The following is a 72089-nucleotide window of genomic DNA, read 5'->3' as shown; positions in this document are numbered from 1 at the left end:
CTGGGGCAATAGTTCTCTTTCACTGAACCATGACAAGAAACACTGTAAGCATTGGACATGTTAGTGCTCCCAAAGTGTTCTAGTAAAAAGGGACAGGTAATAATTATGAACATATAAAGACCCTCAGAGTCTAATGAGTGAGTGTTGGGAGTAGGTTTCTCTGTCTGAAAAGCCACATGGGTAGGGTATGCATGTATCCACATACTTAAACACATTAAAAACAAACAAACAAAACTAAACCCAAAACCAAACTAACTAAGAAGCCTTTCCCTAAAGCTAGAGAGCCTGAGGCTAAAACTGTAGCAAGAAATTCTGGTACCTACTCCAGGATGGGTCCAGTTCTACCAGGAAAAACTCCCTGAGGAGAAATTTCTTCACTGTGAGGGTAACAGAGCACTGGGACAGGTTGCCCAGAGAGGCTGTGGAGTCTCCTTCTCTGGAGACATTCAAACCCCACCTAGACGTGACTCTGTGCAACCTCATCCTGCTTGTAGCAGGGTGGGTTGGACTAGATGATGTCCAGAGGTCCCTTACAACCCTTACTCTTTGGTGATTCTGTGACCTGCTCATAAAAAAGACCAGAGATTGTTCTTTGGGTTCTGAAGTCAGAACCCAAAGCTTGCCTCACAGAAATACATTTTCTTTTTCCCCCAAGAGCTATGATGTAAAACTGCCTTTGGGAAAGTGTTCCCCACTCCATGCATTGTCCGGGTACCATCTGAGAGGCTGCTAAGAGTCATGTGTCAAAACTGCCCAGTAATGTGCTTGCAATTGAATTTTAACAGCTCTGCATAGCAGAGAGCCTGAGCCTTTCAACCACACCAGTTTAGATCCAGCTGATGAATCTTTCTTCAGGGAATTGGTACCTTCCAGTCCAGCAGTTTGGCCACATGACCCTTCTAGTGTAGGAGTAAGTACCACTAAGACATGTAGCAAATTTCTTGGCACTCAGCAGCTAGGTGGTGGGAGCCCCGGGCAGCTGCCAGGAGCCTGCCCGCTACAGGAGCGCTTGTGTGCAGGCAGCCCGTGTTGTGTCCTTCACCGGGGCACACAGTGAAGTCCGAGCCATCCTCTCAAGCACTTCACTGTGCAGGTTTACGTTCTGGGGACTTTGGCAAATGGATTGCAGAAACCCTCCTTAGGGCTCTCTGAACAGACATGTATCAATCAGCATTCAAACCCTCAACTTCTTCCACCGCAAGAGGAGAGCCAGAAGGGCCTCTCTTACCTTCTCTTGTATACAGTTCTGCCTGATACTTTTCTTCTCCCAGATGATAATTGAAAAGAGAAGAAAATACCCAAGAGAAACTAGGACAACTTTCCTGTCCAAGGATGGGCTCAATTCCGATCTGAATGGGGAGGAAGGAATGAGGGAATGGTTGTGCAGCTGTAGCATGATTTCATACTCTGGACATGTCACTATCCAGGGGTAATCATCCGGCTCCAGTGCCTCTAAATCCTCTTGCAAGACTACACTTGCCACATGCGTAAAAGTGACAAAGAGTCTCCTATCACAGGCTTTTCCAGGCATCTACGCTTTCCCCAGCTTGAGGGCTTGCAGTGTCAGTTCCAACTTGTATTTATGAAAGTACTTCTTTAAAATTCTATTTTAATTCATTTCAAGGGTTTTATTCGTGTCCTTTCTTTTTGGCCAGAAAAATATGGAACTATACACATTTATATATGCACACATTCATGAACATAAAGATTTAAAAGAGAATGAGGAAGAAATACCACTCCTGACTAGGCATAACAATTCTGAAGAGAAACTTCATATACATTTTATGCTTTTGTTTTTTTAATAAAAGGTGACATGCTGCCTTAGTGCTGACTTGCAGCAGAAGAGATTAAATATTCTTGGACCATCAGTAGCAAGAAATCACAGGGCTGTACTTACAGAGGTCATTAACTGTCCAGACATCTGTTGGGTAACAAATTCTGCTAAACATAGATCATGAAACAGTTCTTGAATTATGCAGAGGATAATTTCACAATCCAGAAAACAGAGAATTCAAGCAGAGAAAAAGCCATGTAAGACCTTCTTATTGCCAGTTGGGGAGGAATTCACTACAGTGTCAGAATTACAGGGAAGTTTGGTGCTGGTGGCAGTGGTTTGCTGGATTGCTACTAGCATGATGAAGAACAGATTTAGACGAAGGTCACGATTACAGTTACATACCCCACAAAGTAACTGATATTATGGCAAAACTGGTCATATTAATTAGAGGGACACTGTGACAAAAGGGTCCAGCTCACTGGACAGAAGTAAAAACTCCAAATGTCTCAGTGAAAACTACCGTAAAACACGTCAACACAGGACCGATAAATTTCAGTATTAAAAAAGAGGAAACAATGAGCAGATGCAGCAATGGAAAAATTGGTGGAAACAAGCTGGAGCATTCCAAACAATATATAAATTAAAGCACAACAGACCTTAATTCCCCTTGAAAAAGGAACATAGTCCCATTCCCTGTAAGTTAACTGTAGTAGCCGCTTGGTAGAGGATAACAAGTGAGTTGAACTCTGTTGCACTAGACTATAATTGGGTCAAAGGGTTGTCACCTCTGAAAGAAGAGCTCGAGTGATGTCAGTCAACCTTTGGAAGCTTTTGCTGGATCAGGGGGTTACTTATTAGCTGATGCAGAAGTCAAGCACACAGCACGACCAATCATTGAAAACACAGAGAGTGAAAACACTTGTCGGGACAAATAAGTGGTTTTGGCTGTTTTCCCTTGGCCAGCTAAGGAGACCCATACTGAATATTTAAGTAGAAATATCAAGAAAAGCATATTGTTACTTTTTCTGAAGGAAAAGATGAAATAAAGAGGACCAAAAACGGAAGACATGAGGAAAAGTAAGAATTGATCAAGGGGGGAAGAAAAAAATACAAAGAACCCCCTGTAATATCTGGAAAGTAAATTGAGTAGATGTAATAGCTAAATGCCTGATTTTTTTCTTGTCATCTCCTTTGCATTGTTAAGGTTCATCTTCCATCAAGCCCCCAGTTATAGAAATCACTGTTAGCTGTGTATTCAGAACTCACACAAACCAGCCAACATGAATGAATGCATAGGATGTGTCAAGGTCCTAGGAAAACAGAAACAACGGAAAATAGAAATACCTCAAAGGAGGGAAGGAGTGGAAGAAACTCAGAGAAAATGTTACATTCCTCATACAATGATCGTGCACAACACACTCTGCCAAACCTGGAGAAGAGTACACTTGGTGTCAGCCTGAATTATGGGATGGGCTTTATTTGACTTTTTATTTTGGACCCATATTTGGAAAATACCCATAAACTGTATATTGCCTTAAAAATGGAGTGCCAGCAGGAAAATATTAGAACTCGTCCTGAAATGTTTGAGGCTTTCCGATTGCAACATCATGAAATTGAAAGCCATCTCCAACAACAAAAGAACTCATCGCTGACCAAAACAGCGCTGCTCGGTGAAAACTGTTGTTATGAATAAAGGTTACACTTGTAATTCAAGGTTTGTTATAAGCTGCTCTCAAGTCAGTTCTAAAATTTTCCTAATGAGAAATGCTTTTGTTGTCTCAACTCTGTAAGAATTATCCTTTTGTGCTTTTCAAAGCCATGTTTTAAGTGTCCTTCCTTCCCATTTGAAGTGTTTCTAAACCAAGACACTTGGTGCAAGACAGATTCGCCCACCATGGCATCCATTCAAGTTTTCTGTAACAAACAGGCCTTGTATCAGGACTTCTGTGTGTGCATAGAAATAGAAAAAAAAAAAAAACCAAACCTGAACCAAAACAACAACCACAAAAAAAACCCCAACCTTCTTACTTGATTTTGACTATAATTTTTGAATAACAAGCTCAGCAAACAGTGCCAAACACCTCGCCAAATGTGCGTGAAGTCAGGGAATATAGATGAACAGATATCTACCCTGGATGAAAGAAGTTTTCTTGTTTGATTTATTTGACAAGACCTACGTTTATTTTTATAGATGGCTTTTGTGGAGATTTCCTATTAGCTACCCGATGAGATTTTAAAAGTTTTCATTAACTGCTAAGTGGCGAACTGGTCTATCTTCCATTTGACACCAGTCTTGCCAGCTGCTTTGCAGAGAGCAACCAAGTGCATCTTTCTTTTAGTGTGTCTTTTGGCTTTGGGCAAAAGATGGCAATGCATAATAATCACATTTAGAGTAAAAGCTGGATAATAAACTTCTACTGCATTGCAATATTTTAAAGAAAGAGCTCCCAGCTCTCAAATACCACATGCAGGTGTGATACCTCAGTGGGAAGCAATTCAGGGATGAATGAATAATTCTGTCCTCCTGTTTACCAAGACTATGCCCATTACGTTGGCCATTAAATAAAAAAAAAAGGAGGAAAAATACACCTCATTGTTTAGCCTCCCTGGGAAGTGCTCATAGACTATCTTTTAGCTGTAACTGCTTTATACTCCAAGCTGACTGTAGCTGGAATTGGTGTCCCTCAGCCGCTCGATTAGCTAGATAAATTCTGCACGCCTGTGTCTGGGATCCATGGTAATGGAGTTACGTTGCTATGCTATGAAATGTGCAGCAGGGCCCAGGGCTTTGGGAAAGATGTGATTTCCGGGACTACTGAAACTTGGTAGGGTAGGCAAGAAGGAATGCTTGGAGGAAGGAACAAAAGCAGTTGCTGGAATGGTGACGGGATCGCTCAGGTCAGTGAGTGTGGGCAGGGTGCTGATGCTCTGGGAAAACTTCCCTGGGAGGGATGTAACGAACACATGAAAGATGGTTTAAAACTGCTGTCGTGGGGAAAGAACATCCTAGTTCTGTTCCTGGCATCTCAAGGTGACCCTGCGTGGTGACATTGTGCGCTGCAGGTATTTGTGTGAAGGACTGCATTAACCCCATACCATGCATGCAGGAGCTTTTAAACCGGGCTACAAGAAGAGGAGGCTAAACAAAACCAGGGTGGGCTGCTACAAACGATCTCCCCCACACTATCTGATAGATAAAACTATAGTCTCTGGCCATACTGACAAGAGAGGATTATATTTTTTCCCTGGCATAATAAGCAAAGGTCTCCTCAGACCTGTTGTTTTCATGAATGCAGAGGGATCCTCCTGCCTTGATGGCCTAGGGGGTGCTGCAGAGGGGCTGGGAAATCTGTACCAGTATTTCTCTTGGCACTCTAGCGTTATCAGGAATCAAGTGAACTGCTGCTGCCTGCTGCTACCAGCATCTCAAGGATGGAAAATAAGTTCAAGAAAAAAGAAAAAAAGGAAAAAGAAAAAAAAAAGTCAGGTAAAATACCTTAGCTTTTGTATGCTACGGGGTGTTTTCTGTGCTCTCTGGGTCTTGACACGAAGCTGAGATACCCAAGAGATGGAATAAATTTAAAGGCCTGGAGCTGAGACAGGTTTTTGTTTCTGACCAGAATCCTACCTTAAGTGAAAGGAGCAACGTAGCACATCAGAAAGGATATATAAGAACAATAAATCTGTTTGAATTCTCACACGTACTCCCTTATTACAACTGTAATTTTCAAATGTTTGTTTTAAGCATCTTTCTCCATGTTAGATTTAATATTCCTCCACAGTACCAAAAAGGAGAGGTCTTGCTCTGTTAAACACTGTTAAATACATATGAAGACAGCTCATCGCCTACATGACCTTTCAATCTAAGGCCAATAATACTAAAGGAAAAGCATGTATCAAATACACAGTTTAATTTGATTTTAATGACAAAAGCCTCCTTATCTTCTCTTCAGGTGTCTTGCAATCTCTCCATCATTAATTGACTTGCTTCCGCTGTCACAGCACAGATGGTCCTCGAAGAGATCAGTTTTTCCTTTGAAAATAATCTTACTCCGCACTTCTTTCATAATGTTCTTTGGAAGAACCCAAGTACTTCACAAATATTCATGACCCAAGTCTCCCAGTACCCACATTCAGTCTGTACAGTTAGAAAACAAACTGTATCAAACTCCTAGAATACCCGTTTCTTTGCAATGAACTGTTCCCCCCCTGGATGGTACACTGCTGTTCTCTGCGGTTCCAGCTCTTGAGCCAAGAAACAGCAAGGGATTTGGATGACAAGGGGTGGTGGGGAATACAAAATTCCCTAGGAAGCTTCAAAGGCTATCCTCTGGGTTTCCCAATGGACAGACAATAGGAGCGAGGCTGTCTTTGAAGACAGGCCAAGAGGAGCTGGGATGCAGCTTCATTTAGAGGTGACGGTTCTGCAAAGGGACGTAGTTTCACTGTGTTCTGGTGCTGGGGAAGCCAAAGTACAGAGATTTAAAAGGTGCTAGACAATTTCAAAAGCAGGCAGCTGCCTCTGCACATTTTAGAAAAACAGGCATTCTCAGTCCAAGTCCTAGAATATACATAAAAAAACCTGAGATCCAGTTATCTTAATGTCACTTTCCTGAAAAACTTTTGGGGTTCCATCTTACCTGATCCCAGACTTCTCAGTGATTACTCAGACTAGGATGAGTTTTATATGTTTACCTAAGATACTTGAATTATAAGATTAAACCCTTTAGGTAACAACTTCAGGAAGAGAAAAAAAATAGGGTCAAAACTCACAGTATCAAAACTAATAAAACAAACCCAAAACCCCAATATTAAAAGCTTCTGTATTTGCAAGACAAGTAAAAAAAAATTCTATATTTACAAAAATAAAAAGGGCAAGAATGCACAGAACGTGGCTGAAGGAAGACCAAAAAGAATAGGAGACGTGTTACAAGATAATACATTGAAACTCAGAGTGCTGTATAAAGACATATATTTTAATGATTAAAAAGTAACATATGTTAAGGCAATGGAAACTACATGACTTTTAAACAGGAAAAGAAGCCTAAAGGTGTCAATCTACAAGGCTGAGCAATGGAGGGAAGCTAAAGGGAGCTCTGAAAAAATTTACCTGTCATTAAAACCTGACTTGACCAAGATTTGAAATATTCTTTGTGAAACAAATTTGTATTGAGAAGGAAAAAGCCAATTAAAGAAAAAAAAGAAAAAAAACCCTATATGGTCAATTTTAGTTCTCAGACCTGCTTTGATGTCTTTAGCATAACATCCTCCATTCAAGCCTGCAATTTAGGACAAGGTAAGGCTGACACTGTGTGATAATACAACAGAAATCTCACAAATATCAACTGGGAGAAGAAGATGTTCATGGAAAAAAAAACCATAATGGTAGCAAATAATACCAAAAAATGGTATCGATTTAAAACTTTTTTCAGGTATATTTTCATACTAAAATATGAGGTTTGATTTATGGACTAAGCATTCAAATTTAAAGTGAAATATGCATTTTTTATACACTCACATTTGTCCTCAAATGGACAACACACATTCTGAAGATCAGAAAGTGAGTATTGAGACACACATAAATGTTCATGATTCCTCATGTGTGCACAATAAATAAGCAAAAAACTTTGTGAAAGTAGCTGGAATCTTTTGCATTATCAGGGCAGCAAGATTAATCCCCTAGACAGACCTGTGCTGGAATTATTCATCTAGGTTTGGAAGAGGTAGAACTGTCCCGTTTAAACTATGCATGGGGTATAACTTTGCCCACCACGTAATAAGACAGAAAACACAACGAAAAAACTGAAACCAAAGGAAGATACATCAGTTTGCAGTGACAGTCTCAAACTCTGCCTGCTCAACTGTGTCAGCTCTACCAGTAATGAGCATAAGCACTAAGATCACTGGGTTTTGTTCCTTCACAGCAAATCTCTCACCCAGATTTATAAATGTGACTCTGATGGCAGCGCTGGCCATTACGCCTCTCACATCAAGAGCCTGATACACACTTAAGGCTCGGGCTGATTATCTATCTTTGAAAGAATCTTTCTCAATGTTAATCAAATTGGCAGGCTCCCAGCAGAAAAGTACTGATGCCTACCACGGACCACACACGCCCAGCCTCGGTTCTGCCCTATGGGGGATCTAATAGGGATCTAATGCAAGGTGCGCAGGAGCGGGAAGAACTGAATGTTCCAAATGGCTTCAAAGGTAACAGCAAAAAGCAAGCGTGTACAGAAAAGCACAGCAAAGTGGTTCTGCTTGTATAAATCCCATTGGAACTGCACCTGAGTTTTGTCCAAGGGATTCTTCTATCGGCGATAATCACTGGGGCTGAGGGGATAAAGGGTAAGAGAGGGTCCAAGTGCTTTGGTTCAACCTTCCTCTTGTGTTGGTAAGAAAATTACAGAGTGCCTGCAGCCTGTAATTTTTAAAGTTGGTCTAGAATTCCTGCTGGTTTATGATGGATTCTACCTCTAAGAGTTAACACGGCTTTTTTCCCCCCACTCCTTTCTTGTCATGTACTGGCAGCAAAAATTAAAAATTCCAAATCACCCTCCAGGATTTATGCAAAGTCTCCTTGGCCCAGGCTGCTTTTCACCAGGACATTTTCCTAGTATGGCAAGTGAAATGCCTTTTTCCCAGCATTTTAGAGAAGGAATCATTCCAGAAGTTTCCCATTTTTAGGATGCTCTCCAAGAAGGTACATGATGCTTGACACATAAAAGTGACACTGTTTTTATTAGGACGGTCAATGAAACAGCAGCAACACACAAACAGGATAAGCACATTCTTCAGACGTGGCATCTTCTATCTCAGAGATTTGAACGGAAGCCCATTAGAGGCCGACAACACACACTCACTCACCATTACTCTCCAAAAACGTTCCTAGTCCCAGCACATGATTTGTTAAAGCAGCACTGCAGCCTTTACTTCACCTGAATCTCACCACCACAGGAAGGCAATTACTACCCTAGCAGGCACCAGTCCTAGAATTATGGACTAATTTGGGTTGAAAGGGACCTCAAAGATCATCTAGTCCCAAACCCCTGCCATCGGCAGGGATGCATTCCACTAGACCAGGCTGCCCAAATCCCCATCCAACCTGGCCTTGAACACTGCCAGGGAGGGGGTGTCCACAACTTCTCCGGGCAACCTGTGCCAGTGTCTCAACATCCTCACAGTATAGAATTCTTTCTCAATATCTATGTCCTTATGTTGTTGACCCCAGAGCTGAAAGCAGTACTCCAGGTGGGGTCTCACAGGAGAGGAGCAGAGGGGCAGAATCACCTCCCTTGACCTGCTGGTCACTCTGCTTTTCATGCAGCTCAGGATACAGTTGTCTTTCTAGGCTGTGAGTGCACATTGCCAGCTCATGTTGAGCGTTTCATCAATCAGCACCCCAAAGTCCCTCTCTCATTGACCTTAGGAGCTTCAGAAGACACCTGCTACTTTCTGTGAGGAGCTGAGGGGAAGAATGGTGTCCCAAAACATCTCTGTAGAGAGAAAATGACTGTGAAGCAAGTCTCTGGGATAGTCCAAATGTTTTACAATGTAACAGGGGTTGGCATGCAGCTGTATTCCAGGGCAACCCGGCAATGTGGCCTCTGGCACCTGCTGGTTTGCTTCCTCTGACAGCAGGGAGTCAGATTAACCACTGGAACCTGGCTCAGAAGAGCCTTGCTGCCAGTCACAAGACACAACACCACTGCTGGAGCTCTAACACTGCATTGCTGGAAAGATAAAAGCAGCCCAAGAGTCACTGGGTGCACATGAGCTTGGTCACTCTTACCATGAGCAGCAGGATCCACACTGAGAAATATCTATGGTAAAAGATGTGCTTCCAAAGAAACCTACCCACAGTATTTCGGTCTGTGCCAACTCCAAAGATTCTGACCCAGCTCTCACAGGCTCCTTGAGATCAGAGACTCATTAATGGCCTTGAATGGTCATCTGGGCTGAAAGGGAGGTGTCCCTGACTTCACCCCAATGCCGGAGAATGGATGGCACTGGTCACAGATGCAGCCCTGACAGGAAAAGGCGAAATAAGCTGCTTACAGGCATAAGAACACATACCAATCTAGAATGGAAATACTGTGCTATCCCTCTGTCTTCCTAGAAACTAAATACTAATCTTTCATTAGTCTTTAAAAGAAAAAACAAACAACAAAAAAGGCAAAAAACTGGCTTTTGCCAGAAATCTTGCCTGGAAGAGCAAGGTGAACCAAAACAGGACACGGCCAATTTTATCTTGAGAGAAGAAAGGAGCACAGTGGCTTCGTACCTTCTAGAGCAGTGGCTGTGGGAACACATCAGCTGGATCAGGCAAAAAAAAAAAAAACCCTCCATCAGCTAGGAAGCAGAGCAATCTGAACAGATTATGCTAAGAAATGGCTCCAGAGCTACTGCTCCAAGGCTACAAGAGCAGAAACAGCAGAGACTGAATTGCCAGGGGGAAAAAAACAAAACAAAACAAAACCCAAACCACCAAACAAACAGCGGAGAAGAGGGATCTTCGTCATTAACTGGTTGGAAAGACTCCACACTTCTATGATTTATAGGAAGGAAATTTGGAGCGCCTTAGCGTGCATCAAAGAAACATTAGCGCTGATCTCCGCCTGGATGCCGGGGAAAAGGTCACAGCCAGGGCCAGCCAATGTTTTTTTCCCTTTTTTTTTTCCTCCTAAGCACCGAGGAGAAGGCCGAGCCATGTCTGTGGGAGTTCACCATCAAAATGGTACCGAACACCGTCTCCCACGTCCAAAACCCAGTGGATAGGACAGACGGCGCAAAGACCGCCTGCCGAAGGCAGCCGAAGCTCCCATCACCAGCGAGACCCCCGCTCCCCCGGCGCAAGGGCCGGCGGGCTCCAAGCTGACCTCGGGCTCCCTGGCCACCCCCCTTAGCCTAAGGGGCAGCGCCGGCATCTGAGCGCTGTACAGCCCCCTCCTCCCCGCCCAAGGCTTCCCTTCCTCTGGGTGAGAGGGAAGGACCCGCCGCCGAGGCAGGTGGGCTCTGCCCCCAGCCCAGGGACCTTCCCGCAGCCTCAAGGAGAGCCGCGGGGCCCGCGAGACAGGGCGGGGGGCAGCGCCCGCCCTCTCCCTCTCTCCCTCCTCCCCCGTGACTCACCAGCCCGCTCCCGGCGGGGACAAACCGCCAGCGCCGGAGTCACCGCCCCGGCCGCCGCGGGGGAGCCTGGGGGAGCCTGCGGCGGGCCGCGTTCCCCCGGGACCTCCCCCGCCACCCTCCCTTAGTGGCGGATTTCCTGCCCGCCGCCGCGCCTCAATGCAGGAGAGCCGGGCAGGGCACTACCCCCGCGGGAGGCGTCACCCCGGAGCCCTCAAAATAGCCCAGCGAGGGCAGCGGCAGGTCTCTCCCCACCCGCAATACCGAACTCTCCCCCGACCCCTCCCTATCTCCTCTGGCCCGGGAACGTTCTACCTAAGAACGGCGCCCCCCACCCTGCCCCGTGTTCCCCGGCCACTGCGCCTGCGCGGCGGCGGCGACGCTCCCCCGCCACCCTCTCCCTCAGCCGCTCCAGCCGCCCTCCTCCGCCCTCCCCCGGCGATTTGAATATGCTAATGAGGCGGTTACCGGGAGCCCTATGGTGAAGCCGGGACGCGGTCACGTGGGGCGGAGACGTGGCCTTCAGAGGCGGGCCCCGACCTGCCCAGGCTCCCTTAAAAACGGGCTGCGAGCGAGGAAGCGCCTCAGTCAGAGAGAGAAAGTGCCGGGGTGGTGGGGCTGCGGCTGCTCCGCCTGAAACTTCTGAGTAACATCAACAGGGGGAGGGGAGGGTGGGCGGCGGTGGAGGAAGGTGGTGGTGGGGGGGAAGGTTAGCAGCAGCGCAGCCCTATCCGCCTCTCCCTCATAAACCAGCCTGTGTTGGGCTGAGCAGGCCCCTCACACAAAGGAGGGCAGGGCAGGCAGGGCTGCCCCCCCTTCCCCCCCGCCTCGGCAGAGGGGCAGCGGGGAGGCGCCCTTCCCCGTGCAGAGCACTCACAGCCACTTACTCCTCTCCTGTCCCCCGTCTTCTTCTCTTTCCCCCCCCACCCCTCACCCCTTCCTCCCACCCCGCCCCGCGGTTCTCCCCTCAGCCCCCCGCCCGCTGTCCATGTAGCCGCCCGGCCGCCGGCCCCTCCGCACTATGCCCATCTTACTCTTCCTGATAGACACGTCCGCCTCCATGAACCAGCGCACCCATCTGGGCACCACCTATCTGGACATAGCCAAAGGCGCTGTAGAGACTTTCATGAAGGTACCGGCTCTGCCTTGCGAGAGGAGGCGAGAGAGAGCGAGAGTGACTGCGCGGGGAGGGGAGGGGGAGGCAGGGCGCGGGGGGCTGCCTGGGCCGGGGGCGCGGGGCGAGGGCAGGCGGGAGGGAGTGCGTGTGTGTGCGGGCAGGGAGGGGAGGGCAGGGCCGCGCCGGGCCGTGCCGTGCCGAGCCGAGCCGGGGGGCTCCGGCGGCGCACACCGCCTCTCGGCTCACCCTCTGCTTTGTCCCCCGCGCCGCAGCTCCGAGCCCGGGACCCGGCCAGCCGGGGAGACAGGTACATGCTGGTCACTTTCGAGGAGCCTCCCTACGCTATCAAGGTAACCCCCGCTCATTCCCGCGACCCCCCCCCCCCCCCACCTCCGCTTCCCCCGCCTTCCCCTCCCGCCGCTCCCCCCGGCCTCCTTCCGGCCCCTCCGCGCCGCCGCGGGCCGCTGCTGGCGGCCGCCCCCCCGCCCGCCTCTCCCGGGCTGCCGGCGGTCCGGGGGAGCTGGGCGCACACTGGCTCCGGCGGCGGCGGCAGCAGCGCTGACATCAACATGGCCGACATTTTTTTCCCTGTGTGGTGTGTGCGAGCAGCAATGAACTGTGGGGGATATTTATTCAAGTTGGGAGAAGTGACAGCAACTCCAAGGAGAGTTCAGCTTGGAAGGGGCGAGCGGGGGAAGGACCGACTTCAGCCCGGAGTGTCCGGACTCGGAAGGGGACGGGACTTCCCTCAGCGCTGCCGGGGCGGGGAGAGGCGTACCCCAGGGACGAAGGGGGCGGTGGGTCCACATGATACAGGACGCTTGAACCTGTTGGAGGTCGCCTCAGAGGCAGTCGGCTTCCACCGAGAAAGGGCGGTGGGAGAGCGGTGTAAATAGCTGAAAGGTTTTGTGCCTCTGTAACTCCACAGAAATCTGTCAAGTGGAACGAAATAACTAACACTGCCCCACTCCCCCAACCCAATAATCTTAACTTTGACAGCTGGAGAGCTCTAAGGTTTAGGAGAAGTACATGTTTCTAGGCTTTGTGGGATGACATTAAGCATTAGTAACTTTCGAGGAGCTTGGCGTTTCTAGTGAGCTGTATGCAGCAAGGAAGACACATTGTAGCCTAGCAGGAAAGCAAAACCGGTATCTGAGGAATAAGTCTTCTCACATTTTTCTTTTCAGGCTGGCTGGAAGGAAAACCATGCAACGTTTATGAATGAACTGAAAAACCTTCAAGCTGAAGGACTAACGACTCTTGGCCAGTCCCTAAGGACAGCTTTTGATTTATTAAATTTAAATAGATTAGTAACTGGCATAGACAACTATGGGCAGGTAGGTTGACTATTAATAGGCAAAAAAAAAAAAAAAATCATAAAACACACAGTCTTCCCACAAACAGCAATTACCAGGGTGTCCAAAGTGGCATCTTCATGAAATACTCAATATGGAGGCTTCTTCAAAAGTAAGCAGGGGTCAGATGGTTTGAAGAAGTGCAGTCGCTGACTATAGTTTGGTACCCAACTTTTTTGTTTTGTTTTGTTTAAACTTCAGTTATTCCTTAGTTTTAAAGCATGATGTAGCCTCCAAGTGGACTTTCTCAGTTAAACTTTGTCTTTTTTTTTTTTTTTTGTATCATCTGTGTTTCAGAACCTTAGCTGATGAGCCTGGTGGGGTCACGAAAATTTTGTTTTCTGTCTACCATGCTACATAATCAATTCAGTACAGTTTGGGAGATGAGACACTGCATGTCCAAGAATACCGAAGGGACCACAATTTTTTCAACCCCCTTTCTTTCCAATGAGATTACTACAGCTTTTCTCTGTCTGGCTGTATTTTTATAAACCTGCCTGTTGCAGCAGGGCCTTGAGAAGCCGTGCTTTTCTAATGCAGCAGTCCCTTTAAAGCAAGACCTCCTTTTGGGGTGAGCCAGCATTCCCTTGCTCAGTAATATGAGTTGGTAAAAGACCGAAACTCTAGGTTAAACATGTGCTTTAGGGAGCACACCCAGTTCTTTCTGGCACCGGATCAAATCCCGGATTGGTTTCCCATAAGAGAACATCATTAGTGTTGGGCAAAGGATATCGTGTATTTTTCACGTGGCGTGCTCTAACGTGATTTCCCCCCATTTCGTTTGTTCTCATCTAATGCCCCCTCTACCATCTGAGGATTAATTACTGCTCTTGATATTGAGCAGGGGAATGTGGTTCTGAAAATAAGTCCCCTTTCTTCCCCTCCCCTTTCCAGTCTAAGCAGAGTCGATGTGATAAAATACCATGTTTGTTTGGGAAGGAAATTTCTCTCCTCTCTCTCATGTTGCATTTTGTGGCTTTGCCACTAGGTGATCAGGCGAGCCTAAACATTTTTTAAATGCCAGTTTAGTGATGAAACTTAAAAAAAAAAAAAAGAAGTGCTAGTTCCACACATGGTTATTTTTTTGTCTATTACCATCTGCTGTCCTCTTATACATCTATGTGCTAATCTTTCCCATTTTCTGATGTTTTTGTTTAGTTACATGAGCTATACGAATCTTTTTTGAACACTTGCCACTGTAGGCACACACAAAATACTTGCTCTTTCCCATTGCTACTGATAATTCTAACAGTCTAATTAAACCCGTGTCAAATGGTTTGCTCTAAGTGAACCAGCTGTGCTCAACTCAGGCAGGCAGTTGAGTTGTCATGACTCTTGACTCACTAGTATTCCTTACTGTGGAGCAATGACGTTTTCTTTGTCTGATCCGTTTTGGTTGCAAGTCTCTACCTGGACTTGAACCCACCCTTATGTGTGTGTTTTGCTGTGTTTCACACGTGGAGCTGGCTGTTGGAAAGGTGTTTGCATGTACGTCAGGTGACTAAATGGAAATTCAAACTCTTTTTAGTGGCTGCAAAAATATTTTGCAAGTGCCAAGTCATCTGCTGCTGAAGTCACCATTTCAGTAAGGTTCCCATTCTAACTCTGCTAATCAAAGTAGTGTTTTTTCAGAAATCAAATCAAATTCTGGAGCACTTAATTGGTCTTTCAGCACTCACAGGATGAGATCCAGGGCAGTTAACTTTCCTGAACTTCATAGTGGCCTTTGAGTACTGAGACATGCTATCCTGTCAGCTTCCTGTTGTCCACATCTACCATCTAATATTTGCTCTAGATAAGTGGGTATTTAAATGTACATGGTACATCAGGATCATAAAAGCAATTAGAATGCTCAGTTGGATTTGAAATAGTATTCACTTAGAGCATGAAGTGCTGAATCACTTTCTCAAAGCAGTTAGAAATATTAAAAGCATAAAATATTTGAGAAGTTTTCTTGAAAATATAGCAGACACGTTTGAAGAATATCTTATAAGTGGGATGAAGAGATAGTTTTAAAAAATCCAGCACTTAGATGGTCTTAGGTGTGGTATTACATGAAGTAATAAATCTAAACTTCTGTGAAGCCGATCTCTGGAAAAATTCTCTGACTTAACATCTTTTGACTGTCACACTTGGGTTTCTTTGGGTGTATTGACAAGATCCTAAGGTATTTGCTAAGATCCTCTTGTTTCATATGTATGAATTGTAAACCAGGTTTTTATTATACATACACAGGACAAGACATGATAACAAGCTTGATGGGATTGTTTGGTTGTGCCACCCAACGGCATGACGTTTTGTCCCCCTGCTGCGTATGAACTGTTTGTTTAAATGGCAGCGTGACTCGCTGTACTCAATTTCTTTCAAAGTAGACCAGAGTTCTCCATCAGCTGACTTCCTGAACAAGAGTGATGGCTGAATGGTCATTCTGAAACTGAGGAAAATCTCCTGCTCCACATTTTCTCGCAACATTAATGTTTGGATTTTTAATACGAGTATTTTTCATGCTGATTTTTCAGTAAATAAGTACTGGCTCAGTTGCTCATGAAGATTGAGTGTACCAAGTGTACAGTTGTATTAGCTGATCAGAGTATTTTGCATTCAGATCTTAAAGGCACACTGTCCACGTATTTAGATTATCAAGAACCCAGAAGATTTTTTTTTCGTAAGCTGGTTCTGATATTAATGCTATGATATGGTGTTAGAAACACTTTGTCTTATCTAGTGTAGCTACATACACATTTTTATGAAGATTTTTGTCAACAACAAATGTTTTTGGAAAGTATACGTATCTTAAGGTGATTATTCCTTTAATTTTTTTACCATACTTTCAGATTGATAAATTCTGTATTGCTTGAATCCAATAATAGAGTGGGTTTTTTACCCCCATAGTGTGCTTTGTGCTGATTATGACAGTAGAAGAATGAGCCTTCAAATAGGGTGTCAGCTTTTAGCCTTTGCTAAAAATAGTGGTCCTCCTTACCTTCTGCATTTTTATTGAAAGCTTAAGAAAAAATAGAGGATTTGGGTGTCATCAGGAAGAAAGCAATTTAAACACATTAAGTTCAGTAAGGGCTGACTTTTATCACACAAAACATTGTGCTTCATTAGCCCAGTTCGCACTTAGCTAATTGATGACTTTGTCATGTTTTCCCCAGTTCAGCTTCTCCATGGTTTCAGGTAGTCTGAAATACCAAGCTTTTTTCTAGCAGATTTTCTGTCTTCTTGGAATATACTCCTAAATCTTACATCTGTGGCTTGTTCAGCAGTACATGTGTAGTCACTATTTAACCAAACAGTTTTGAGTGAGGCAAATGTGCAGCTTTTTCTACTTGGTGAAAGGGTTAAATACTTACAGGTGTGTTTTTCTTTGGAAACAACAGTCACAAGTAACTATTGTAGAGCAAAAATGTAAACAAATGGTTGGATCGAACCATTATTCACAGTTTGTAGTGAAGTTTCCAGGACTGAGCTCCAAATCTAAGGTAGGTAAAACGTGTACCAATGGTATTTTGCTACTTGTGTGCAAAGGACCAACTCAGCCTTGCTGAAACTTGAATCTGATGGGTATTTGAAACTGCTAAAGCTCTGATTCTGATACCTTGTGTGTTTCACTTTTCCTGTTGTTTTGCCTAGTGAAAGTCTCCTAGTCTTTTTTTTTTAGTGGTATTGCATAGAATGAGGTTTGAGAGGATGAAATGTACTTATCTGAGTAGATCTTAAAATGGTTGAGTTGATGTATCAAGGTATTTTTCCAAATTTTTTCAGGGTGAGATTTCTTTTTAGTGTTGTGGCTGGAAGCAGTGCTTTTCAATAACATAAGCTTTTCATGAGCTTTTTATATCTCTAGAGTATCTTGCACGTACTTTTCAGCATCATAATTATTGGTATATTAAAACTGGCTTAGAGATGAGGTTTTGACTTTTAAACAAATTTGATATAACAAAAGCACATTCAAACTTAGTTGTTTTGAAAGAGAAAAGCCAACTCTAATGCTTCTATAATCCAGGTGAACTTTGGATAGGTATTTTTTATCCATGGTGGTGAATAAGGTGCTCTCTAGATCTAGACTGACACAAGAAACACTTACCAGGCTGTGTGCAGTCTTGTGAAACCCTTTTCTTTCTGCGGGGCATTTCACGTATCTACAAAAGTGTAACTAAGACATTTTGAAACAAACTAAAATTCAAATGGAATTCAACTGGTTAAGAATATTTTGGGAACTTAAAAATATGCTAAGGGGTGGAAAGACCTCTTTCTGACCTGGAAGTTGGAAGGTGTCCTGCATATAATAGCATTGCTTTTAAACTCCACAGTTTTTCTCCAGGGGTTTCACTCGTACGATGTATGACCATCAAACGATGTAATTTTAGCTTAACTGCTGCTTTATTGTTCTCTATGAATATATGGTTAGACCCACTTGTAGCTGCAGTAGCAGTGTCACTGATACACTCACACAGTAAAACTTGGGTCTGTAGAGAGCAGCGTGTTTTGCCATATTGGCTTAAATACTATAGTATTCCAAATACATGTAAATAACATACTTTGGAGATCATGTCTTAATTGTGCTCGTAGGCACATGACAGCTTTATTTTTTAAGTCGCATATTGTAGACTGACTCGTTGCTTATGTGCTTATCTGTGTTTAAGATCTGCTGAGTTTTAAAAAAACAGCAATCACAGACATGAAATGTTGTCCCTTAACTGCACCCATTATGCTTTTGCAGTGGAACATTCTTTTTTCTTGAAATTGTTGAGCAGTTTTATTTTCCAGTTGGTTTGTGAGGATTGTTACTAGATTTCCTTGCTTTGGGAAGTCAAAATTCTTCGAGCAGGGCTTTTGCCTTTGTATTCTGGCATCATAAATGCTGCACTGGAGTGGCCTGTGTAGAGCATGCATCCAAATTTGGAACCAAAGTTTAGGTTAGCATTTCCTGCTTTGTCATGCTGGCACAGTTACACAGGCAGTTTGCTTCTCATGTTGGTAGAGGCAGAGGTTGCATTTCCAGAGCAGCTCTCCCATTTGCTTTTTTTTCCCCCCCTCAGCTTCCCCAACAAAACCAGATGAGGGGATGTCAGACAGTAGAAAGCTTAGCAACATAAGAAAGCTTAGGAAACGTAGCAAGCTTAAGCATGTTCACGGCAGAACTACATATAAGAAAGGATTTCTCATAGTCTTCTGTTTTCTGTGTAATAGAAATGATTTTAACATAAACCCACATGCCTGTTGATTTCAAAGAGCTGTATGTGAAGTGCTGGTGAAAGTCAATCTTTCTCACCTTGTATGTGGTGAAATTAAGCACATTACTTGCAGTTTACACTTTTCAGGCTGTAACCTTTAAGCGTGTCATCTTGTCCACTCTTGAAGTATTTACAATTTTTAGTTTTGTTTTATAGTGCCCTTTAATGAGAGCTAAGGCAGGCACTGACAAGTGGTTTTTCATGTTGCAAGGTGGAACAGCATGCCTTTTGGCATTCCCAGAGCAACAAACTTCACTGAAAGTCTCAGTAATCATAATCACATCACACTTAAGCATTCTTAAATCACTTGTCTAGTTCTAATCCAGTGTATTTTTAAAGAATAATTTAAAAGTTAAAACAAGCTTGCACAAAGTACTTTATTTTTTCTGATGAAAATCATCTCATTAATTTGTTTCAGTAGCAGAAAGAAGTGAGATACTTTTTGTTCTGAATATCAAATATGTTTTGACCACTCTGAATCTTTTAAGTGCTCAGTGCTTCAATAAATTCGATTTGGAAGGGACAGTGCTGTAATGTGTTCATTGTAGCTTTGTTTTTCAAGGGTCAGGTGAGCAGCGCATTCTTGCTGCCAAAGCTTAAGCTAATGATACAGATGTCTGTCACAGGGTGATATTCTTGGATTCACTAGAATCATCAGAGAAAGCCTGAGGACAGTGAGGAGTACCAACATTTCATCTTTTGACTTTCTCTCTAGAACAGTTTATTTACCTCAGGTCATTATAGACTCCTCAGATATACCTGCTTTCTTATTTGGGTTTTTAAAGCTATGTGTACTGTAGTTGAAGGATGCTTGTCTTTTTGAAATGTATTTGCACTTCATCACAGTCAATTGTCAAGGAGGCAAAGCAAATACATATAGATGAAGAGCCAGGAGTTTGGTTATCTTGTGAAGCACAAGTGTTTATTCCCCCCTAGTGTCTCCATGGTTATGTTTATTCTCTAAGCTTGTTTTGATTTTTCTTACTGAATAGTTACGTTCAGTCTTGGATTTCTGGTGTAGAAAGTCCATATCTCTGAAGCTTGAACTGTTATTACTTTATGTGTCTGAATTTTATTTCTACTGCAGCTCATTTGAAACATGATTATGTTGCTTGAGAGTCTGGCTTGCTGTTGATTTTTTTCTTGTAGTACTTCTGTACCTTTAACAACATAAGTCCTTTAGTATGTAGGAAAACCCATATCTGCATCTCCCATTAATATTTCCACTTCATATTGTAATTTTTAGCATCATATCATTTGACCCTTTCTCAAGTTGTTTTCACTTGTTGTATAAGCAACAGATTGGAATTTCATATAAATTGTGAACATTAGTATCTACCTAGTACAGAGCTCTTACCCAATGCCCAGTTTGCATGTGTGGTTATGATGCTAGTTGTAATGGTCCAAAGTGTAGGTCAGCTTCATTTAAAGAAAAAATTAATATTGTAGATAGGAGATAATGGTAATATTTGTGTTTAGGATAAATCTTTTGTATGCATTAAAAGATCCTTGATTTTATTTTAAGTGAACTGGCCTGTAGCCCATGAGGTATTTCTCATGGTCCTGTAGTATGTTTCTGTAATGTCTAAAAAGGTTATCACATCTTCAAAAAGTATTTTCTATATATCAGCATATTTTTTACTATTATAATTCTGAATATTGGCAGCAAGCAGGATTTCAGGTTCTTTGTTATCACCTGTGTATTTTATTAAAAAGAAAAATAACAAAGGGTTGTATTTAGTCACTTTGGTACCATAAAGTTGGCCCCTAAAGGACTCGATTTTTCAAAAATCTGTTGTATAGGCAATTTCAGTCTTACATTAATGAGAAATCAAGTATCTGTTATCTAAGCACCTTTTTTTTTCTAGAGACAGTGTCTCTGCCTCAGTTAATTGTTTTGCCCCACCTTACATAAATCTACAATACACTATATATTTAAGCCTAAATTTTTGTAGTGGGGAAACTAGGTTAGTGCCTACAGCTGAATTTAAATAGAGAAGTAAGAAGTTGCTGACTGCAAGACAGGATACTGACCTTAGTCAGAAACCTTGAATGACTGTGATTGGGGCACTGAATAGGTGAGACTTCGGGTTATGTGAGAGAACAAGAGGGTTTGTCAAAACCTGATCTTACTCTAGTTACTCTAATATGGGTGTGAGTGTGGATCTTGCAGCACTGCAGAGGTTGATAACTGGAATAGCGGATAAATAAGCGTTGATTATGTCTAACGCAGTTGTGGCTCTTTAACATCAGGAATGTTTTAGAAGATTGATGGAGCAGAAACTGGTGCAGATGAGATGCCTGGTATGGGGTTTTGACAGTGATTCAGGGACACTTGTATTGAAAATAATGCTTAATATCTTGTTGAGTTGGCCAGGAAACTTTTACCTGAATTACCGTATTTGTTGTCTGCTCAGTGTAGCCATTTCCATTTTCTTTAATTTATGGGGTGTTTTTCTATATACATGTAACTGTTACTGCTTGTGGAGTGCAGGGTGTTAGTCTGATTTCATCAAATAATAATGCTTGAGGATAAATTACCTGAACACACTGCATTTTGTCAGTGTCTCATTGAACCAGAAAGCTACATTGATTCCAGTGACATATACACTGTATTTGTTTGATTTATAGTGCTGACATTGTTTTTAGATGCTCAGCTTACTGAATGTGAGTGAAAAGTGGCCATCTCTTTCTTCTACCAGTATGCCCCTGTTCTTCAAGGCTTTGAATCCCAGAATGCTGACTTGATTGTATACATCTATATGTATGACACATCTAGTCTAGCTGCTGGCTCTGCTCCTGAGCTTCCACCCTCTCATGTGCTCATAGTTATGTCAAACTTGCCTCAAGTTGTGAGTGTGACTTCATGTAGTAAAATAAATCAGAGATTGATCCAGAACCTTAATAAGATGGAAGATGAATGTAGTGGTTCAGAATCTGTTTTAAAACAGCAGAGCTGCTCCTGCTGTAGTGGTGATAAACTGGGAGGGAGTTGTAGAGGGGTCATGGGGCAGTTATTCAGAATTGCCCTGTGTTCATGACTCAGTTTTGTATGCAACTCTGTCTTTTCCACTTTGGTTTATTTGGTGTACTTTCTCTACTCAGTGTGCTGGCAATTATGAGATTCATTACCCTTCTCCAGTACATGAAGATCAGAGGCATGGCTTAGCACTCTGAATTGCACTGACTGAGCCAGGACCAGCTATGTAAAGTCATTACTGTGAAGCAGAAAGGCTGCAGTAATTAGGGATGTGATACAGGGTTTGACAGGGTCAGTTATTTTTGGAATAAAACATTCAGAAATATTTTTAGAAAATATGACCAAAATTATCTTTAAACCCAGATTCTTTGGGGCTGACTTTAAAGTTATGCTTGGGTGGTTATTTTAGTTTGGTGGGTTTTTTTTTTGGTTTTTTTTTTAAAGTTTATATTAGCTCAAACATAACTTATTTTTGCAGTCAGCATTTGCTATATTCAGTCAAATAGCTTTGTAAACCACTGGGATTTGTTGGCTGATTTATCCAATTTCAGGTGATTCCAGTAGTGACTCATTTACTAACCTCTAAGTAATTGATAAGGTGCATCTTTTTTTAAGTGACAATTCCTATTACCTCAAAAATAGAGTACAGGTTGTGATCATGGTTGCCTTGCTGCTTATATATTCCAATTAACTTAATGTAAGGAAAAGTCAAAAGTTAAATCCTCTTTGGGATTGTGACGTATCTGTCACACCAGTGCTTACATGTTTCAAATGTTAGTGGCTTTTTGTTCATCATTTCCATGCTGTTCTAGCTTAGTTACTTGTTTAATTAGTTGTTTAGTTTAGTTGTTGGGTTTCACTAAATATGAAGGGCAGGCATCCTGTGTTTTGTGGGGGTTTGTTTTGGTTTGGTTTTGCGGTTTGGTTTTTTTGTTTGTTTTTTGGAGGGGGGAGTGGCTTGTTTTTTATTGAGAATGTCATAATTGGGAAAGATTCAAGGACTGAATTGTTTTTGAAACTTACCAAGGACCTCATCTAAATTGGAGCACTTAGAAGTTAATCAAGAAGTTATCACTTATATAATATTTAGAACTCAATTAAATTTGTTCTTAGATGAAAGAAACAGGACAAACCTTTATATTAAACTGGCATTTAAAAAAGTTTGTGACTTATTAATGTTGGGAACTCCAATTTAGGCACATGAAGGCATCTGGAGATTTTAAGTTTGATGCCTTAGTAAGTTCTACCATATATTCATCATTCCTTTATTCTTTTGTATGACGATAGTTTAAAAATGCTTCCTTGACACACATGCCTTCAGTTTTCACATGTGCTCTAGTCAGTATGGAGATCTTGCATTCCAAAATTGTAATTTCTGGCATTGAATCTCCTTTTCAGGCTGCTTTGGGTTGATTTTTTTGTTTTCTGGCTGTTACTTTCGGTTTTGTACTTAGCACAAACTTTTTGAGTAGAATTCCAAAGGGGCTGAAGTTGTGCAATTGTCTTTAAGCAGTGCATTCAGTGCCAGGCTTGGAAACCCAGACTGTGTAAAGTTGTAAGCATCTGTAGAAATGATACTAAGCACAGAGAATTTTCTTGTTGGGTGTTTCAAGACTGATATGCAATGAAATCCTTGCCTATAGAACACAAACTTGCAAGCTCGGGCAAGGGAAGCAGCTGATATGCTTTAATATATTTCTGTGATTTTTTTTTTTTTTTTGATAAAGGCTTGGTGTCTGTTCTTGCCCAGTTCAGATAGCTGTTTTGTCTCTGCAGTGGTTTTAATTTAAAAAGTGATATCTCACTAGATCTTTGTTTTTTGCTGTAGGGCTTTCAAACTGGACAGGACAAGTGTAAGATGACTTACGTTTGGAGCTTCAGTAATTAACTGAAGCCATAAATTGTTATTTTTGTAAGATTTTTTTTTTATGCTAAAGAGCAAAGTACTGAGGAGCAAATATCTTTTTACATCCTGTTTATTTTCCTAAGTACCTTAAATTTCCTTTTCTTAAATGAAACTTACATAGCCTATGTAGTGGGTGTAGTAGTTGCTCCCTTTATTCTTGTAGCTGGTGTGATGAGTTTGAACTCTAGCTCAGCTTTAGGAAAAGTCTGCAGTTGCATTTGTGGTCTGCTTTGAAAGCCTTTTGCTAACTGTTTTTATTTAAACCTGGAACTCATTTGTTCCAGTCACCTGAAATACAGAAGGCTTCTGTCATGCCACCAGATCAATGTCCTAACTAAGTGTGCAAAAATAATGCTATTTCCTAATCTGTAGTGCCAGTAAGGGGTGAAGCAAAAACCATGTAACTACCTTGTAATCTTCCCCAGGCATTCCAAGTGCGAAACTCTGATTAGTGCACGTCTTGGGCATTGTAGTAACTCTTAGGTATTTGCAGTGTAGTTAACTAAAGAATTGTCTTAAGAGATGAAAAAATTATTTTGCCTATAATAATCTTGCTGTACATAGCTGAATTTGAGGTTTGGAATCTCTTCACCTCATGGAGGAAAGGGTTTGGTTTTTTTTGGTAGCCATCCTTACTGCAAAATTATTGCCATTGATACTCTGGCTTTCAGAGTGTGAATGATTGCAAGAGAAATCGCTGGGGAGAAGATATTAAATTAGTGGAAGCATGAGTTCAGACCTTGATAAATTCTAGTAGACTTTCTTAAAACTGTTTTTAAGGTCTTCTCAAAAAGATGAAATAGTTTGAGCTAGAATACTACTTTTTAGTTTCAGAAGGAAAGGGAGTGGGGTGCGTGTAATGCAGTTGAATGTTTGTGGCTGAACCTTCGGAAAAATGGTCAATTGGCACCAAAAAAAAGGAAGTGGAATTATAGTATGTGCTGATCCTAGTGTCAGGAACAACAAGCTAACTGTTGGATTCAACATATCAACTTATGTTATATCAAGAGATTAGGGTTCACTGACTGATTACTTCTTATTTTTACCTATACACACATTTAGGGGGTTTTAGGTATGCATTGTTTTACAAAATAAGTATTTACCTGTTTGTATGTGTTTTGAGAGAGTAAACAGGGTACACCTCTCCCTGTTACTCAGTCACCTCGTACAAGGATAGATTTTATTAACTTGTGCCCCCTCTGCTGGATAGTTTTCCAATTACAAAATAAAAATAACAAGTTTGAGTTACACTCTGATATCTATTTTGGCCAAACATCAATTTATAAAGGTCTCTTTTATGAGGGTAAAACTACAACAAAAAACATGTATGTTCTAATTTGTGAGAGCTGGTGGTGGTGTTGAGAGCTGGTGTTTACACAGTGTACAGTTGTTTTCATGGGCTCAGTCAAGGCTCCTTCAGTGCTTGTCAAACCTTTTTCTTTCCTCATCCTGCACTTGAAGAGTTGGTGTTTTTACCCACCCTTCTGTGTGTGTATTATCTCATATACAGAGGACCTAGATCTTTATGGTTTTGGGGGCTATGGAGAACTACATATTGAGCTCCTAAAACTTGTTGCTATCATTTACAATTTTGATAACAGTCATTTTCTCCTTAAGATGTAGAGTGCTCTTCTTTTGGGCTCAGTAAGGGACTCTCTCAAATTACCTTTAACAGATGATTCGTTTACCTGTGCTCTTCCCAAAACCTATCTTTGTAGGTGCCTGGTGTGAAGGAGAGGTAGAGCACGAGTCCTCCCATTTTGGTTACTGGAGGGAGAGCTAAAAGGTTTTAGTGTTATGACAGAGACTGTATGTCCATGCTGCAGATGTTTGCGGACCAGAATCTTCCCCTTGTCCTGCAGCCCTTTCAGAAAAACACTGGGCGTTTTTCTTGGTGGTGGTGTAATTCCTGGAGTAGTATTTCATTAGGTTGTTTCATAAGACTCCAACCTGTGACCAATCTGGCGTTTATCTTTGCCATTAATCAGGCATCAAGGGAGATTGCTGGTTTACATTAAAATTTCTTTTATAACTTGAAACCTTTGTAAACAGATTTCAGACTACTTATATCTTGTGTGAAACTCCAACTTGTTAGTGTAGCGTTCATTGAACTTTCTTCTGTGACTTCTGAAAGTGATCTTGAAATAAATCTGCTGTACAAATATCTGATCATCTTACTGGTAAGACAGAAATGCTGCCACTGCAGAACTGCATTATCTATTGAATAATCACAGCATCAAGGGAATATATCAAAACCTTACAGACAACAAAAACAGAGATGAGTTAGCAACTTCCTTTGTGTGTGAAGCCTGGCTTGTCAGACATCTCAGTCCTGTACTGATTTCCAGTATGTTCTTCAGCTTTTACTCATTCAGGCAGAAATCACGGAAGTCTCTCTGACACTTAAGTGGTTCCCCTCAGTTCATGGGGTCAGTTTCTGTTCTAAAACAGCCATAACAAATACATATGGCTTCAAAGCTGTTTTTATTATGTGGGCTCAGTCACTTGGATAACACCATGATACAGTTCAGAGGTACTGTACTTTTCAGTCTGGCTACAGGGTCACGGGGCTCTTGCGGTGTATCCTGTGAGAAGTCAGATTTATCAAAGCAACTGTTCTGATAATACCCGACTGCCTGTCTTACCCCCTCCATCCCCACATCCCCCTCTTTTATCTTCCTTGTATTCTGGTAGATTACAGAATTTCATAGGGTGTTTGTACTAAATGTGGATTAGGTAATATGCAATATAGCTTAATCTGGGAAAGCTAAAGACATTTTACTTCTTATCAAGTAGTAGGAAAGAATTTACTGAAGTAGAAAGCATAGTCATTCCTGAGTACTAGAGTGTGTACATGTATGTGCATGATTATAGTGCATGTCTATGTACATTTGAAAAATCCTCAGGGCAGAAGTAGATTTTGTGAAGAGTTATATTGCCAATTATGAACTTGCTAAAATATTGATATGATGCTGGTGTATTCAGCTGTTTTTGTGAAAACAAACGCAAGAAACAGTTTGAATGCATAAACCACAATTGGTTCTGTAATTGTTCACAACTATATTGGTTCTGCAGGGGAAAAAAACCCCAACAGTCCAAGTTGCTGAAAATCCCAGTAGGATAAGTAAGAAGTTGCACAAGGTGCTACAGCTCCTGTGTAGCTGACTATCAGCATAAAGCAGCTGTTTAAATACCTCTGCGTCCTTGACTGATCATGTTCTGCCCTGAGCATTGGAAGGGAAAGTCTCCAGTAAATGTTAAATTAATGTTTTAGACACTTCACAGTTTTGCTAAAGCTTAACTGAAGTTCCTAAGATATAAAAAGTTAAGTGAAAACTGATGGATTTGGGCCATCTGTTTTAGTTTGTTGAAATTCAAGCTCAGTGTTTTTGTACTTTTTAAAACTGGTATCAATTAGAAAAACAACGCAGCTTTAAAGCTGATGATTTTGCTCTTTTTCTGACTTCTAGATTTCATTTGAAACTATTGTTTTTGAACAATGGTTGCTCACAGTTTCTCATGAACATCAATGAGAATCTTGACCTTTTAAATTCTAAAAAACCTGATTGAATCAAAAAAAACCCTGATACTTACTTTTGTGTTTCCTGGTCAGATGACTGAATTTACTGGCATCTTGGGCTGCTACTTCTGAAAAATAAAAAGGCTGTTGAAGCAATACAATGTATGATGGGTGCAATACAACTTCTGTTAAATTTTGTGACTTAATGAAATGAAAGCATACGTTTTAGACATTTGTTTGTGACCTGAAAATGAGTTTTTTTCCAGTGATTAATAATGTGCTTTGTTAAAAACATGCACTTTATTTCAGTTTACGTTTATTTTAAACTGCTAACCTTTCTTGGGCATGAAGCTTTTGTACTTACTGCTTTTTATAGTTGTTGCTTGTTGAATGTGACATTTTTAGTCTGACTGGTGGGATTTTTTTGGTCTTGTCTCTACCTCAGATATTTCTTAGGTTTTTCAACACTTTTGACTCTGAAATTAATATTTAAATGTCCTCATTAGGATTACAGTAGTCTTGGATCAATTTTCTCTTACTGCATGTATAACATTGTATACTTGCACATCTAAAGGTCAGGATAGCTCTTGAGTTGCTTTACCTGTATGATTTGAAGAAGGAAAAAAAATCCATAAATGTGTTAAGTGGTTGTGCTGAAACTTGTTGCTAAGCTTACTTGCCTATGAAAATGAATTCTTAGCTTGAGAGTTTTACCCAGGCAGTAAATAACGTGTCTTGATAATTTGATACGCTTCTGGTTCAGTCTGAGGTGCCCTCTCAGAGCGTCACGCGAGCTGGGGTGGGCTGGCTGTGCCTCTGACTGTGTCCCTGTGTGAGCGGTGCGGAGGTCGGTGGTGCCCGCAGCTCTGTGTGCGCTTTGCGTGGTCTGAACGTGGAAGGACTTCAGCTGAAGGCTGAAGAAGTGGCAACCAGTGTAACTGCATTAGGTTGTGATTTGGAATGGAAGGAACAGTCGTGCAGCTGTCAAATTGTTGAAAAGAATGCGTGTGTGTAACAGATAAGTTAGTTTTAAGGCTTTGAATCCCTGGCTTGCAAGATTGTCTTCGTATTGATGCTAATTTTAAAATAACTTTCTTCCAAAAAGAGGAAGAAAGAGTTTCTCTGTGGGTTTTTGTTTGACACCCCCCGTGCCCCTTGCCTTGGTGTCCTTGAAAATACAGATTGTAGGTGAATGAAAAAGCCCTCTTATACCACAATACTTGGTATACTCGCTGGTTGAACAGGATGATCATCCATTAATACTTTAAGTCCTTCTTCCTCAGTGCTTTTTAAACCTCTGCAAGGACCCTCCAGAGGGAAAAGCCTGTCCTTGAAAGGAATTTGCAGTCCCATTACTCTAGCAACTATTGAAACTGTAAAGGATATCAAATGAGCCAATTTGCTTACATGATGCAATTAGCTGAAGTGCCAGTAGGAGCTAGTTGCCATTGAATTCTCAACTAAATAAGTAATATTTAGTTTTTCCATAATAGTTGTTTGTAAGCAAATCTCTGGTGTATTTGGGTTTGGTTTTTTTTAAAGTTTAAAACAAAAATGGCAAATGCTTTTTAATTTATTGTAGCCTGAGTAGTCAACTGGGACTCAAACAGCCACAGTTTAAATGTAATAGGTGACTTTCTAGATTGTAAAATGCCTGTCCCACTATCAGTGGTTATAATCTGTCTGAAAACAGATAACACAAGACCAGAAGTATCTTTGCTTATGTGCTTGTTAGAATAGACCCACATGATGCTATTTTAAATTGTGAGTGATGTCGTCGTGTTTCCCAAGGTATTGGTACTGAGGCCGAGTTGATCTTTACCCTACTTACTTTAAGAACTCAGGGTTTCACACTTTCTATCTTTGACTTTCCGGTGTGGGAATGTAAGATGATACTAAAATTAGCTGTGGGATTATATTTGCTTTTGAAATGAACAAAACCTGGTGGTGATGAGTTAGTTGTCAGAGTAAGTTGTAAACAGGCTTATTATTTACACTTGGATATGTGTGTGTTGCAAGGTACCTGTAAGCTGCCAGGGTTGGTGATGTATGCTCTGTCACTCACCCTTTCACTGTGCAACTGAAATAATTGAGCTGTGCTGAATTGATTTCAGATCCCTTCACAGTCAATGGTGTGCCTCTGTATATTTGAAGAATATGTTTCTAAGACACATAAATTCCTAGGGGTTTATTTTCATGGTGCGTTTCTAAAGGAGGAGCAATAGAAGCTAATTTAATTAAGTTGAAATAAAGCTCTAAAATGGCAATTGACAAAACTGATACATTTTATTTCAAAAAGTTGGTGTCAGTCTTCCTGATTTTAATTTTGCTCAATTTACTGAAATAACTGTGACTTTTGAGAGTTTATACAAATAAGAGGGGGTTTTTTGGTGGGTTTTTTTTTTTTTGTTTAGTTATTTTGTGGTTTGGGTTTTTTTTTTTAATTTTTAAAGAATACCTGAATTAATACTGTTTTTATATTCCTTCACATAGCTAGAGTGAGAAGTAGGGTCAGAAGAGTCAGTGATGTTCTTTAATAATTAATGGTATGGAAATTCTTAGTCAAGAATAGTAAACCTCAAAAGTAGACGTTTTATCTGAAATTCTTCCTTGATAAATTCTAATTATGGTTTTGCTCCTTCAGGGGAACACAAATGCAGCTGAGCAAACTCTGCTCTGTTCACTTTAATTCAGTGGTAAATTGTGTACTCTGACTGGATTTCATAACTTCTTTCTAGAAGGGATAATGTACTGATGAGTGGAGGAACTCAAGATTACTGTATTTTCACATGTAGCTAGTGAAGGAGAGATTTCAAAACCTTCCCTTATTAAACAGGTGTGAAGGATTTAGCAGTGTTGCCCTTGTGGCACGTCCACAGTTACCCTGTAGATGATACATGAGGAAATGTGAGTTACTTGTCTTTAGGGTCAGAGATACTCAAATAAGTTGCTACTCTGGCTACATATGAATGTTGCTCTTGTAAAAAGAGATTCTTGCTTTTGTAAATGCCTTGCTGTATGAGTTGCTTCTTGACCTAGTGTGTCAGGGATCATCTGTTGTACAGGTAAAATACTTGTGAAATTATAAAAGATGGAGTTAAGATGAAGTAATTTTTTCCTCAGAATTTTTTTCTGGGGATGGTCAATCTTAGAATCTCTTGATTCCTTCCTTATAATTTCATAGCCGTTCTGATTCCAAAGTGTTTAAATTTAAGGCTTCAATTCTAGGCAGTAAAAAGTGAGAAAGATTATGGTTGAGGTACACAAGTGTTTGAGATAATGAGGATATCTGGATAATTAGGGTTGTCAGAGACTAAATTTTTAGTACTTACGTTTCAAATTGAACCAGAATATTGATGTAAAGAGTGTTATTTATGACATTCTAAATCTAAAATCTTGTTATTTTTATCAGTTGTCAATTTATTTTTGCAAGAATTTATTAGCAATAGGATTAAAGGATTTTTGTGTTCAGTATTCAAGAGAATAATGTCCTTTTCCTCTAGTTAGACTCTGCTTCCAATATTATTTGTGCAGTGTAATTAGATTCCAGCTGACATTTTGCAGTTGTGGTGAACTACTAGTTGGCAGAATAACATACTATAACTGTTCTTCAGAATTAAATAAGGCTAAATATTCTTAGGAAATAATTTTAATTAAAATTGAGTGTATTTTGAGAGTCCTCAAATTCTTTTGAGAAGCTCTTTAAATTGGATTATGAACTAGTTTAGCTTTCATGGAAGATATTGGTCTTTGCTTTTAATTTCAATTTTTTTGCATAATTTTTGTCTGTTGTAATGGTAGGATATTTTAGAAGATTATTTTAGGATTTTTACTATGGTTTGATAAAATATTGAGCAAAAACCTTTTAATTTTTCTGTTGGCAAATAGCATATTCATCACTGTAAATGTGGTGCTGCCACTTCAAACTGAACACCCATCAGCAAATGTATTTGATTGCTACGTGATACTCTATTCTAAGCACACAATCAGTAGATGATCCTTTATAATAAATGGATTCTAAAACAAAAATGGGTTTTAAAAGTATTTTTCTTAAGACCTATTAGTTCTCCATATTTTTAGAGTAAAATAGGTTTTTATAAGCAGAACTAGCTTGTAGGTCTAGTTGTGTTTTTCTTTATTATAGAAAGAGAGTAGGACCCACTAAACAAAAGCTTAAGGTGGCTTTCATCCACTCCATCCTTAACTCTAGCTGGAGTGGGATGTGCTAACTGGGCTGCTTGTTGACCGCTTTTTCAGGAGGGACAGGAGGCTCCTAGCATGCTGGCAGTAGGAAAAGGGAGTGCCTGTAGGAAACCAAATTTGGTTTGGGTTTTTTGATTTTGGGCTGTTTTTGTTACAACTGAACTAGCTGAAAGTCTTGATGGGATCACAGAAAATGATTCATATAGAAAAGTTGATGTTTTCCAGGTATTTGTTTTCTGAAGTCTTGAATGCATGGTTGAACTACCTTGGTCAAAATGTAACCGGTACTATTCAGTCAGAGTTTTCCTGAATACAGAGTATTAGTTCTTAACCCAAGGATCGTGGATACAAGGTACTATGAAATGATTTAGTTGGTCACATAGTAATTAAATCACATAAAAACAACACTGAAGAAAAAAAAAAATAATACTGAAACCTGTAGCACTACTGTATAGTATGTGAGAATAAATACCTTGGGCTTCATCCTGTTGTTGTGGGTATCAGTGGTTGTATAATCAGTGAACAGAAGATATGAAATTGTTACAGCATTTTATATGAAACTACTTTTTTTTTTTTCCTTCCTTAGGGACGAAACCCCTTTTTTCTGGAGCCAGCAATAATTATAACAGTTACTGATGGAAGCAAATTAACTACTACCAGTGGGATACAGGAAGAGGTAAGATCTGATCTCTCTTTACAATGATGTGTGCTAAGCATTGTGTTAGAGTACTGTTTATGTTAGGAGCATATGTGACTGCTCAAAAGTGTGCTCATTAATAGCCTCAACTTGCATGTTTTGTTCTTCAGATTTGAAGTAATTCTGTGCAATAGTACTAAAAAATCTGAATAGATCTTTTTCCTTATCACAGATGACAGAAGCATGTAGTAAAAGTGTTGGTCTGTTTAGTAGACTCAGTTTGTTATTTCTATCTGGGGAGTTAATGGCTTTTCAGATATGGTAGCAGATGAAATTGATTTCTGTAAAGCATGTATGTCTTTAACTGGTCTAGATAGAAGTTCTTTATGTATAGACCCAAATGAATGTAGTGATTTCCCAAAGGATCTGTCCACTAAGGAGTATGTGAAATACATACTTCTTTCACACTGGGCTCTTAAAGTGATTATAATCAAATCAGTAGTGCCCTTATAATCCTAGATAAGAGCTGAAGAAATGTATTTCACATTAAATCTGTAGAGCAATTTAAAGCACCAGATCTTAATATATTGGAGTACCTGCTGAGACATCTGACAAACTCAGAGCTATAGCAAATGTTGAAGCACTGAACTATTTTAACTTGCTGGCTGTTTTGAATTTTTTCCTTAAAAAGATAAGAGGTCATTAGGGGTGGGGTTGGTCTGACCATTCTGTGCAGTAGTAAAAAAACCACACAAACAACCCAAAACAAAACTAAAACCAACAGCAACAAAAAAATACAAATATCCCTAAGTTCATTCCCTTTTCAGGGAAAAGGTAAATATCCAAAAGCTTGTCCTGAAGCTTGGGACGATTCAGACTTTTCAGTGTGGGACACTGCATTTGTCTATACAGATTAGTTTGTGGACTACTAACAAATAGCCATAGCCAGTAACTGAAAGGGAATGTCTGGATCCATATCAAGTAAGTTGTTTATATAAAACCTCACTTTCATCATATTTTTTTACCCAATAAGTTATTTTCAACTTTAATCCAGTATGGGGTCCTAAGTAGAATAGTAGCCTGGTATTTACAGTGAGCAAGTGTTAATTAAACAGAGGTTAGTGTGTTGCTTTTAGAGACCTCTACATCATTTAGTGCAGTTAGCAGTGGAATACTGTGGGGTTTTTTTTAAAGAGGTAATTGGGTAATCACAGCTGTGTGATTCTTTCTTAAGGAGCATCTTCTCTGCTGTTGGATGACTAACTTGTAGAGTTTGATCTCTTGGAGTGAGAGTTACCAGGTTGCTCTAGTGGATGAAACAAACGGAATCTGGGTAGATCCTGAGGAACTGGGTTTGTTCAGCCTTTAGAAGAGAAGCCTGTGGAGGGTGTCTTGCTAGCATCTGCAATAGCTTAATGGGGGGACAAACAGGCTTTTCTTGAAGGTGCACAGGGCTTAGATGAGAGGCAACATGTGCAAATTATATATTGGAAAATTCTAATTTGATATAAAGAAAAATTTCAGCTGTGTGGATAATTGAACACTGACGTAGGTTGTCTAATGGTTGTTAGATCTCCATTATTGGAGATGCTTAAAATGGAGCTGAACAGGGCCCTGAGCAATCAGCAGGCTCTGGACTTCACCTGTTGCTTCTAAGTGTACACTGACCTCCAATTCTACATTAAACTTCCTTTCATTTTGTTTATTTATCCAAAATGATTTAGGTAAGAAAGCTCTATTGGTTGTGACAAGCTATTTTTCTTACGTTAAAAGTCAGGATTTTTTTATAGCCAGCAAGTTTTTTGTGGGTTGGGGTTTTTTTTCTTTCAAATGTGGGTACAATTTTTTCACCGTAGTCTTCGCAAAAAGGCATTTTCTTATGGTCAGGCAAGGATTTGGTTGCACATTCACATCTTTAAATTGTTGTGACTTATGCTGAAAAAATGTCTTTTCTGGTGGCTTTAATCTTCCAGATTTAGGCTTGGCTCACAAGTGGTGCTCATTGATCTGTGTGCACTACGGCCAGAGTTTTGGTGACATGATAGTGTCATTGGACCAAATTTGACACTTAATTGACTTGATGATTGGTAAATGATGTTTTAGAGATGCATTATCTGCTCTACTCATGACAGAGAACTAATGATGTCTTGGTAAATGAACAAATTTAAAGACATTGCAATCCAGAGGTTACTGAAAGAGTTGTTGAGGCCTGGAACAGGCTGCCCAGGGAGGGGGTTGAGTCACCATCCCTGGATGCGCTTAAAAAAAGGGTAGATGAGGTACCTATAGAAGTGGTTTAGCATAAGGCAGGAATGGTTGGACTTGATGATCTTAAAGGTCTTTTCCAACCTTGTGATTCTGTGAACTGAAAATGACCTCTGCTCTTACCTCCTACAAGACAAAATGCAAGTTTCTTTGAGTCCTATTCCACATGTATTTACAGGGTATATGTTTAATACCCAAGGATGGATGTGATTTTTTTTTTTCTCTTTTGCTGTAGCTGAACCAGTAGGAATGTCCTTAACACTATCAAAGAGCAGGGGAACAAAACATCCAAGGGTGCTTCTGTCTTTCAGGGGTGATCTTTTGCTTTTATCAACATGTGTCCTATTGATCAGAATTTTTTAGTGTAGCTTGAGAGTCTTTTACAGTTACTTCTCAAGTTGGGCATGCAGAAAGGAAGCAGAATTAATATAGTAACACCACCCTGGAGATACGGGAGCCCGTTGTTGCTCTTCTGCTCAACAACAAAGCTTTTCGGTCACTTTTAAATGTATCTTCTGTTCTTTGGGTTTGACTTTAGGGAGCCTTTCCAGAGTTGGTGTTGGAAGTAATCATATCCCACTGGCTATGACAACAGTGTTTTACTTCTTGTGTAAAGTTCTTATTCATGGACTAAGTGTATTTTTAGTTCTTTAAAGACTTTTAGGACAACTGGCAGAACTTTGGTTTTGGAAAGCCTGTGAAGCCAGCGTGGAACCTAGTGGCAAGTTTTCTCAAAGCTTTGTCATTCAGATGAGCATTTGTATTCTTGCCAATGAAATAAACTTTATCACTACAGGAACACTGTCGCTCGCCCTAGTCTGAAGCAGTGAAGCTTAAAGCCCGTTTCAGAGCTCTTGCTGAATTCTTTGTGTATCCTCGTCCTTCGTGGAATTTAATATGGGTTTTGCACATAAAGAGCCTTACCCATTCAGCACTACCTTGTCTCTGATGGATGTGGTTCCTCGTGCTGAAGGCAGAAAAGATACAGTCTACGCAGTTAAAACCTTGACCAGCACAAGTCAATGGGATTTTCAGTCCTATTTCTTCTGGCACTGGCTTCTAATGCACCAGTGCTGTTGTACTGAAGAGTGTTACTTCCATGATGCTGACCAGGTTCTTCCCTGGATTAAATTGTCCATGTCATAATTTGAGGAAGGGATTGGATGATACTCTCCAAATACCACCATTAATTATTGGTCTCATGCTGTGGATTCCTCTTGACATGGCTTTCACTTCTGGCCTGATCCTTCAAATTTGGTCTTAGCCCTTTCCTGACCTTTCCTGTAAAAAGTGTTTAATTGCTTGAGGTGATTTCTCTTATTCCTCTTTGTATAGGAAATAAAACATACTTCTCAAGTTTTGCAGCTGTTGGGCTATTTTCCCTTGTCTCTTCTCTCTATGTACCCTCTGTTTTAAGAGGAAGCATTAAACTCCTGTTTGCAAGACAGGTGTTGGGTTATTGACCAACTCATACATTCTGATGAATGATTATGCAAACAAAAAGCATGAGAAATGCCGTGGCTTCTGTATGTTGCCATTCTTCTGATCTTCCAGTTATCAGAGACTCTTAGAGGAGGAATCAGTGATTCTTATTTTCTTTTACTTCTCATCTCAGAACTGTTTGGCATCATGACATTGCTCATTCCCAGGGTTGATCATCTTGCATCCCTACTGTACTAACTGTAACAAGTGGTAAGGTCCTGCTTACTTTTAAGAGTAATCAGGAGTGGTAAATGCTCCATAATATTTTTAATCATAGCTCCCCCAGGTAAAAATTTTGATGTCTAAACAAATTCTGCAAGAAATGAGACAAACTTCACTCACTAGGTATGTTCCCATCCCTTTTCATCCCTGTTATTCCTGTCAAGAGCAGTTGCCAGGATCACAGCATTTGGCACTGAGCCCCAAAGGTCTTGATGTGTGGATTCTGTGCAACTGTCAGCTCTGTGTGCACTTACTCATAGTTCATGCTAGCATCAGAACAGCCCAGTATACCATGTCATTGATGCTGACCTGGTGTGTCTGTGAACTTATTTCCTATGGAAGAACAATTGTGCCTTTCTGTCTCTGTTATAACTTAATACAATTGCCTGGAAGAACACAAGAAAATGTATCAATGCTGTTAACTGAGTTTCTCAGTCTGTCATGGGCTTGTTTTCTCAGCTGGCCTTGAAACTTGTTGCCTATCCTTAGTCCTCTGAGAATGAAATGCTGCATTTTCTTGGAATGTTAGATGTGTCTTGTTGGGTTTTTTTTTTTATGGGTACCAGAAAGGAAGGCTACCTGCAGATAGATTTTTATTTCTTAAAAAAGATTTCTTTTAGCCACAGAATACAAAGACAGCAACTGTCTGCATGGCTATTTTTGAGTACCTAATAGCGTAACAACATTTCATGAGAATTTTCAACAGGGAGTTACCTGTGATTGCCTGGGTGCTGAAGCTTAAGCAGTGTTAATGCTGCCCATTGTATTGTATAAGTGTCTAAGTGCAGTCATGGCTAGAAAAGCATTGCACTCTTTTACCACCTGCCATGCCCCTGCAGAGTTCTCTGATGCTGATCTAGCTTTATTCAGCCTTAGTTCTCTAGAATCCTCTGATGTTGTTTGAAAATTTTAGGCTGTGTTGCTTCTTATGATTGCATAAATGTATATAAAAACAAGAACTCAGAATAAACAAAAGACCTGCTCACCAATAACAGGAATCATAGAAAGGACCCATAAGGATCATCCAGTCCCACTCCTGGCTCCACACAGGGCCAGCCAAGTCAGAGCATGTGACTGAGGGCATTGTCCAGACGCTTCTTGACCTCAGCCACGCTCGGTGCTGTGACCACTTCCCTGGGGAGCCTGTTCCAGTGCCTGACCACCCTCTTAGTAGAGAACCTCTTCCTAATATCCAACCTAAACCTCCCCTTTGACCGCTTTGTACAGTTCTCTCAGGTTCTGTCATTGGCCTCCAAAGAGAGGAAATTGGCGCCTGCCCCTTCGCCCTTGTAAGGAAGCCATAGAGTGCAATGAGGTCTCCCTTCAGCCTCCTCTTCTCCAGGCTGAACAAACCAAGGGACTTCAGCCTCTCTTTGTAAGACTTTCCCTCCAGACCCTTCACCATCCTTGTTGCCCTCCTCTGGACACTCTCCAATATTTTTGTGTCTCTCTTGTACTGTAGCACCCAAAACTGCACCCAGTACTCAAGGTGAGGCTGCAACAAGCGCAGTGCAGAGTGGGACAATCCCCTCCCTGGACTGGCTGGCAATGCCGTGGTTGATGCACCCTAGGATACAGCTGGCCCTCCTGGCTGGTTGGGCACACTGCTGGCTCATGTTTAACTTGCTGTCAATAAAGACCCCCAAATCTCTCAGATGGCTGAGATCAGGGTTCTGTAAGTTTCTTCAGGTAACAGGTTTTCCTTCAACTCCTCTTGGTTCCTGAAAATCTGAATGGATTTACAGGCAGGGAATGGCAGCGGAAGGCACACACTGCTATCTTTGTGTAACATGGCGTTTGGGAATGGTCGGGCTTGTGTGTGCTCCTACAACCAGTATTGAGGCAAAACTGCAAGTTTTTAGTACTGAGCTGGGAGGACATTTGTCAAGATGACATCTTGAAGGCCATAGCTGGTAAACAACATCCCTTTGAATTGTTTGGTCTGACTGGGTTGGGGCAATCCCAAGCACAACTACAGACCGGGCAGAAAATTTACTGAGAGCAACCCCAAGGAGAAGGATTTGGGGGTGTTGGTTGATGAAAAGCTTAGCATGAGCTGGCAATGTGCACTTGCAACCCAGAAAGGAAACTGTACCTTGGGCTGCATCAAATGCTGGAACAGGCTGCCCAGAGAAGTGGTGGATGCTCCGTCCCTGGAGGTGTTCAAGGCCAGGTTGGATGGGGCCCTGGGCAACCTTGTGTAGATCCAGGCCTGGAGGTTGGTGTCCCTGCCTGTGGCAGGGGGGTTGGAGCTCTATGATCCTTGGAGTCCCTTCCAACCCAGACCATTCTATGATTCTATGAAATGTAGTGTGACCAGCACATTGAGGGAGGTGATTCCATCCCTCTGCTTTGGTGAGACCCCACCTGGAGTACTGCATCCAGCTCTGGGGTCTCTAACATAAAAATCACATGGACTTCTTGTGGCAAGTCCAGAGGAGGGCCACAAGGATGATCAGAGGGCTGCAGCACCTCTCGTATGAAGACAGGCTGAGAGAGTTGGGGTTATTCTGTCTGGAGAACAGAAGGTTCCAAGGAGACCTTATTGCAGCCTTCCAGTACCTGAAGAAGCCTACAGGAAAGCTGTTGAGAGGCTGCTTACAAGGGCCTGGAGTGATAGGACAAGGGATAACGGCTTTAAGCTAAAAGAGGGCTTTGGTTTAGAGATGAGGAAGCCCTCTTACTGTGAGGGTGGTAAGGCCCTGGCACAGATTGCCCAGAGAAGCTGTGACTGCCCCCTCCCTGGTGGTGTTCAAGGCCAGGTTGGATGATGCTTTGGGCAGCCTGGTCTAGTGGAGGGTGTCCCTGCAGGGTGTCCCATGGCAGGGGGTTGGAACAAGATGATCCTTGAGGTCCCTTCCAACCCAAACCAGTCTATAAATCTTTTTCTCACTAACCATTGTGTAGGCTGAAGAGGAAAAGATGTGCCTGCCTTCATATTGAAATACTTTGAAGAAAAAGAAATTCAAGGCAAGACGTACATTTTTGGGGCCCATCTTTTTCCATTAGGGATGCAGTTATGTTAATTCAACACTAATTTTAAAAAAACCCAAGCAAATAAATGGTAACTGGAGGTGAGTAGATAAGTTAGTAATGTCTGTGGAGAATGAGGACTGGTTTGAATCTGTAACTTCTCCAGTCATATGGATTTTAAATTAAACTGTGAGAAAGTGAGGACATTTAACTTGATGCTGATGCTTTGCATGTCATCTTACAGTTTGATAATATTTCTGATAGCAATATGTACATAATGCAATGGGTTAGTCCCAAGTACTGTTTGGTTTTGGGTGGGGCTCTCACTATAGAAACAGCTAAGCTGAAGAATGGCTTTCTATTTTAAAAAAAAGTGAACTCAGGATACTGTTGGTTCAGTGTCAAATGGGATACTTTGTGTATAGAAATATATATGTATAAAACACATATATGCTCCCTGAAGAAAAACAGTACTGTTGTATAGGTATGCTTTGTAAGACAATATGTGATTTTCAGAGCTAGTAAATCTTCTCTTCACTCAGATGTAAGTGGGAGTTTGGTAAATGACACTTCTTAATGTCCCAAGTGAGGACAGCATAGTGCTGGCAATCGAGTCCTCTTGTAGTGAAACTTCTAGGCTGTGGCTAATCTTTTAACCAAGTTTCCTGCACCAGGCAGCTGCTGCTGGCTCTGTGTGTGAAATTAAATGTGATTCCCAGAGGTGCTGTGACCATTGCTGATGGGCTGGGCCTTGGGCAACGACTCCGGCTTTGAGTCAGCTGGTGTTTGCTCTGTCCTACCTGCAGAGAGCTTCTGGCTGCTTCTTGCATGAGCCACCCCTGCAGCACCCCTTCTCCACCAGAACCCAGCCACACAAAACTACAACAGCCAATTAGACCAATCTAATGTGAAATATTTGGGGGAAAATAGTGCTCTTATGTGCAGCCTGCTTGCATCAGCAAAAGCAGAAATTTAGGAGGAAGCATCAGGTACGCTGAGAAGTCCACAGTGTTTTGATTCTTGCTTTCCTCTTTGTGAGAGTGGGTTTTGTCATGTTTCTTCCTGGTTTTGAGACTGTGTCAATAACTGGATTATTTCTCGGATTTGAAGACTTGTGTTTTTCCCAAAATGAGATGGTTGCAAATACGTAAACACAAATAGCCGAGGGGTCGAGTTCAGAAATGAAGTTCAATGTTCTCGAGTTTGTATCTTAAAAACAAGCAAACGAAAAATCTTCTTCAACAGCTTGTTGCAAACTCCTTAGCTAACCCATCATGAACTAAAAGTGAAGTCAATTTGTCATGGGTGCTTCTGTGGACTTGCATCAATTTTTGGAAGGTACATGTGGTGTCCTTTGCTAACGTGGAGTCCAAGTTGAGAGTTGTGAGTTTTGAATGCTGTACAAGAGGGAGACTGTTTGAGGAATTGTTGAGTTTCCTTCAGCTTTTGGGCTTAATAGTTGTATTGGCCAGGTAATGAAAATATTTGCACTTGAGTCATTGCTTTGGAGATTTTTTTCCCCCTTTATGGCTGCAGTGCTCCAGATGAAATGAGAATTTTGCTTGTACTGACAGTGGTATCATCAGCCAGGGATCTATCAAATTTTTCTGAAACTTCTATTTACTCGTTGTAAGTCCAGTGTCTGTTCAGGGCTTCTGCAGTTGAATGTTTCGATAAGCTTTCTTTTCCTACTAATCTCTGTGTGAGGTATCTAGATGCAAAAAGAGAGACTAGAGTCTGCTGGATGCCTCATGCTGTCTGTCCCTCAGAAGCTGAAACATTATTTTTTTCTTGTTTCAGTTAACTAGTTATAAAACTATCTCCAGCCCTGGGAATTTTAGGTGTTCTGTTAATCTCTGGTTGTTGCTGTTATGGTTGATGAATAATACCCTGGCCATTGCTGTATCTTTAATGCATCATCCTCAAGGCCTGAAACTTGAATCTCTTTACTATCTCTTCTGAGAATTAAAGCAAAAAGAAATGCTCCCAAGTGTTGTATGTCTCTGGATGCTATCTTCAATGTTTTGAACTAATACTTTTGTGTAGCTCTTTCCAGAGCGACAGCACAGGACAAGCAATTCTTCCTTGTGTAGGTAGCTGTGGCTGTTACCTATCACCTAAATGTGACAACTCATTTTGTATTTCAGTGTAGATGTTGATCTTAATTGCTGCTTTTCACTTAAAGCACAGGCATGAGTTTAGTTGTGTGATATACCTGAGCTGTGTAAAATCTCTGCCTTCTGATTCTATAACTATCACATTAGTTCACTTGTTGAAGCTGAGTTACTTGGAGTAGTTGATCATGGCAGATAGCTATTTTTGAGCAGCTATACCCAAGTTACATTTTTTTCTGCAGGAGCCTCAGATTAATATTACCTTTTCATTCAGTTGTGCCTTTTATCTTGAAGAATCAGGGAAAAGTCTGAGCTGAGCATGGTCCTGTTCTGCAAAACATTGTTTGAAGATGACTGCAGCCAAGCAGTGTTACTGCCAAAATTCTAAAGAAAGTATTCTGCTAATTCTGAACTTTAGATCTGTTTTAAAAAATGGTTTTTTTCCACTTGGTTTGTAACTCTCAACTTCATGCATCATGTTTGAAAAGTTTGAAGTGTTGATTAAATGGGATGTCTTGCTTGTAAAGTACCTTAATCAAATTATAAATACCTGTGGAGAGTGTGTAAATTGGTATGATATGTAGAGTGACTTGCTGTCACTATGTACCTTGAGCTTTTTTTTTTTTAAAGCAGTATATTCACAGATTTAAATTCCTTTTCAGCTCCATTTACCTCTCAACTCCCCTCTACCTGGAAGTGAGTTGACTAAGGAACCCTTTCGATGGGATCAGAGGTTATTTGCTTTGGTTCTCCGTTTGCCTGGTATTACAGCACCAGAATCAGAGCAGATGACAGGGGTACCGGTGGATGACTCTGCAATCACACCCATGTGTGAAGTCACAGGAGGTGAGTGCCCTGCTTTCCTTTGACAAGTTGATATTAATGAAAATTGTTATGAATTCAATTTAGCTCTATTAATCTTGTACATGTGGTGGAATAAGTATTTCTAAGTTCTTGTAGTACATGTAAAAACCCACAACTCTGCTACAATAAAACTCAAGACAATTAATGCATTAAAGCTACAGACAAACTTGTGTAACCTGTCTTGGAAGAGCATGAATCTGCCTTCTTTAGCACTTTTTTAGAAGAGAAAAGTTACTTTTTTCTAACACACCTTGGTGTCACAATTGGAAACAGAAGCAATTGAGTCTGTTGTGCAGTACAGTTTTGCTAAGTTCCTGTCATAGTCTGATTTAAAGGAGCTGGAAGTGAGGGAAATGTGTTGTTGGGTTTTTTCCCCTCCAGAACATGCAGAATTTCTGCAATGCAGAATGCATAATAATTATTCAAAATTAATACTTTTCACTCCATCATAGCTCATATACTTATCTTAGAAATTATATTCCAGATTAAACACAGGCATGAATTTCATAATTTGTAAAAGATTTTTATTACATCATGTATTAAAACCATCATGATTCTTCTGATGCAGCAGAGGGGATATGACAGAAAGCAGGCAAGTGGATTTAAAAAGCATTCCACAAGGATTTGATTCCACTGCTTTCTGTCTAATGTAGGCTATGCTAACAGTGCTTTGGCTGAAATTCCTGGACAGTTAAGTGGTGTTGATGCCTGTCACAAGGGGGAGCCCATTTTCCATGAATACAACCAAAAATGAGTTGGGCTAAAACCCAAACGTTTCCAATGAGATGCATGTAACGCTGTCACTGCTTCACTAGGCTGCCTTGAAGCTTGAAGGCTGTTGGGTAGAAGCTTTGAATCAGTGATCCATTCATATAAATCTCTGTGTGTGGCAGGCAAACAGCTTGGAATGATCCCAGTTGAAATAAGGGCGGAAACACTGACTAACCCTCACCTTGACTGTTTTGTCCTAGGTCGGTCATATTGTGTGTGCTCTCCAAGAATGCTGAATCAGTGTCTTGAGTCATTGGTGCAAAAAGTGCAAAGTGGAGTGGTAATAAATTTTGAAAAAGCTGGACCAGATCCCTCACCCATTGATGGTACTTGGAATTTTTTTATACCATGTTATGAAATGGCAGGGATGACTATCAATATAATTTAGTGAACTTAGTGTAATAGTTGCCAAAACAAAAGGGAAATTGTTACAATTTCAAAGACATTCTTACAAAAATCACCTGCTACCTCTGAAATTCTGTTTTACTTTTTCATAATACCGACTATAACTGCTAGACACTGCCTAAAACCTCTACATTTGGTCATATTACTCAGTTATTCATGTCAAGCGTAGTTAAATGGACTCACGAGTTTTAAGCAGTAGTTTTCAACCAGATAGAAATGTAAATGGCTTAATATGAAGATACTGTGGGTTTACTAAATTAAACAAGAAAGGATAAGCATGTGAAGTGGCTGCATTGAGTTAAAATAGCAAATATTACTGTGCAGCCTAAACTTCTCATTCAAAATGGTTTAACTGGGTCCCTTTTAGGGTATTACTGGAAAACGTTTGTGGGATTTTTTTAGTCTTGCCTTGCTGCAATTAAAAGTCCATCATTATTAGTCATGTGTATTTTTATTTCTTTTATTGCATGGAAATTTGTAGCTTATCTGTTAATGAGGAAGAAACATTAATATGAAGGACTCCATATAATTGGCTTTCTCAGCTCTGATCCTGTACACAGTCAATACTCACTTGGTTTCTTATAGTTTCTGGGGTTTTGCAGAAATGCTTACTGACAACTGTCTGCCATTCTTAGGAATAATATTAACTGCAGGAAGAGCTTCCCTGGGGGCACAGTACTTAAACTGTTAGCAGAAGTTGTTTAATACTCTTTCGGGCTTTAATGTTATTTGGACTCATAAAGCCTTTTTTCTTCTGTAGATGGACAAGTGGATATATCTAGACCCTTTGGACCCCAACCTTGGCACAGCTGTCACAAACTTATTTATGTTAGACCAAACCCTAAAACTGGGGTTCCTATAGGTCATTGGCCTGTTCCTGAATCCTTTTGGCCAGATCAAAATTCTCCAACGCTGGTACGTACTGAAGTTAGATGAAATAAAGGGTTTGTTAGGGGGGAATATTCCACTGTTTCCTGCTCATTGATTTTTAAATCGTATGTACTTCATTGTAGCAAGGAGGACACACATAAGCCTGTGTTGCAGTTATCTTGGATAAATTACTGACGAGCAAATAATACTATGAGGTTTGCTTTTTAGTAACTTTGAAGCATTAAGAAGTTGCCTATAACAGGTTTATTTGCCAACCTGGCACATGCATGAAATGTTTGTTTGAGCTCTGTTAAAATACCAAAGGAGATATAAGGTGGCATTTTGATAATAGACTATCACATTCTATTGCCTCACAGATGGTATTAATAGAAAATAGTAAGTAAGATCATCCCAATTTTAAATCCTTGTGATAGAACTGACTTCATTTTGGCAGGTGAATGTATTTTCATCTGCTGCTGTTCAGTGTAACCCTACCTTCAATTTATCCCAGGTAGAGAAACTGACCTTTTTTTTTAATACTGTCTACAGAATTAATTTTATTTGTCCTTTTCATAAAAAGAGTGTATGTCACTGCCTATTGCTTGATTCATTAGTCTGTTATAATGTATTTTTGTATTTCTGTTAATCTTTGAAAATCATTGAAGTAGAAATAATGCAGTTGTATAATTGTTCCCTGTGTTTCATGATGATTTTGATTGAATTTGTGTGGGTTTTTTGATCTGAAACTAGTGTGCTGACTGACTGGTGAACTCACTGAACTTTTAGTGAAGTTTATCTCCTTTGAAAAATAGATAAAAGTCCTTTGAAATACAAGTTGTTGAGGAGTGATACAAGTATGAAATGTTAGTCATGTTTACAGGTTTGATATTGCTGGCATCTGTGGCCTCATCCACTGAAGGATGTGGATGCCTTTCTGAACTACAAAGCAAACTAGCATATATGAATAAAAGTAAATATGCTATAGTAATTAAAAAAAACCCAAAACATCATTGTGTACTGAATATTAAGAAGCTGCTCTGTAGGAAAACTGTCCCGTGTACTCCTTGTAATCCCTATCAGTGGTGTACCTGCCTCTGTTCACTGTATAGAGTCAGTACAGTTTGTCTGCTACTGCCCATCTCGATTGAAATTGCTAAAGTAATCTTACCAAGTGAAGAGTTATTGTTCTAAATCTGCTAAAACATGAGATTGACTTACCTAAATGGTGAGAAGTAAAAAATATCTCAGTTGTAGCAAATACAGCACTCAACTGCATAAAGCACTGGATTGTTGCATGTGCATCTAAATTCCTGTTGCTATCAATTGAAATTCCACCTTGAACCTTCCTTATGCATTGTTGGGGAGCTAAGTTTGCTGATAATGTTTCAAGGCTCATATTTCTATACTGTTCTGAAAACATGGTGTAAAAAAAGAGTCCATAGATGTTTTTCTTTTCTTCCCTGTGACTTGATCCGTAGTGGAGAAGTCTTACTCCAACAGCAGTTTCGTGTACTGTATGTAACAACACTATTAAGGCTTCTTTAAATTTTAAATGAAAATTTGCTAATAATTGTTGGCAGATCAGCATGTAAACGGCTGCTCCCACTGCTCTGAGGTAAAAATAGTTCTGCTGTCCATCCAAGGGTTACAGGACTTCTCAAGTCTTAGCATTCAACTTCTTTTGCAGCCTTTTTATTCCTAATATAACTGCTTCATGGCTTGGTCAAAAACTCCACCAGAACTATTTATTGGAGGCATCTTCTTTGAAGAGAATTGCCGTCCTTCAGTTGGTTGGGCCTCCTGTTATGTGTGCATGTGGACAGTACACCTTCTGCAGAGTGGAGACACTCAAGGCAAGATAACATTTGGGTGGCTCATCCTAAAAGGAAGAGGCTAGAACTTACAGATGTAGAAAGATTACTTTTGAGGTGAGGCAGTAGGAAGGCCCAAGGAACCCTGTGTTTCCCTAGTTCATCTCACGTATTTATTAGTTACCTTCTTGTAAAGAGATTAAATGGAAGGAGGCTTCCCACTTGAGTTCTTCCTCAGATTCTAGTGGCCTTGGAGGAGGCTCAGGGTAAGTATGAGCTTACGTTCCTCTCCTGAAAACCCTACTGTGGAAGGCATACAGCTCCAATTTTCATCGTAGACAAAAAAAATCAGCTTTTTCTTCCAGCACAAGAAATTTCAAATATATTTTTGACCTGTACTTGAAACTCAAGGCACAAAGGCCTTTTCGCTGTGATTAATAAAAAGATTAAAACCCAGAAACTTGAATGAATTGCACTAATGTTTCACAGGCCCTGAGTTCTTTTAAAGCTTGTTTTTCTTGAATTCATGCCGCTCTTGGCTATTGTAATTTAGTTTGAATTTTGTAACTCTTAAATTTCTGAAGAAGGAAAAGTGTTGGAGGAAGTCTGCAAGTGTGAAAGTACTTTTATGGTGAATAAAAATGGGCATGCCCCAGAGTAGTGTTGAAGAAGTGGGTTTTACTTGCGTTCACAATGTTTTTACCTGCATACTGTTCTAGATTTACTAGGTAAAATAATTGGCATTTATTTAGAAAATAAGATTCCTCCACATTTTAAGTGTGCTAACGTTATAAATTAATTGCTTCAGACTCATTAACAATAAATGAGCCGTGTATTGGGTAGGCTCCTTAAAGAAGTCTTTTTTCAAAGTACCTGTATTGCTTTAGTTGTCATAGCTCAATTGTGTTTTCATCATTGTGGAGACTTACTAACAGTGGAATGCTTATGTTTAGCCACCTCGCACATCTCATCCTGTGGTGAAATTCTCCTGTACTGACTGTGAACCGATGGTCATTGACAAACTGCCTTTTGATAAGTATGAGTTAGAACCTTCACCACTGACCCAGTTTATCCTGGAGAGAAAATCCCCTCAGACCTGCTGGCAGGCAAGTAGTGTGTGCACTGAACTGAAGTTATTTATAGAAAGCTGTTTTTCACAGATTTTACTATGTAATCAAAATAGGATGTAAAACTTCAGCACACGATGTTTTGTATTTATATACAGCATTATGTGTTTTATTGCAGGTATATGTGAGCAATAGTGCAAAATACAGTGAACTTGGTCATCCTTTTGGTTACTTGAAAGCTAGTACAGCGCTGAATTGTGTGAATTTATTTGTGATGCCTTACAATTATCCAGTCCTCCTTCCACTACTAGGTAAATACCACTTCACAACAATTTTCTTAGGTGGTAGGCAATTAAAAATTGATCTTATCTAAATAGATTACTGCAATTAATGCTGGTATTAATCACACACCTGTAATAAAGTAGAATGTTGAACAACATATTTGTCATCAATAACTTGTTTCACTTGTCACCTATTGTCCAACCTCTGTGACTAGGACTCGATGTGTAAGATGATTTACTTAATCATCATTCTTTCAGATACGTTTTGGTCTGGTTTCTTCATTTTAGGAGCTGTTTTTCCCCAATCTGTTGTCTCAGTTACCAATTCAATTTGATAAATAATTTGTTAGGCTCATTTATTAATGCGCATTTATAATTAATTTAGTTGCATATATGTTAAAACACATACATTAAGCATTAAGGAGTTGGCATTTCTCTGAGAGTTTCTTTTATTAGAAAATAGAAGCCATGCTGTCTAGACATGCCTTTCATTTTGTCTCTCTCTTTTTCATAACCATCAGATGACTTGTTTAAAGTACACAAGGCAAAGCCTACGTTGAAATGGCGACAGTCATTTGAAAGCTATTTGAAGACAATGCCTCCTTATTATCTTGGGGTAAGATGACCCACTGTTTTAAAACTTCCATTTTATTAGTTACCTATAGTTATCTTTCCGCTATGGGTGTTTTCTCTATGCCAAGTAGAACAGATGTTAATTTATGAGTAGCTAAACATAATGCACAATGATATTTACTGTTTTCCCTGGAGTCCTGTAGAAGGCTTGAGACCTGAATGTTATGAACATTTCATCAGCTGTGACTCGTATATAAATGATATCTGTTAATAATTGGTTCCATATGAATGGAACAATGCCTTAAAACATCACGAAAAGTTGCTGCCCTGAAAGTCTTTGTTTTTCTTCTTTTCTAACTTTGAGGAGCTCAGGTTCTATTTGAAATGGGTACAAATAGTTGAAGTATGTATACAAAACTTGTAAAGTAAAATATGACTGTGCAATGTATTCCGTGTTTCAGCCTTTGAAGAAAGCTGTGAGAATGATGGGAGCACCCAACCTTATAGCTGACAATGTGGAATATGGACTTAGTTACAGTGTCATTTCATATCTCAAAAAGTTGAGTCAGCAGGTAATGTTGAAGCAAAAGAGCAGTAAAAACTTATTCTAATAGCAGGCTAATCTTAAAATAACTCAAGTTCAATGGTTTTGAAGGAAAAAAGAGCAGAAAAATCAAGTTAATACCTTCCCATAAGCAATTAGCATAAAAGCTTTTTTTTTTTAATTAAAGGAAAACTTAACATTTAAATATAGACTTTATAGTTTGGGGTATAAAGATAGATATGGAGGTACAATTTTTTTTTTTTAATTTAAGGAGCATTTTTACTTGTACAGACAGTAGCATACCTTTGTCCAAAATGAAATGTTGTCTTGCCTTAGATATTACAGATGTTTTTTCAGAAAGTAGAGATTTATACTTTGTGCATCTGAATCAGAAAATGTCCTTTCTTTGGCTTGTGAAATGAAATGGGAAGTGTTCAGTAAATATAAACTGACATAATTCATAATCTCAAATAAATATAGAGACATAGCAAGTGACCTTTTGAAATTGTTGACTGTGTTCAGAATAGTGCCAGTATCTTTGACTAGTCTCCTGCACCAGCTAAAGCATTTCTGCCCTGCTACCTCCACTTTTATTTTGTTGAACTGTGCATGTTAAGCTTTCTCATTCAAGGTAGTAAAATCTTGCAGTAGGCTTGAAACTTCAAGACACAGTAGTGTAAGGACTTGTCTTAAACTAATGAGTTCTTATGGACCAGCTTTTTCTTGAAACATTATAAATGATTGAGGAAGCAAACCTCTTGTAGTTTACAGTATATCCTATTAAATGATAGTCATGTTGCTTAGTATTCTGTAAAGTGAACGGACAGCTCAATCTAGACATTTTAGACTCCTAAAATGTAATGACATTGCATTGCAATTTATACTTAAAGCTTTTTGAACTTCTGAAAGGCTCTGGTAGAAGAGACAATGTTCTTAACTACATATTCAGATTTTGAGTAGTCTACAAATTTATGTGAAACTGCAAAACCAACATTGGCAGGTTTATTACTAAATTACTTTTGGCTCTTTGTTCAACTGCATTCTGCCAAAAAGTTGGTGTTTATGAACATGTTTAACTTTGGTACAAATCTAACGTAATATTGGGGGTTAGGTTGGTTTAGTCAAACAGAATCAGGTATTATCAAGTATTTATTGATTATTAATGTTATAACTATTGTTATTGAGCTTTTAAAAAGCCGGTAGCATTGTGTGACTGATCACAACTATAGTTGTGGAAGAATCAGTCTTTTGAGAGTTGCAATGTTTAGCTGCTATCGCAGAACACAGTCTATGTGAGAACAGGTAGACTTGCAGGGAATTACTAGTCAAATTATGGCATTTTATGAAAATAAAAGCATTGCATGCATATTGGTGCTTAGATACCATAATGGGCAGCAGAGGAGAAATATGCAGAAGACCTAGGCACAAACTGTTCACTTTATTTTAAATTGTAGTAGGCATTAAGTGGTTATGTATTAAGCACTCCTTAAGCACTCGTCCTGGTAATGGTCGTCATAGTGTATTAGCACATTGTTGAATCTTCTAGGTAGGAATTTAAAATGAATAAGTCTGACTAATCCTTTTAAGAGCATATTGTCAATTTTATTTATTTATTTATTTCAAATTAAGGCCAAAATAGAGTCCGATAGAGTCATTGGCTCTGTAGGCAAAAAGGTAGCGCAAGAGACTGGAATTAAGGTCAGAAGCAGATCACACAACCTGTCTATGGCACATAGGAACGATTTTCAACATCTGCTACAGGGGATTACTGGGGAAATTCCTCATAGACCTCTAGACCTCAATATGAAGGAGTATGCTGGGTTCCAAATAGCTTTGCTGAATAAGGTAAGCACCACTGTGTGTAATGTTGTTATTTTCAATATACTTCCATTGAAATGCTAGATATTGTTTCATACATGGTATTAATTGGAACTTTATTTACTGGAACCATAGGATTTGAAACCTCAGACTTTTAGAAATGCTTATGACATACCCAGAAGAAATCTTTTGGATCAGTTAACACGAATGAGATCTAATTTACTGAAGAGTACTTGCAAGTTCCTCAAAGGACAAGATGAAGGTTAGATAACAGTTTATTTTTTGCCTGTGATATGATTGCTACTGAAAAATGAAGACTGTAATGAATATTGTATTCGTTAAAACTTAGGGGAAGCCTGATACTGCCATTAAACTGCATGGGGGGTTTTTTTAGATATTTTTTTCCTTAAAGAACTTTTTGCAATCAAAAATGGTGAGGATAGAGAAGATATAGATTCACTGCCCTGTCCTTTAGTCCATATGAGGAGACTTGGGCTTTTACATCATTTGTTCACTGTGTTTCCCCAACTTCCATGATATAATTGAGAAAGTAATCACAGGGCAGTTCTGAGCATTACACTCTCCATACAGACAGATTGTGAACAGAGTAAAAGTAAGCTTACTCACTGGGAGCTGCCAGTGGAATACTTTTACTTTTTAGGCCAACAGAAAATAGTTCAGCAGTCTGCTAATTTATTCCTTTACCTTTCTGCTGTGTCTTCTGGCACTACTTTGACATCTTAATAAACAGAAAATGATAAAATAAGTGGAGAAAATGAGAAAGGCAGTGCAAGTGAAAGTGCATGTTACATTAGTCCTGTTGCTACTTAGTTCAGGTTACCACCTGTGATCAAGTGCTAATGTAATGTGAAGTGCAGAGAAATTGCACTTTGGGGTAGTGGGGTGGGTTAAAACACATAATAGAAAAAATCCCTAACACTAGATTTTATTTCTGCTAGTTTATGTTTTGTTTTATCAAAGGCTTGGCAACTTTAAATACACAAGAACAAGGTCCTATGGATTTCAGTAATTTCTTGATAGCAGTGATCAAAAATCACTATTGCTTTGGGGAAAATGCTAGTCTCACCAACTAAAATTTGGGTGGCTAAAAGGAGTAGAGTTGTGTAAAAGCTGTATGCATCATGGCATTACTACGTTGCGTTAGCTTTTGTTTGTAGTACTGTTGTAGTTATTTGTTCCCAGTCTCACCCATCTACCCTGTGAAAAAGTTATGGGATAACTATTGGGTATTTCTGTGTGGTAATGATAAATCCACAGGGTGCACACTTGTTCAGTTAAGCAAATTTTCTACACTTAAAACATGATGTTATAAATGCCAGTTAGGCAAGAATAATGGTGAGTTTTGCATATTTATTTTTTTTAATAAATTTTATTAATTTTTTTTAATAAAGACTGAAAACTGGAGGTTTGATGTGGATGATAGGCTAAATTCTAATACAGTGAGCAGTATCATGTCTTAATAAACCCTTCTGTTATGATAGATCAAGTTCACAGTGTACCTATAGCACAAATGGGAAACTATCAGGAGTATCTAAAGCAAATACCTTCTCCGCTCCGAGAGCTTGATCCTGATCAACCACGAAGGCTCCATACATTTGGCAATCCATTCAAATTGGACAAAAAGGTGACTTTTCTGTAATGCTTTTTGGAAAATGTGCTGTTGTGTGTGGCTGCTGATTAGGCTATTCAAAGAGTAATGTATCGGAGAAACACTTTAAAGTATTTTGAAAAGTGCTGCTTACGAGAAAGACTCATGGATGCTTTTCCCATAGGTAGTATCCCATGGAGGACAGTCTATTGGAAACGACTGTTATGCCTCTGAATTTTATTATAAGCTGAATACATTTGTCACAGTAGTATAACTAATATCTAATCAAGTTTCTTTTACCAAGGCTCCCCCATGAGAAGCTTCCCCTAACTTTGAGAGTATGGAATCTCCTTTTGTCCAAACCAGTTTTGGACTTGACCAAATTATCAATATGATTTAGAGCCTGGTCTTTTAAATGTTTGAGTCTTTTTGCAATTGCTGAAAAGGAAGTTTGACAGCGCACTCTGCTGTCTTACGTGGCAGGCTGTTGAATAAAGGCCCTAAGCACATTGGTTTAGTCTAGGAAGGATTTAATCTGATTTTCCCCTATTACTTCGATCAACAGTTGAGAATTCAGTGTACAGTGGTGTGTAGTGCATCGTTACTTTATACATGGTAAACATCGTTGTAACATCAAAGCATTTATTATATGTTATACTTTGTGGTTTTGGCTTAAAGTTTAAGAATTCTCCCCATAAAATTAATTACAGGGAATGATGATCGATGAAGCAGATGAATTTGTATCAGGACCTCAAAATAAACATAAAAGACCTGGAGAACCAAATATGCAAGGGATTCCGAAAAGACGACGTTGTATGTCCCCCCTGCTCAGAGGTCGACCGCAAACTCCTCCAGTTGTGAATAATCACATTGGAGGAAAAGGGCCACCGACACCTATTGCACAAGCACAGCCTGACCTTGTTAAACCTATTCCTGTTCACAAAAGTAAGTGAATTTTCATCATCTGTATTTTTTTTAATTTATGCAAAAACCTTATTTACTAGAAATGCCATTGGCTTGTTTCCCAAATACAGCATTTTATGCCTCACGTTAGGTTCTTTACTGAGAGCGTTGTCAAGCACTGGAACTGGCTCCCCAGGGAAATGGTCACAGCACCAAGCTTGACTGAGTTCAGGAAGTGTCTGGATGATGCGCTCAGTCACATGCTCTGACTTGGCTGGCCCTGTATAGAGCCAGGAGTGGGACTTGGTAATCCTTATGGGTCCTTTCCAACACAGGATATTCTATGATTATGTGATTTTTCTGAAAATCAAGTATTGAAATGTGTATTTGGGGTTAATTACAGAAAGAGTCAATATAGTTCTCCAGACAAGTCTCTTTCATACAAATGTCCCAGCATAAACAATGCATTTCCTGTATTAAAGGAGGAGACAGTCAGAAGGATGTTCTCCCTTTGCCTGGAAATTCAGATGTTCCTAAAGTATCACAACATGAAATTAATTTGAATTTTGCTGTAGGGCATTGAATTCACTTCCCTTAGTGTGGACCTGAGGTCCAATATAAGTCTTGTTTACTATTCCATGCTAAAGCAAACTTTATCATTTCAATTTAATGAGGAAAGAGGCACGTGCCATAAAACCACATTTTACAGGTGCTTTTTCTTTTAAAAATAAATTTAGTGCATGTAGCAATTTCCCTTTTCATATAAAGACTATAGCTTTGGGGTATTTTTAAAGCCATTAATTGCGAGGAGATGTAGTGATATGCTCAACATTAAAGCCCACAAACAGTTTTTCTTATGCGTAGCCTGTACAGTGGGCTATACAAGCTGAAGCATAGCTTTACTAGAGTTTCATATGGAACTGACTTGTTGACGTCTATAAGATGATAAAGAATGTGAAACTGGCTAATCTTCTGGGGTTTTTTTCAGCATCAGAAACAAATAATGATGTTGCAATGGATGATGTAGTTGAGAATCATGTTACAGACCCCCTTTCATCAGATGTTTTCCCAAATATTGCGGATTCGGAGTTTTCAATGTCCTCTTCTCCATTCAATTCATTGGACCGACCAGCCACTCATGCAGAGGATGTAGGCCACGAACATTTAGGGAATAACTTGAATGTTGATGGCTTTTTGGAGAATCATGAAGAATCATGTAGTAAAGAACAAAGTACAGAAGAGAACTTGCCAATGTCTTCACCAAGCAAAGGGAAAAAGCCAGTGCATTGCAGAAGTTCCAGAGAGATTAATATCGAGCTACGAGCACAAATTATGAAAGAGATCCGAAAACCAGGAAGAAGTAAGTATAGCAAATCTTTCCTCCAGGTGATGGGCATGACAGCTAGACAAAGGGTTCATGTTAGATCACTGCTTTAGAAAAATACTGAACCATGAGACGAGCAAAAGAAATTAAAAGCTGAAAAGGCTTGTTTTAAAAATCTCTGCCAAAAGCTTTCTGGATGAGTGATTAAAACATTGCTATACCTATGGATGTTCATAAAACTAATGGGTTTTATATTATCAGTATTAGAATTAGCTTGTTAGGTGTTCCAGTAATCTCCTGAACTGTAGTATCCTGTGGTTTTTAATGTTAGTGTTCATTAAACAGAATATTATTGCTACATGCCTGGTTGACAGGAGATACATACTAAAAGTTTACAAAAGCTGGATGAGATCTGTTGCATTTCACTCAGTATCTGTTACAACAGATACTTGCACGGGCATTACTTCAGTAACTGTGATTTTTCCTCTTCGCTTTTAGAGTATGAAAGAATCTTCTTTTTACTGAAGCACGTACAAGGAAGCTTACAAACCCGACTGATATTTTTACAAAATGTTATTAAAGAAGCTTCAAGGTAGGTAACTGAATTGTATTAATCTTACAAAACTGCACTACCTCCTGCCATACATAACTGCTTGACAACCATGCAGGTCTTTGTTTGGAACTTGCCACAGAATGCTTTGCGCTGCAAGGAAGTAATTCCCTAGTAAAAAAAATAGATGCACAGAAACTTCCTGATATGTGGTGTTTTCACAAGCTTACCTTTTTGCCTCAGATTTTGTCTTAAAAACATTAGCAGGTACAGCTGCCAAATAATCATAAATGTAGATGGACAGTGGTATAGAAAGAGAGGGTTACTTTAGAAAAGAATGCAGACTCCAGCGTTCAAGGGTGAGCATACTAATTTGAGAAACTGATGGAACTGCACATTACTGAGGGTTAGGCTTTCAGAAAAGGCTAAAATTCATTATTCTGCATCAATTCACAATCTTCTCCCAAAAATAGTTTTGAGATCTAGGTATGCTCCATAAAGATATGTCTCTACTCTTGAGATTTATTTTCTTCAGATACTGTAGTCCTGGCTGAGTCTGTGGAAATGGGAGATAGTTTGTCACTGGACTGGAGACACTTCTGGAGGATTTAACCTCCCTGTTGTTAATCTAGGTAGAAACTGTTCCTTTACTGCATGCTTAGGCTGACCATACTTGCTTAGCCTTCTGCATGTTTGCTAAGAGGAAAGAAAGGAGAAATGTGTAATTATGATTGGAACTAATATTGCTTGACTTGGAGTAAACTAATAATTCCAGCATCTTGCTTGAATCATAACTGCAATTTCAAAGTTTATTTCAGAAGCTTCAAAGAATAGTTGGGGTTTTATTTATATTCTAATCTGGTTTTGTGGTAGTCAGCTTTTCTCCTGCAGCATCATTAAATAAATTTTATTATTAAATAAAAATATTCTTTATATAAAACTACGCTTGCTGTTTATGGTACACTGTATGTTGGACATTCCTACAGCTCCTCTTTCCTACAGCCAGCTCAGTGGGGCGTAGAGATTTGTTTAGATCCTGCTCATCCTGTAGCAACAATTAATTTATCACTCTTTCACTTGATTTGTCTTTATTGTTATATGACCTGTCAGAGTCATTCCATAGCCTGTGGATTATATCCACTTCCTCACTGTCTCAGTGCACCAAACCAATACTGTTTCTCCCGGAGTCTGTGGCAGCCGTTGGTAGATCTGGAATATTTGTGCCTCTAAAATTAGGCCTGTTATATCATCTGTAATTCTCATTTCTGTTGTACAGCTTCTCTGTTCAAATTATCTGGAGTTGACTCCTTCCCTAAAAATTTGGCAGTGGTTGAGTGTTGCTGTTGGATGCATCAGAATTAAATCCTCTCACCTCAGCCAACAGCTTTCTGTATCTACTGGAAGTTCTGTTTCTCTTGACTGCTTCAAACTTCAGTTTTTATCATTTTGCATGTTGGAGCAGCTTAACCTCTCTCCTTCCTCTTCTCTCTTAGGTTAGTTTTTTTGTAGTGTGTTTATTTTATCCACATGGATAACAGTGCCTACAGCCCCTGTGCAGTTCTGTGCTTTTTTCCTTATCCAGGAAAGCTATCACATTTAACCAAGCTTCCTTGTTCCCTGCAGGAAACATCTCTAGGCTCTCCAGAGCTGAGACAGTCTTGGTTTCTGAACAGATAGCTGACCTTTGCAATGCCACAGAGTGCAATTCAGATTGGGATGCTTGCCCTATTTTCCCTGTTTCAAGGAGCTCTGACTCTGAACAGACTTAAGAAAGCTCTCGAGTATTTCAGCAACAAAGTATGTGTTTAAACAGCCCCCTTTCAATTCTGGAGGTTAATCCACTAGAGTTGTGAGTGGAGAGGAAGATTTCTAAAACAATCCACAGTTCTCAGCTTACTTTGGAAACTGATTGTCCTGCAGTTCCTCTTCTGATAGCAGAAAATCTATCACTTCTAGAAGCAGAAGGTCAAGATAGATCTTTTTTCCTTCAAGTTGACCATTAAAATAATGAGGATGAGGAGATACCACATCTCAATTTAAAATACTTAACTGTTTCTAATTCTGACAAAGACTTTCGTCCTCAGAGACACACATTTGTCTCAGCCTGGGTGGGTCGTATTGGTGCTTATAAAGAGTCCTTACTGAAGACAAGAGATGTGACTCCCCATGGATGTACAAAATGAAGAGTTATTCAGGAAAGGGCTGAAAGGAATTAGCCTATAGTGGAGAGGTCTTCAGTATTTCTGGAGTTGGCATAGCAATCCATTTATGGTCCCAGCACTAAGAACAAGTGGGGTTTTGTATTCTCTGCTGAATAGTCTAGAGCAGAAGCTGACAAAGCACGTCCTTCAAATCAGCCAACTTCTCAATATGAGGAGTTCATTTCCCTTTTGTTCTTCAAATTTAGAGTTTTAAGCTACTAATACACATAGCAAAGTCCAAAGTGTGTACCTAGACAAAAAGCTGAGTAATGCCTACTTGTGATAAAAGTGTTGGCAAGGATTATTACAACCAATTTCAAAATAATAATGAAGCTTTAAGCTTAATAACTAGAACTACTCAAGGACATCTTATTAGTAAGGGTGATGATAATATTCCTAGCAGAGTGAACAGTTAAATTAGAGTCAAGGCTTAATTCTATTAATTACAATATTACTGAATTTGGTAAATTGTTTCTGTTGCCTTGGAAAAACTTGTATGTTGTAGGGTTCAGCATCTGGGAAAAAACCTTTCAGTGAGATTTACTAAAGGGCTTGACATAGTGCACTGTAAGCCTGAGTTCTTGTGCCAACAATGTGAGGATAGATAGCAGTGTGGGTTTTTCCCCACCTTCCACCAGGCTTTAAGTTTGTAGAAAAAGTCTGGTGTTCACTTGTAGAGCTGCTTCAGAGGGGCCTGAAGGTATTCTGGAGAGTAACGTGCAGTCACTTGCATGGAATACAAGCATGTTAAATTTTCACAAGGACTGTATTATAGTAAAGCACTTTACTGTTAGCTTAAATGATTTGACTTTTACTAGAGGGGAGGAGAAGGAATAATTACCTATTTCCCAGGTGGTTAATTTTCAACAAGCAGGGAGCAGTTGTGAAAGCAATGAGGAAGAATGGGGGGAAAGCAGCGCTTGAAGTGTGGGGTTTATATGGAGTTATGGAGGACAGCAGTCGTGAGAAGGATGGGTAAGGGCCCAGAGCAAGGGTATTCAAAGAGGCAGTTAAATGGTTGGGAATGGGAGCTTGTTTCCCCTTAGTCAAACTGGGATTATGGGGAAGTCTGCTGTCTGGGAATTAAGGCAGACGCCACGTTTCTGTGAGCCAAGAACGTGGACTGGGAGGCCTGGCCAGGGCTAGAGCCTTTTGCTGGGGTTTAATAAGGTCACAGTTCAGGATAGTGCTGAGTTGAGAAAGCATGTGGTCTTTTCATTGCTGCTTGTCTTTGAGTATGCATAGGGCTGCCAAAGCATCAGTCAGAAAGTGACTTCTCAGATGCAGAAATGTTGCAAGGGGAGGGCTAGCTGGAAACAGCACGGAGCTGTGTGCCAAGGCAGGGGTGTAAGCAAAGGTCACAAAGCGGTCTGCTCTTCAAATTTATGTAATCAATACAGGACAGAACAGTAGAGACTCCAGGTATGGATTCCATCTGTATTTTCTTTATTTTTTTCTCAAACTTCTAATTTGTATTTTCTTGTCAGGAAATCTGCTCTGCACTGTGTGGTGGCTATTGCTCCACCAGTGCCAGCTTCCCTTAACCTTTGTGAATGCACCATGAGGGCATGGAAATAATCCATAAAAGTTATTGCCAGCTTTAGGATTACAGATCTCTTGGCATACATTTTGTTTCTGTGTTTTAGAACTTTACTTCTGGAAAGAGCAAACACTTAACTTCCCCCACGCCCTCCCTCTTTCTGGGGACTGAGTGATGTTCAGCAGTGTGCTAGAATAGACTGTAGTAAGCATAGTTTTCTATTCTCATTAAATGGAAAAGCAAGTTAGTAGTTTAACAGAATTTTAGGAGACAGTACTTACACATATGAGAGAGATATATAAAAAAACCACCTCATCATGCACTGGACTTAAAATGCTAACTGAAGTTTCCAGGGTTCAGTAAAAGTTTTGTGAACGATACCTCATGTAGTACTGTGCACGTCTATCATTATGGTTTCTTTTAAATACAGGTTTAAAAAACGAATGCTGATAGAACAGCTTGAGAGTTTTCTGGAAGAAATCCATCGCAGATCCAATCAGGTCAACCATATCAACAGCAGCTAAGACTCACTGCACACAAGAGAAAGCCACAGCAGGGCACTGCTGTCTTTACTTGCATTCATTTTTGACATGCACTCTTATCTCAAGTTCCTATGCCTGAAAGAATGAGAAGCTGCTCTATAAAATGATGAGAACATCATCTTTGGTTTTATTCTTCACTTCTGTTATTTTTGTAATGTGAAAAATATCACAAAACCATTTTTATTTAACTAAATGGAGAACTTCTTGCTTGTCATGGACTTAAGTGTCACTTTCCCTCAGGTTCTATTTTTCTTAATCCAACCTTCAAAACTATCACCTTTTAAGGTTGAACTTTGCCAAAAAGTTGCTTTGTAATTTTCAAAAAAAAAAAAGCACATACATTAAACAAGGTAATGTTTTGTATATACAGTTATTTTGGATATATTATTGTAAGTTGTATAAATGTATTTTGAAAAATATTTAAGAAAAGCACTTTTGTTATTCCATCAATAAAAGCTCTATTTTAATCTTTGTGTGGGATTGAGTACAGTTTTTATTGGAATAGTTCATTTTGCCTTCCCTTTCATAGAATCACAGAACATGTAAGGTTAGAAGGGACCTTTAGAGGTCACCTAGTCCAACCCCCCAGCAGTAAGCAGGGACATCTTCACTAGATCAGGTTGCTCAGAGCCCCATCAAGCCTGACCTTGAATATGTCCAGGGATGGGACCTCCACTGTGTCTCTGGACAACTTGTGCCAGTGATCCACTACCCTCATATTGAAGAGCTTTTTCCTAATATTGAACCTAAATCTCCCCTTTCCTAGTTTAAAGCTGTTACCCCTCATCCTATTGCTACATGCCCTTGTGCACAGTTCTTCCCCAGGTTTCTTATCGAACCTTTTCCCAGAGCTTCTGTGTTCTAGTGTCAGCTTTAAAGAACGAAGAGGAGTTTTGTATCACTGGATATTCTGGGTTTAATCAGAGAGTGAGTGGAAGGAAACTAGATCGCTGAAACGCCCTACGGTAGGATGATACCCTGTGCCCTTGTGTGCTTGGCGACTCGCCTAACAAACTGGTGTACTGTAGGCATGTTCACATCAAAGACAAAGCCCAGCAGCATCATGAGGATGCAATGTAGTAAATCAGTGGTGAGCAGCCTTTGAAGAACGTTGCACAGAGCTTTTATGTGTCAGAAGTTTTTATGTGTTCACAAACGCAGCACCAGGCAGAAGGTGCTGCTTCTTGGACATAAAATTCACTGAGTGCTTTATTGATCGTGTTCTTCATCTGTGCTGGATGCTCCTAACTTCTGGGAAATTTTGATTCTATGGGAGCAGCTCCCCTCTGATGCTTTTCCTAGGAATCAGTGGTTTGCAATCTTCACCCAAAATCTTTATGAGTCTTTATGGGTTTCTGACGCTTGTGCCATGAGTTGCTGAATCTTGTACTAAAACATTCTCTGTATCCCAACTTTTGTCAGGATGCTGAAAAAGGGATGCTTTATCCTCTTTCTGTGTTCTTCAGGAATTACTTAAAGTAAAATAAAAGGTAGTGAAGGTAGTACTGCTACTCTTTTGACAATAACATTTGCTTGGTCACTGATTGAGCAGGTATTTCTGCTTCCTACTTGTTCTATCAGTTTTGAAATGGCCTCTCAATATCATTTTTTGCCCCATTTTGCTGCTTGCTCTTTACCTTACTGTCTCTGCTGGCTTATATGTAAGTGTGGGACCAGGCTGAACTTCCATTTTGTTCTTAGGTGGGGTTGGGTTTTTGTTGTTTCGTTGAGATTTTTGGGGGTGTTTTTAGGGGGAGCAGGAAGGTTGTTGATTAGTGGGGATTTTGTTTTATTTGTTGGTTTTTTTTTTTTCCAGAATGGGGAAATAAAGTTGAGCTTGAAAAATAACGTGTGTCACAAAGTTTTCTTGTGGGATGCTTTCTTTCAGATGGGCTACATATTCAGCAGCAGTCCAGCTGACTTTAGCCATGATGGAGTTAAGCAGGAGCTCTTGGCTAATATTCTTAAACATTTCAGTGGCAAAATCTGGGTTTTCCTTGAATGTTTATATGCTTACTATCTTTGCTGTAGTTGTGGTGCTCATGATTCCTAGAGAGCTGTAAGTTTCCAATAGTGTGTACAAAATAACAAGGTACTAGAGGACTTGCTCACTTTTATTATTGCTGAAGTGTTTTAATAAATACATAGAATGTAACCTTAATTTCTTTGAAGGAAAGCTCACCACGGGAGAAACAGAAGACTCTGCTTGTCTGATGTTTAAAATGAAGGATTTGTAACTCTTCCTATAAAGAGTACTGAACCTGTAAATGAAGACAAAATCAGCATTATTTCAGTTTGGGGCCACACTTTCAAAGTGCAGCACGGTAAATCAGCATGGAACTAGCACATTTGTGATCTTTCATGGCTTGTATGGAAAAATCAGCTGCAATTACATGCCTGCCTTAGAATAATTTGTACTTAAAAGGCCTTTCCAAATAGTTAGCAACCCAAACCAGAAATGCCAAAACCTGAAACTTTCCATTGGCTAAAGAATCACTTTTGAACTGAGCAAAGCAGAGCTTGTATTTGTTCATTAGTGTTGACATTGTATTTACAGAAGATCTTATTACAACTCCTCGACTCTGGACTTGCTGCCCCAGATTCGCTGGGTGGTTCAGTTGTTTGTATTGCTGTTAGCTTGCCTGTCCCTCAGAGGGAAGGCATTCAAAACTGAAATTCTGGTTAAAGCCCCCAAACCTTTTTTTTTCAGTTACTTCAGGCAGAGTTAGGCTGATTTAAGTCTTGGGAAATGTATTTCTGCTATTACTAGAAGACTGATGCAGTGAGGACTTTTGGTCTATATGGAGATTCATTGCGAACTTTATGGGGATAGTGAATTTGAAGTACCTAGCCAGGTTAATAAAATGTATTAAAATTAGGTCTGGTTTGCCCTTTCTCCTTTTCATCCCTGACAGGCACTAGGTCTGAACAATAAAAAAATGTTTTGGATGTTTCCAGTTTTCATTTTTTGCAGTAAAAAAATTAGATTACAAAAATAACTTCTGATTTTGAGTTGATTGGAAGGTATGTACCACATAAGTGGTGCTCCCCAGGGTTCAGTCCTAGGCCCAGTCCTGTTCAATATCTTTATTAATATCTCCAATATCAATATCCACCAGTGACCTGGATGAAGGAATCAAATCTTCCCTCAGTAAATTTGTGGACAACACTAAGCTTGGAGGAAGTGTTGATCTGTCCCTGGGTAGGAAGGCTCTTCAGAGGGATCTGGACAGGATGGATCGATGGGCTGAGATTAATGGGATAAGGTTCAACAAGGCCAAGTGCAGAGTTCTACATATGAGACTGAATATGAGCCAGCAGTGTGCCCAGGTAGCCAAGAAGGATAATGGAATCTTGGCTTGTGTCAGAAACAGCGTGGCCAGCAGGTCCAGGGAGGTGATCGTGCCCCTGTACTCGGCAGTGGTTAGGCCGCTCCTTGAGTACTGTGTCCAGCTCCTCAATACAAGAAAGACTTCGAGGTCCTGGAGCGTATCCAGAGAAGGACAACCAGGCTGGTGAAGGGTCTGGAGAGCAAACCTTACAAGGAGCATCTGAGGGAACTGGGTTTGTTTATCCTGGAGAAGAGAAGGCTGAGGGGGAATCTTATCACTGCCTACAACTACCTGAAAGGAGGTTGTAGAGAGATGGATGTTGGTCTCTTCGCCCAAGCGACAGGTGATGAGGGGGAATGGGCCCAACCTGTGCCAGGGCAGGTTCAGATTAGACATTAGGAAATAATTCTTCACCAAAAGGATTATCGGACACTGGAACAGGCTGCCCAGGGAGGTGGTTGAGTCACCAACCTAGGATGTATTTAAAAGACAGGTAGATGAGGTGCTCAGGGATATGGTTTAGTAGAGGATGGGCATGGTTTGACTCCATGATCTCAAAGGTCTTTTCCAACCTAGTGATTCTGTGATTTGTTATGCTTTGTATAAAAATCCTGTTTCCTTCCCATTTATATGCTTCAGCATTTACTGTAAACTGAGCAATTTTATTCACAGAAATCACACCTCGTTCTTAACCCTGAGGGGTCTGTGTCTCAGGTTCAGAGATCAGATTTTAGTGCCTTTTTTCAAATTCTGCATTTGCTAAGTAAGACTATATTTATTCACTGGATGGTAGTGATTGCCAAAGTATATTGAAAACAAACCCCCCCACCAAGGTGATGCTTTTCTTGTTAAAAATTTGGGTTTGCATTTTGGTCAAGGTGTAAGATGCAGGTTTTTAAAGCAGCATGTTACACACAGGTTTTCAACAGCTAAGTGAACAGAGTGCATTGCTTGGAAGGAAATAAGGAAAATTTTTCTCTTTGGTCTTCTTGCCAAGTCCGAGTGTTTTACTGAATCCTATAAAAGTTTGTATGTTCCCTGGAAAACTAAATGTACGTGACCCTAATTAGAGAGAAGCCTGATGGTTTGAAGGATTTTTAGGAAAAGGTACAGATTTACTGAATTGCTACGAATAGTAAGAGTTGTTGGAGAAGCAAACACCTGATAAATGGTGCACAATAAATTCTTCTTTATTACTGCCAAGGAGCTCCATGGTGTTTTCCTGTGGCAGAGCTTCTGGTGTGACTTAGGTGATTGGACCTCTGAAATAAGACACACAGTCTAATACTGCAGCCAGAGGAGCACTGTGATAATTCCCTCTTTCAGACATACTCTGCAGTTCTATTTGTTTTGGGGGCTGGGGAGGTTCATTGACAAGGAAGAGAATTATCCCTTCCAAAAGAAATATGCATATTTTTTTGGGCAGTTCCTTGCAAAAATGGAGATACAAGTTAGGATTTTTGTAGAGCTGAGTTACCTGTTTACATACAGTGAATATCCCTGGCTTTTGATAACCTGAATATCTCCTGAGGATACCAAGTAGTGAAGAGTCCAGGTATGTAAAATTATTTCCTCAAAGGTGTTGATACTGAAGATGTGAGGGAGGAGAAACTTGCTTCTGCGTATTCTGAGCTATAGCTGGACAAAAGTATGTCAGTCTGCAGAATTCCTGAGCTATCCCTCTAGAAACTGCCTTGGTAGGAATTAATACAGGGAGTTTCAGACTCAACCAGAGTCCTGGTTCCTACAGGCAGAAGTCTGTTTGCTGTGTGCCGTCTGTGTAGGTATGACTAAGCTTCATGTATAGGGACAGATTTCTATTTTAACTTCTTCAGATATTTGAATCATCCTGTGAAGTGATCCCAGGTCCCTAATCCTGGGGCATTTCAGACCTGTAAATTCTTTCAAGTACCTGTAATTACGGTAGAAATCTTTTTGAGCACGTTACGTACACATAGATGAAGGTAACCTGGTTTCCCTGACTTCTATGACCATCATGCATTCTTTTTAAAGAAATCACGCTATTCTCCATGCTTTAAAAACTCTAACCCCCCTGTTCCCATGGTGGTTGAAATTTCCTGAAGAATGGCCTGCTATTTACAAAACTTGTTACTGATTTCAGTGTTGCTTTTGAAGGATTCTGCTACTGAAGCAGAGAGCATACCTACCTGTGTTAGCTTGTCTCAGGAAAAATGTGAAAGGTCTGTCTGCTTTGAAAATAGGTGTTCGAGATCTTTTTAGTAATACCATTGCTGTAACACAACAAAGAAAACATTAGTAAAACGTGTCTGGTTTCATTCCATCTTCTGTGCAGTGCCCTCAACTCTGATCTTCAGTACATTGAGTTTTGAGTTACTCCTCTGCTTGAAGAATAAAACCATTTTACCCAACAATGAGATCAGTCTGGGTGAATGAACAAGTCAAGTGGTGTGAGACTGCATGCAGGTGATTTGTGTGTGTTTTGTTGCTGAAGTGGCAACAAAGCTGGTGAAGAGTTTGAAGCACTAGTCCTGTGAAGAGCAGCTGAGGGAGCTGTGGCTCTTTAGTCTTAAGAAAAGGAGGCTGAAGGGAAACCTTGTCACTCTCTACAACTACCTGACAGGAGGGTGTAGACAGGTGGGGGTCAGACTCCTCTGTCAGGTAACAAGTGATAGGATGAGAGGAAATGGTTTCAAATTGCACCAGGGGAGATTTAGGTTAGGTATCAGGAAGAATTTATTTACTGAAAGGGTTGTCAAGCTTTGGAACAGGTTGCCTAGAGAGGTGGTGGAGTCACCATCCTTGGAGGTATTTGAAAACTGTGCAGATGTTGTGCTTGGGGACACGGTCTAGGGGTGGACTAGGCAGGGTTAGGGTGTGGTTGGACTCAGTGATCTTAAAGTTCTCTTCCAACCTAGGTGATTCTATGGTTCTTTGGCTTTGGATTTCAAAAGTAATATAGTTGTTATCACAGCCCTAACTCTCCTGAAGTCATACCACGCTGTGACCTAACCTGTTAGCCAATTCCTACTTATGCTGTTCTGGTAAAAAAACATAAGCAAGGCACAACTAGAGCCCATTTCTAAACAGGGGGCCAAACAGCAGTGAAATATCTATGTCATCCTGCAATTTCTTTATCAGAGCTCTCAACAAAACCTAAGTATCCTCAATCTCAATTTATGACTTTCCTTTCTCCAGTTTTGAGTTAATTCTTAGATTAAATTTAGAGTCCTCAAGAATGATGATGACTCAGCTATTCTTAAAATGCATAAAGTCTACCTAGTATGAAAAATACATTGTAAAAAAACCCCAAACACCCAATATTAACACACCCAGATTTGGATTGGGTTTTAATGAGCAGTTAAAACAATGGAATTCATTTGAAAAGTCAAGTAAGACTCAGTAAAACTAGTTTGAGTGGCACTATTTCAGTGCTCCTAAAAAAAGTGCCTACTTGAGCTTTCAAGCTGCCACGGGACAAGATCCAGAGCTTTTAAAGTGAACAATGAACATAATTATACCTTTTAAAATCAGTTTCTTAGCTTGGTCAGACTGGAGTTAAGGGAAAATAGGAAAGTTAAGGGAGTTTTAGCATTGATTTCCATGGGACAAAAGTTTGATGTCTGATTGCTATTGCCTTCTACAGAGGGTGGAAGCAAGGGCAGGTAACCTGGAAGGAATATAGGGAAATTCTCTAAGCAGCCAGGGATCAGGTTAGGAAAGGTAAAACCCTGCTAGAATTACATCTGGCCAGGGACATCAAGGGCAACAAGAAAAACTTCTATAGGTACATCAGTGATAAAAGGTAGACTAGGGAATATGTGGTCTCTCTCTGGAAGGAAACGAGATCTGATTATCCGGGGTGTGGAGAAGGCTATGGTACTCAATTGCTTGGAAGTGGAGACCAGTAATGAATGGTGTTCCATAGAGTTTGGTACTGGGAATGGCACTATTTAACATCTTTGTTGGAGACATGGACAGTGCGATCAATTGTGCCCTCATCAAGTTTACTGATACCAGCAAGCTGTGTGGTGCGGTCAACATGCTGAAGGGACAGGATGCCATCCAGAGGGACCTTGAAAGGTGCGTCTGTGAGAACTGCATGAAGTTCAACAAGGCCAAGTGCAAGGTCCTGCATGTGGATCAGGGCAATCCCAGCTACGGAGTGGGCAGAGAATGGATGAGAGCAGTCACAAGGAGAAGGACATGGGAGTGTTGGTTGATGAAAAGCCCAACAGGAGCCAGCTGTGTGTGCAGTCCATAAAGCCAAACATGTCCTGGGCTTCATCAAAAGCACTGTGACCAACAGGTTGAGAGAGATGATTCTGACATTCTACTCTGTTCTCATAAGACCCCATTTAGAGTGCCCTGTCCAGCTCTGGGGTCCCCAGTACAAGAAAAACATGGAACTGTTGGACCAAGTCCAGAGGAGGGCCACAAGGATGATTAGGGGGCTGGAGCACCTCTCCTGTGAAGACAGGCTGAGAGAATTGGGCTTGTTCAGTCTGGAGAAGAGAAAGCTCAGGGGATACCTTATTGCAGCCTTCCAGTACCTTAAGGTACCTACAGGAAAGCTGAAGAGGGACTGTTTACAAGGGCATGGAGTGACAGGACAAGGGATAATGGCTTTAAGCTGAAGAGGATATATTCAGATTAGATATTAGAAAGAAAATCTTCCCTGTGAGGGTAGTGAAGCCCTGGCACAGGCTGCCCAGTAAAGCTGTGGCTGCCCCCTCCCTGGCAGTGTTCAAGGCCAGGTTGGATGGGGCTTTGGGCAACCTGGTCTAGTGGAGGGTGTCCCCGCCCCTGGCAGGGGATTTGGAACAAGATGATCTTTGAGGTCCCTTCCAACCCACAGCAGTCTGTGATTCTATGATTAGTCTTTGGTATGTAATTGAAGCCACCTGAAAGCTTTTATTTTGTATGGGATTTACCAGAAAAATTACTAAAAATAGTAATGCCTCCATAGAGATGATAATTGCCATGGAACGTAAAACCGTACGGCTCTGTAGCAAGAGTAACGTGGGTATGTCAAATTGTCCCTGTACACCCACACAGGCATAGTGTGCGTCTTATTAAAACTTGCTGTGAGGGGAATACTACAACAAATCAGGTGTGCCCAGATTCTTTTTGGCATCATGACCATGGGATGTCAGCAGCAAGGGGAGGTGGGCCTCACAGCAGCCCAATGTGCTTGGGCCCTGCAGCGATGCACTGTGGCGCTTTCCCTACGAGCATCTTATCTCTTTTCTTTCAGAAAGAAATCCAAGCAGAAGAAAGCCCAGATCTTGCCCTGATCCACAGTTGAGGGGTACCAGTGTTTGCAATGAGTGCTGGGAACCACATTTGCAGTCAGCACAGCACAGGGAAGCAGAAAGGCGAGAAGTAGCTAACGCTCCCCCTTCTGTGATCTTTGAGCAGCTCGAGGGCACGCTCAGGCTCTGAAGAGAAGCAAGTGGCTGTGATGCCTAGATAAGCTATGCAGAGATCTAGGCTTACTGCTGTCTTTCACACAGGGTTGTAGCATCTCTGGGGCATCTGAGACTTTCAAAAGGAAAACAAAAAAGCAGGGGCTGCCTTTGTGACAAAAAATGTGACAAAAAGAAAAATGGAGCTTGTGCAGGTCAGTAATTTTAGTTCCCTTGTTCTATGCAAGCTGTGATGAAGGATTTCTACTGAGATATCATTCAATTTATACAGGGCACTTATTGGTTCTGTTGTCTACAGCTGAGATTTCACTTTGAATCTCCCCACTCAGCCATTTCCATGCTCCCATGGAAACGATCTGTTACCAGAAACTACTGCATGCAAGGGTCACACCTTCAACTACATGAGAAAGAAACCTGTCTTCATCTTCATGAAGACAAAAAATCCCTGTCACTAAAGAGATCATCTTCAAAAACCAAACCCTGTAACAATTCAGAAGCTACAGACAAAACATCAGTAACCTTCTGTCATTCTTTGCTTTTATGATCGAAGCAACCAGACTTGACAAGCAGGAAAAGTCGTAGTTTGTTTTCTCAAACTGGACTGTCCCTGGGCTGGTAAGGTTGGTTTTTACTTGGCTCTTTACCTGTTAGCCTAAGATCAAACATGTAAAGGGAAGAGTTTTAAGAGTCCTTACGAACAAAGGTAAAATGGAAGTGTGTTAAATATAAAAGCTTAAATTTAGGTTAAGCATACATGTAAATACAACTATCCTCCTTTTTTTTTGTTTGTTTTAAATAAAAGACTAGTAGTTTCTGTAGTGATAATCTGCAGAAGTAAAATCTGTATATTTGAATTACCTGTAACTCCTGATGCCTTTGTACCATCTTCTGTTACTTCAATCTCTGCTTTGTGAATAGCTTCCGAAATATAAAGACTACTTTGCTCTGTGGGAAAAAAACCCAAATGAATATTAATAGTTATTATCTGAATTCTATTGTGAAAACACTTTCTTTTTTTCTTAATTCAGGATGCTTCTATCTTTTTCTGCAGAATCTAAGAATGATATAACTGTTAGGTATTTCACCCAGGCAACTAATTTGATGACAGCATACTGAACACAACATATGTCACCTTATAGCTTTTCTTCTGTTGAAAGTTCCTTCCATTGGTTTTACCACATTATGCTAGGACAGGCAGCACCTTTTAATTGCTTTTCTATATCTGGCTTCCACATTAGAAGATCCTCAGGTTTAATTTTGACTCAGCTCCTGTGTCATACATTCGTACATGTGCCTCATATGGATGAGCATAGACAGTCTGAACATCTAAGCTAACTTGATAGTAAGTACTTTTTAGCTCAGCATGTAGCTAAAATAGTATGACTATGGACCAGCAGGATCTTATGTGCAGATAACTTGTAAAAGAAGCTAAAATGCTCATATGTATCTTGATTCTATCTCCCTGATGGCACAGGTTCTTCTGACTTGTAAATGAAACATGGATCCCAGTTTCAGACAAGCAATGACGTTCTTGGGGAAGAATCACTACTGTGAACACATAGTTGGAGTATTTTTCTGCTTAAAAGCACTTCTGCTGGTGACTTCTCATAATTCAAATCTGCTTTCTACTCTGGGGGAGGGCGATCAACAAGATTTTGACTGTGTATCAGTGTAAACCTGGAAGAGCTGTGAGGTGCCCTGACATTTCTGCTGATGGAGCGAGCTGCAATCTGGCCCATTTCCACTAATGTCCACTGATGGGAGCTGGACCCAGGTTATAGAAGAGCATTGCTTTGACACAATATAGGAACATCTTAAAAGCATGATAACCTATGAAGAATGTGACATTGGGTTGCTTTAGCCTAGGGAAGACAGTGTGTCTCAGATCTCTATATTGCTGACAGAGGGAGGCAGGTCCCTTGTCCATGGGAGTAGGAATGCACACATTTGACCGGTTCCCTGACTACAAAGGGACTTTTCAGTGAGCCTTAAGTCACCATTGTGAATACCCTCTTCTCCCTCATTTCTACCCATGTTTAGCTATTTCATCTGTATGACTGGTTTCTCAATATATGGACAACAGTTGACTGAATATTGAATGGGAATATGCAGTTTGAGAGGTGTCCAGGTTGTAGCAGAAGGTAAAGTTACATGGTGAGACTAGAAACTAATTCCCTTAGTGGGAACAAGAAATGGAGGAACTGTTGGAAGGGAAAATGCAGAAAAACGGTCTTCAGGAAGAAATGGTGGGACTGTGTAAGAGCAGAACTGAGAAGGGTATCAACATGTCCTTTAACCCATAATCCTGCCACAGACAGGATCAAAAACTTCTACAAGCCTCATCCTGTATGATGGGAAGCAGAAAGATGCCAATTTGCACAGGAAAGAAGTTGCTAAATGAGATAGTTCATGATGGGAGTTAATTTCTTCCAAGTATTTATCTTATTTAAATAGATGCTGAGTTTATAAAATGCATCCTTGTGCACTTTACCACTATATTTTTTTTTTGCAATAACATATACCAAGTATTTTAACAAATAGTTGGGCAGTATCAAATTATTTTTAACATGCATCTCTGCAGTTTGAGATACGTACTGCGATAGAAAAATGCAATGCTCCTTTTAAAAAGTGGTAAAAAGAACCTGTCACCAATGTGCCTTCTGAGGTATGTACCAGAACAGCAGCCTTCCTGTAAAGGAGGGTGTGTGGTTTTGGCCTACATAGGGCTGATTTTCTTTCTGGGAACTGGGATAGTGCTGTGTCTTGGATTTAGGATGAGAAAAATGTTGACAACACACTGCTGCATTTAGCTGTAGCTGCATTTAGGTAGTTGTAGCATCTACACCAAGCCAAGGACTTTCCAGCTTCCCAGGCTGCTGTGTGAACACAGCCAGGACAGCTGACCCAGCCTGGCCAAAGGGATGTTGCCACCATTGAACGTCCTGCTCTGGGTGGATCTGGGGAAGCGAGCTGGGAGGTGGGATCCCTGCTAGGACACAGAGTGGGCATTGGGAAGGTTTATTTTCATTTCACATACACAAATTGCATTCGTGTATCACTTGTATTATTGTTGTTATTGTTGTTGTTATTATTATTCTCTTCCTTTTTTACCCTACTAAGCTGTCTTTATCTCAACCCATGAGTTGGGTTTTTTTCCATTCTTTGCTTTTCCTCCCTAATCCCATTGAGGGGAGAGGGGTGAGTGAGCAGCTCAGTTACTGTCTGGGATTAAACCACAGCAGCAGGTTTGTCTAAAATGGAAGAATTTCTTGTTGTCATACCTACATTTATTTACAAGAATTGCATGAACTCTCTGCATCCCTAGGAGCAGTTACTACTCTGAATCTTTGCTATGAGGAGAAATGACTAAATTGAAATAATCTGTGTTGCTTAAAGTAGCAAAAGAAAATCAAACCAGTTGTCAACCAATCAAATCAAGACAGTTTACAATCATAACATTAGTATTTTGGCAAAAGGAAGGTATAATTTCATGCACTGGTCACTATATTAGCAAGACAACATAGCACATAACACAGGGTATATGCCAATATTGTTTGCACTGATATCTTTTAATGTGTCAGGAGTTGGAGTACCAGCTTGTTGGACTAGCATCCTGAACTGCTAAATGACTATTTAAAGGCACAAAGAGAAATGCAAGCTTTACTAAAGTAAAAAATTTCTCAATAAATAACCATTTCCGGGCCTACACTGTCTTCATGTTTTTAAAGAAAGAAGGGAGGAAAAAAAAGCATGACCAAACCCAACTGTATCCTTTTCAGATTCCTCTTTCCTATAAAACAACACCTCAAAATACAATTGCCAATAATCAAGTAGAACAATTGAGAGTGAGTTGTATTTTACAGTTTCACAGAGGAAGAAGTACAATCAGTTCAGAAGGCCCAGGTCTACTGAATCATTCAAATGTGAGAGTCTACTGCTACTGGGTGAGTGATCATTTTTTTATTGAGTCAAGCCACTTACCTGAAATACCTTTAAAATTAGCAGCGATAGGATCAAACGCTTCTCTAATTCCCAAGGCAGAAAAAGCTGTCTTTAGGTCAAAAAGGCTTTGAATACTGAATCTGAAATCAATATAATAGATTTTATTTAAAAGTGAGATTCATAGTTTCAGAGAGCTAAAAGGTGGAACAGATGTAATTTATTTCAAGCCTTTGCATTTCATCCCTCTGTTCCTGTATGAGCCCAGTGCCTTCCATTTGATAGAGTGCTTTGCAGAAGAGCAGCTCATCTTCACCCAAAGACATTAACAGAAGGAATCCCTCCTGTCCATCTATTGCAATCAGATTGCTTCTCAGTCCTCTTGACATGTGAACTCCACATTTCCCCGAGTGTCCTCTTTCTAACAGTCTTTTTGGCTGTTGCAAAGGGCCCTTTGAAACATTTGCAAAAGATTGGCTTGGAGAAAAAAAGAGTATTCGTGTAAAAATTGTTTTTTCCAGTGCTTCATTAATGTGGGGAACGTATTGGAAGAGATGTGCAACCAAACCCTTCCATGCTGATCCATGCAGTAAGTACAGACGCAAAAGGCCCTCCCGCACCTGATTCCTCCCGCTGTGCAGTACCATGCAGAATTCTAACAACTGCAGAAGTGAAGCTATATTGCAGTATCAATATTGCTTACCTAGGTAGAAAAATGTCCATCTTTGTTCTCTTTAAGCTGTTGGCCCAGAGGGTTTTGGCAGAAAGGTGAGCCTCAATCTGGGACAAAGATGTCCTTTTGTGGCTGGGGAGCACTAGA

General features: G+C 40.3%; 2 protein-coding genes across 2 annotated transcripts in view; one reads left to right on the top strand and one right to left on the bottom strand.

Annotated features, from left to right (window-relative positions):
* Positions 1-11924: 11924 nt before the first annotated feature.
* Positions 11925-59065, top strand: INTS6 (integrator complex subunit 6; the record flags this gene model as incomplete). The annotated part of the gene is made up of 18 exons (XM_084279096.1): positions 11925-12035; positions 12293-12370; positions 13208-13357; positions 31811-31900; positions 41580-41763; positions 42753-42878; positions 43718-43872; positions 46592-46744; positions 46884-47016; positions 47508-47602; positions 48021-48131; positions 49733-49948; positions 50057-50183; positions 51424-51566; positions 52241-52475; positions 53422-53793; positions 54256-54349; positions 58479-59065. 18 exons carry the CDS (start codon positions 11925-11927, stop codon positions 58570-58572), a joined length of 2667 nt encoding a protein of 888 aa, XP_084135222.1. The 3' UTR covers positions 58573-59065.
* Positions 59066-60807: 1742 nt separating this feature from the next.
* Positions 60808-72089, bottom strand: part of SERPINE3 (serpin family E member 3) — a gene marked incomplete at both ends in the record, with an annotated part of 23520 nt that continues 12238 nt past the window's right edge. Inside the window, 5 exons of the mRNA XM_084280369.1 lie at positions 60808-60851; positions 64091-64174; positions 68189-68275; positions 71312-71412; positions 71973-72089. The exon at positions 71973-72089 is cut by the window's right edge and continues 76 nt beyond it. Coding sequence (XP_084136495.1) covers positions 60808-60851; positions 64091-64174; positions 68189-68275; positions 71312-71412; positions 71973-72089 — 433 coding nt within the window. The remainder of the gene's footprint in view (positions 60852-64090; positions 64175-68188; positions 68276-71311; positions 71413-71972) is intronic.

This window comes from Gallinula chloropus (assembly GCF_964237585.1).
Source record: "Gallinula chloropus genome assembly, chromosome: 1".
Taxonomy (NCBI): Eukaryota; Metazoa; Chordata; class Aves; order Gruiformes; family Rallidae; genus Gallinula; species Gallinula chloropus.
This window is presented reverse-complemented; position numbering and strand designations above follow the sequence as displayed.